Source organism: Euphorbia lathyris, chromosome 2 (assembly GCF_963576675.1).
Source record: "Euphorbia lathyris chromosome 2, ddEupLath1.1, whole genome shotgun sequence".
In the NCBI taxonomy this organism is placed as follows: domain Eukaryota; kingdom Viridiplantae; phylum Streptophyta; class Magnoliopsida; order Malpighiales; family Euphorbiaceae; genus Euphorbia; species Euphorbia lathyris.
Genome location: NC_088911.1, coordinates 136,835,618 through 136,900,205, shown reverse-complemented (window position 1 = coordinate 136,900,205; position 64,588 = coordinate 136,835,618). Strand labels below are relative to the sequence as shown.

The window sequence follows — 64,588 nt, the reverse complement described above, 5'->3', positions numbered from 1 at the left end:
ACTAGTTTAGGTGTAGGACACAATCCTTGTATCTGTAAGAGCATGAGCTAAAGTTTGCATTTAGACCCTACTTTTGAAGAAATGCTAAAATCATTACTTAGGTAGATAACTTAAGAATTGAAGGCATGTGATGTTGAACTTGAGTTTGGGGAAAACTAGTAAACACAAAATTGAAACCCAAAGAATTGTGAGTTGAATTTGAGCCCAAGAGCGAACATCAAAAAGCTCTTTTTCTTGACATTTTTGTGTGAATGCTTTGACTTGTGGAAAGATTACAGATTTTGCACCTAATACTGTGTTGAACCTACATGCAATGATTTGAGATGATAAACGATGAAATCAGCCTCATTAGAATTAACCCTTTTTCTTTATCTCATTTTCTCTTTTTCATCCACTCTAGGAATCCCCTTTGAGCCTATATTTTTGTAGTTTATAGATTTTTCTTTCGTTCTAACCTATTTTTGCAAACCACAACTTGGTTTACTACTTAACCCAAAATTTTTGCAAAGCTCAAATTGAGCCTTTGTTTTCTTCTAGCGCTTTTTCTTTGTTTATGGCATTATAGTAGCAAGCCAAAAGGCTAAGAAGTGAATGAGCATCACTATCCAAAAAAAAGGGGAAGAAGAGAAAAACAGAAAAAAAAGAAAAGAAAAGAAAAGAGACGAACTAAAAGGGGAGAACTTCATCCCCCAGTTCTTTAAATCAAAACGTCTCAAGAAAACATCCCAAAAAGAGAATAATGGATGAATAAAAAGCTCAATCACTTCATATTTGCTAAAGCCATTTGAACTTTGTTTTTCTAGCGCTAGAACTATTAACCCTTGTTGTACCTTTAACCCTCTAACCACATTACAACCCAAATTCGAGGCTGTTTTTGATATCATCGGAGTCATATAGCATAGTAGAGGAACTCGGATGAACGTGCAAAATCAACGTAATCCTAAGCAAGAACATAAGCCGAAAGTAAACACTTTAGCCACCAAAATTGTGTGAAATGAGTGAACTACCTATGGTGAGGTGTTTTACTTAGCGATCCCCTCAAGCTCGTTTAATTGAACATGTGTCATTTTCCTTAAAACTATAACCTATGATAATTGAAATGCGGCTTTTGGATATCGTGTCTCTACTTTGTATTTCCGAATGCATGTAATTACAGATGCTCGAAATTGTGTCAAGCACCTAGTCAAACCGGGAGGTTTTCTAGCTTGCTTGTGATTGCGGGTTTAGTTTTTTTAGTTTACTTGGGGACAAGTAAAGTTTTAAGTGCGAGGAGGTTTGATAGGGGTCAAAAACCCCTATCTTTGAGTACAATTTTTGGACGGGTTTTAGCATTATTTAGTTAATAATCAAGCATTTCTCGCATTTAAATGCTTTTGTGTGAGTTAGTTAGGAATTGGAAACATTTTATTTATTTTCCGCTGTTTAGGCTCGTTTTATGACCAATTTAGGCAATTATGGCCAAAATAGCATGCATAGTATAATTCCGTTATCTTTTGAAGCTAATTGGTCCGTCAAAAGTCGCACCAAACGAAGCGTTTGCTCAAAATAAGCGATTGGCGGGTCAATTTAGCCTTTGGACTAATGTTATCTGGAGTTTCTGTACATGCGCAGGTATAAGTTCGGACGAAAAAGGCATCGACGGCAGTCGGCAAGCACACGGGGGCATACCGGGCAAGAATGCTCGACGAGCGGGCCTCCGTAGGCCATGCCTGCTCGCCGAGCAGGCCCCTGGAGGCCTGCTCGGGCGAGCAGGATGCCTGTTCGCCGAGCAGGCCACCAAAGGCTTGCTCGCCGAGCAGGGCACTGCTGGTCGCGAGTAGCGCCTGCTCGCCGAGCAGCTCGCCCTGCTCGGCGAGCAGACCTGCGGGAATTGGTCAAAAAGACCAATTCCGCCCCCACGATGCCACGGCGGATCCCACGACTTCCTACCTGCATAAGGACACGAAAATAGGTCAAAAAGAGGGTCGAGCCACGCCTATAAATAGAGTTTTTCCAATGTAAATTAGTATCTTTCATTTTTGTAAATTATTTTTAGCTTTCCCCTTGTAATTCCTCTCCATCTCCTCCATCTTCTTCAAACCTCCATTGAAGCTCCTGTAAAGCTTTTCTCGAGGAATTATCAAGGTTCGTCCTTAAGACTGGGTCGCCGGCTGCAGAGTAAACAGGTTCCCTGAAAGGGATTTTTGTATCTCCTTTTATCTTTCCTTGTTTGTACTCTTTGATACAGTTGCCGAACTTAGCTTATTGTATCTTGTGACATTTATCTTCGCCTTTAATAATAATTTAGCTCTTGTTTTGTTCTATGATTATTTGTCTAATCTCTGTCTTACGCTTTATTCAATTGGTTTAACTCATTCAAAAGCCCCAAAATCTAGTAGGCACATATTGCGAGCTGAATCTGACCTAGTCAGAGCCTAGGAGATTGACGACCTCTTAGTTGATTAAGCGCCAATTTACTGAGCCTTAGACCTAGTTTCGGCCTTAGGGAATCACGCGCTAGGAACTTCAGGAGGGTAAGTAGGGTTAATCGCCTTGAATACAAGTGACTCAGATTAGGTTTTTATTCAATAGACCTAATAATCTATCTTCATTATTATCGTTCATACCATGTTCCTTCGGATAATTATATTAGTGAAAGATCAATTAGGAGTAGTTTAAATTAATTAGGGGTAGAGTAACTTAATTAGGCATAGAATAACTTAGTTAGAATCAGATAACTTAGTTAGGATTAGTATAATTCAACCTAGGAGTAGATTAACTTAATCAAACAAACTCAAAACCCCCTAAGCCTAGATAACTCTTGAAACCAAGTAGCTCGATACTTGCAGAAATAAATCCTGTGGACGATAACCTAGACTTAACCAGAAATTTATTACTTGATAACGACGAGGTACACTTATCCCTTAGTGAGTCTTCATCCCAACGTAGGTGAAGGCGCATCAATAACCCAGGGTATGGTGCATGATCTGCCTTACAACATTGGCAGGTGTCACATCTGCTAACCCAAGCAATAATGTGCTCATTCAACTTAGGCCAAAAGAAACTTTGTTGTACTCTGATCAAGGTTCCTCTAATGCCTGAATGTCCCCCTATAGGAGAATTGTGACAAACCTGTATAATCTTATCCCTTAAGGTTGTAGAGGCCCCAATATACACCCTGTGCTTGTAAGTCAGGATGCCATTCTGAAATGCATAATGACCTTGAGGGTCCTTCTGTATTGTATATTTCTGAAGCAATTGCGTAGCTACTGGGTCTTGAAGATAAGATTCCTGAACTTCTCCTAACCAGGAAGGAACAACCATTGAAACAACAACTAATTGAGCAGTTTCCTCGCCACCTGGACCCTCAAACTGTCTAGACAGTGCATCAGCCACCCTATTCTCGCTGCCTTTCTTATATTGAATTGAATACTCCAATCCTAGCAGTTTGGAGATTCCTTTAATCTGTAAAGCAGTATCTAAGCGTTGCTCCAACAAGTGTTTAATGCTCTGGTGATCTGTTTTGATGACGAAAGGTGAGGTCTCCAAATATGGCCGCCATGTAGTTACAGCTTGCAAAATAGCTATCAGTTCCCTCTCATAGGCTGAGAGCTTTTGATTTCTGGGACATAAGGCCTTGGAGAGATAGCAGATTGGCCTCTGCTGTTGCATAAGGACAACCCCTATTCCTGTCCACTTGCATCGTACTCCACCACAAAAGGCTGGTTGAAATCAGGCAAGGCCAGCACCGAGGCTTGGGTCATGAGCTGTTTTAGGTGATGAAAGGCTTTTGTGGCAGTTTCAGACCAAACAAACTGATCTTTCTTCAATAATTCTGTTAGGGGCCTACTGACAGCACTATAATCTTTAATGTCACATCCGTGTCACTAATTTTAATTATTATACCCTAATATTATGTTACACTATATTTATTTATTGATTGAAGAGTTAATTGGGTATTATGGATATAGTTTGGAGGCCAATTTCATGATTTTCGAAGAAATTAAAAGTTTAGGGTAAGTTTTAAAGGAGACTAGAGTTTAGAGTGACTAAAATGGATATTATCCACTATTGGGAACATAAATCCTAATCTTCAATACCTACATTTCGTATATCAAAGATGTAGAAAATCAACAACTCATTTCATATTTTATTTCCTTCTCCATCTTTTCCTTTGTTCCTTCAAATTCTTAAACATACCCAACAACAATGATTTCTTGATATCTAGAGATTAAACCGTTGGATCGAGCTGATTTTTTTACAGTAGCTTCTAGACATCCTAATACATGTTGTGGTCGGTGTGATTTTGATTTGGAGCTCTCTAGATGTGATTCGCCCTAAGCAGATTTGAGGGGAAGAATTGAGGTTTAATGTGCTAATTTTCACAATTAGTGCTAAAGTAAGTAATTATCAACTACCATTTTGAGTTTTTATGTATATATATGTATATATAACTCTATATTTTTCAGAAAATTTATTGTTTGTGGTGATTTTTGACATGCATTTGATTAATTGGAGTTTATATGGATTAATTTTTAACATGAGCTTAAAGTTAAGTTCAAAGGAATTATATATGTATTTGCATGTTAATTTTAACCTATAATATATATTAATTTATACATGATTTGGGTCTTGTTTTGATGAACTTTGTATATTTGATTAATATTTGTGTAAGATTTGATATTTTGAAGAGTAAATGAGTGGTTTTCTATAAGTTTATCTCTTAAAGTTTATTTTAGTTTTAATTAAAAATTGTTAAAGTAGTAATTTTGATGAATTTGTGATTTATTGAAATAAAGTATTTATATATGATGATTTATGTGTTTATATTTTTAAGAAATTGAAGTTAGTCTTGATAATATCCTTTTAAATTATTTATTGGTGATTTTAGCTAATAATGATTTATGACTTAATATTTTGGAGAGTGAAATTGAAGGAAAGTACTTGAAAATTTTATGATGTTGATTTATATATTTCTGATTTTAATTATATTAAAAGAGTATTTGATTGTAAATGATTTTGTATTTTGAGCAATTTTTAGAGAATATTTGAATAATTGTGGCTCTTTTGCGGAAGCCAAATAGTTTATGGTTGTGAAAAGAGATTTGAATATATTATAATTTTATGATATAAGATTATGAAATAATTATGAAATTTGATTGTGAAAAGTGATTTGATTTATAAAATTTTTAGTATCCATCAAGAGTAATCCGAATAGGTGGATTTAATTAAAGTCCGTATTTAGTGAGAAATACGGCCTGTGTACACAGTTGAAAGACCTATCGGGTATGGCAAAGAAGTGTTGAGTAAGACCATGCGGGTTAGGCAAAATTATGAGATATCTCGATTCTATTATATTGTGGGGGTTGATACATACGGGGATTATCTCTCGGATGGATACAATGTGCAAAGTATTTATCGAAATACGATTTGCGAAGTATTTATTGATATATGGTTTGCGAAATATTTATTGGGATACAGTTGGTGAATCATTTATTGATATACAGTTTATGAAGTATTTTTATTAAGATACAGTTTGTAAAGTATTTATCGAAATACAGTTTATGAGGTATTTATCGAAATAAGATTTATGGAGTATTTATCGAAATACGTGCTGAACACGAGTTTTATATTAAGTGTTTTAATACAGTGATTTATGTTTTGACTAAGTGTGGTATTTTGAGAAATGATAGCAAACTTGATATTTTAAATTGCATATTTGGTTAAAGGTACTATTTTAAGTATTTTACTATGGTTTAATCCATAAAGTGTTCATTTTTAAGAACATGAATTTCATATGATGCATTTTGAAAATTAAACTATATATATAGTTATTTTGAGTATAAGTACTTTATGTAGTTGATAATTGCTTACTGAAATTTTTGTCTCACCGTTTTAAATGTTTTAATGTTTTTAGGTGAGAAAATACAAGATATATAGAAGGTTATCGGTCGATAGGCGAGGATTGAAAGTTGCGGCTTATGGTTAGAATTATCATTAGAAATTTAGTATTTCAATTATAATATAATGGAGTTGGAAAATATGTTGGAGTTTCTTGAAGGACTAATGTAATAGGAATATGAGTTATTATTTCAGAATATATCTAAGAGGAAATCTTGAAAATGTGAAACTTATGGTATTTGGATAATTATGGAGACTCTTAAGTGTTGATTGTGATCTTTTTATCTCACGCCCGATGCCGATTGGGGTCGTCTAGGGTCGGGTGTGACATTTAACAAACCTCCTGTAGTAACCCGTAAGCCCTAAGAAACCTCTCAACCCTTTCAGGTTGGTTGGTTTTGGCCACTGCAACATAGCAGTAATCTTCTCTGGATCTGTAGCCACACCTTCTTTAGAGAGTATATGGCCCAAATAGGTAATCTGATCCACCCCAAATTCACATTTCGTCTCCTTTGCATACAGCTGATTGTCACTGAGCAACTGAAACACAATCTTGAGGTGCTCTAGGTGAGTCTCCAGGTCAGGACTGTACACCAGTATGTCATCGAAGAAAACAAACACAAACTTGCGTAAATAAGGCTTAAAAATAGAATTCATTAGAGCTTGAAAGGTGGCAGGTGCATTAGTGAGGCCAAAAGGCATCACCACAAATTCGTAATGTCCCGAATGCGTTCTGAATGCTGTCTTCTGAATGTCCCCTTCTTTCATGCGAATCTGGTGATACCCAGCTCTCAGATCAATCTTAGAGAACTTAACAGCCCCATTCAACTCATCAATTAGTTCCTGTATGACCGGAATTGGGAATTTATCCTTGACAGTAATTTTGTTTAGCTCACGAAAATCTACACATAATCTCCATGTCTCATCCTTCTTTTTAACTAATAGCACAGGAGATGCATATGGGCTACTGCTAGGTCGTATAACTCCATTTTCTAGCATTTCCTCCACTAAACGTTCTATCTCATCTTTCTGTTGGTGTGAGTACCTATAAGGTCTCACATTTACAGGGTCAGTGGCAGATTTGAGGGGTATTGAGTGATCTTGTGTTCTTTGGGAGGTAAAGTAGTAGGTACTTGAAAAAGGTGCCTGTTCAAGGCTAGTAAGGCTTGGATAGGGTCATGGGTGGTGATTTGGGGTGTTTTGTTTGTGGCTGGTGCTAACACAGATTCTTCCTTAGACATTACCATAAAAAACAGTTTGGAAGTGACTCCTTTCCATCCTCTACACACCAGTTTATTAACAGATTTCATGGTCATCATTTTAAGGGACATCTCCTCCTTAATTCTTTTCAATTCAATCTGTTTACCATCTTTATACACTAGCAACCTATCAGCCCCAAAATCAAAGGTAACTGGAGTGTGGTGTCTCATCCAATCCACCCATAATATAATGTCATAGTCCCCCAAATCTAATGCCCTTAGAGTGAAATTGAACCTAGTGTTTTGCATAGACCAACTACAATCATTACATTTAGAAGTGACTGTAAGCTGTCTGCCATCTGCCACAGTTACAGCTGCTGGTTTAACCTCTATTAAGGGCAATTTCACTTCCTTAGCTAGGTTAACATCCACAAAACTATGAGTGCTACCACTATCTATCAACACCATGATAGGATTTCGGTTAAGAGTACCTTTCAATTTCATTGTTGTGTCTGTCAGTCCCCCATCCAAGGCATTGATGGATAATGAAATCTGTTCCTCCTCTGCCTTGTCTTCACATGGATTCAGCTCTCCTTCATCTAGAATTTGGTCTACTTCTTCTGCCTCCACCTCTTCCCCAGCAGAGATAGCTAATAGCTTCTTATTGCTGCATTGGTGCCCTGGGTAATACCTTTCACCACATTTCCAGCAGGCTCCTGGCACTTTCTTCATTGTAGTGGAAGTATTTGCAGGCTTAGAATCAGTTAATTTGGTTGGTGTGTAGGGTGGTTTGGTTGAGGTTTGAGAAGGAGTCCAGGGTTTGAAATTCGAAGGAGATCTGAATGAAGGTTTTGGTTTAACTGCTTCTAATATATCCCTGAGATAATTCTCTTGGTATTTAGCTTGCTTGATAGCTGAGTACACTTCTTTTGGTTCATGGGATCTAACAGCTGAGCGGATCTCCGGTTTCAGGCCAGCAATGAAACTTTTGGTATAATAAGCTTCTGTGATCTCAGAGTATTCCTTCTCCATTTTCAATTTGAGTTCCTCAAATTGATCTTGGTAATTGGCTACACTGCTGCTCTACTTTAATTGGGTCAGTTGTTCCACAATTTCAGTAACCTCTGTTTCCTGAAATCTCTTGCTCACCGCTTCTGTAAATTCTTCCCATCGGATTCCTGGATGATGTGGAATCCAATTTTTGAACCAACATTCAGCTCTACCTTGCATGAACAACCCAGCTAATTCAACCTTCTTTTCCTCTGCGACTTCGAATAACTGGAAATATTTTGAACTCTTACTAATCCAGTTCTCCACCTCAGATCCAGTGAAGGAAGGCAGCTCACACTTTGGAAGCATCTTGTTGAAGTAAGGGGTCTTTGAGAATGAAGATTCACCAACTTGGAGATTTCCCGGAGGACTGCCCAGAATTCCCTTTTCAGGGTTGATCAAAGAACTGAGAGATTTCCCTGGGGACAGAGTAGAAGAATTAGGGTGTGATTGGACTATTTTGGCTAAAGTGGACATGGATTTGTGAACTAGCTCTTCCAGAGCTTGATGAGAATTAATCTGGTCTTTCCGCAGTTGATTTTGCTCCATCAATAAGGCATCAAACCTGTTCTGCTGAGCATTCTGCACTTCTTGGAGATGAGCCTGCATTTTCTCCAATTTCTCTGCGGTCGCCTCAGATCGGTTGTAAAACTGCATAGTGAGCTCTTTCAATTGCTGCTCAATTGTTTCCATGGCTAATTTCGCTTTTAACGTTGCTGCTCGAGTTTTCTTATGGGCGTAATTTACCATCCACAGAAAGGCCGGAGGATGTGATCTCTGATACCAATGTTAGGTATGTGGATCTGACAGTTAGAATTAGAATATAATTTGAGAGAAGAATTTAGAAAGAGAGAAGGAAAGACAGAATAGATGAAAAGAAGATAGAGAGAGTAATTTTAGTAATTTCATTCATACCCCCAAAAGAGAAAAAACATGATATGTATATAGCACCTTTAGTGCTAAGATGAGTAAGGCAGTACAACACAGCTGTTAGGGACAGCTGGCCTAATATTTCACTACCCTCCAAACCTACTAACATCATTGCCTAAAAGCATGGTACCTTTAATGTAAAAGTACGATACCTTTTGTAAAAGGCAAATAACGACTTTAACTATGCAAGGAAAGATAGAATAAATTCGAATGAGTAAAATAACAAAATCAATCCTCAAACTTCTACTTCTTCACTTTCCCGCGCCTCACATACGTGACAATAAGTAATGTCTAAATTCAAAGCATGGTTAGCCATTATATTCAATGTCTCATAGATCTCTTTACTCTTGGAGTGAGATAAGTCTCTAGCAACAAACTCATGGACAACACCACTAACCTCAATGGAGCTACAACCAGGCTTCTTCATCAAACCTTTCAATTTCATGTCTCTCCTCAATTCACCAACCATTTCCCATCTATTAAACATAGCATATAGATTTGATAAAAGCACATAATTCATGTGATTTAAAGGCTCCATCTTTATTAAAATTCTTCCTACTTTCTCTCCCAACTTAATATTCCCATGCATCTTACAGGCGCCCAGGAGGGCTCTCCATAAGCTCCCATCTGCTTTCAAAGGCATACTCTCAATTACCTGAAATTAGCAGTGTCAAACGAAATTAGGAGTGTCAAAACGGGTTACTGTTTCGTGATGTTATGTTGTTTATATATTTCACATGATTATATAGGGGCAAAGAACATTCTGAGACCCCTTATTGTTCCAATTTTGGTGGATTGTTAACTGTGAATGTCCAATTCAGTTTAAAGAGCATCACTCATTTCATCTGCATTTGAAATTGCATTTTTATGGTTCAATATAAGATTTTTAAGATATAAAAACAGTAAAATACAAATATAAAAAAGATCAATATAGTTTCATCGATTTGCAAGTAGAGGAATGAGATTTTTTTTTTTTTTTCAAATGACAGCATGTGTTTTACATAGTGAGCAACAAAAAGAATTCAACTAACACCAATTGTCATGTCCTCAAAACATGTTAATTGTGCCACATCAGTAAAGTCAGCGACTCAATGCGTCACGTCATCAAAATCAATGTGTCACATATCGAAGATAACACCTTTAGTTAAATTTTTTTTTTTTTTTTTTTTAGTAATGCTGTAAAGCACATGACCTCTTTCGCCTAAATATCATATTCCTCTATCTGCAAATTGATGAAATAAGATATATATATATATTTTTTTTTTTTTTTTCCCTAAAAAATTACTTTTGAACCATTAAAAATGTAAGTTTGAAATGCAGATGAATAAACAACAATCTAGTTTAAAGCTGACTTTTTAGTCACAAGGGGGGTTAGCTAAATTCACCAAAATGGTCAAACTCATGCTTTTTACCTTATGCATGATATACACAACACAAGAATGATAATCGTGCTAAGCGGATTGTTTCTGTAAATCATACCTGAAATGCATCATATAATGAACCTGCACGGCCCAGTAGGTTCACAAGGCATCCATAGTGATCAATTGTTGGTTTCACTTTCTGATCTTCCATCAATCTATTGAAAAACCCCAATCCAACTTCAACAAGACCAGAATGATCACAAGCTACTAAGATATTGATATATGTGATTTCATTAGGATCTATTCCAAACTTTATCATCTCATCAAATAACTCAATAGCTTCTTCCCCAAATGAATGAAGAGCCAACCCTCCCAACATAGAATTCCACACAAACACCTTCTTATCTGCCGCTTCTCTGAAAGCTTTCCTTGCCAATTCTATTCTTCCACACTTGCTATACATATCAATCAAAGCTGTTGATAAATGAGCATCAATTTTGATCCCATGTTTATCCAGGTAGCCATGGAGCCATTGTCCATGATCCAAAGCTCCTAATCTGGAACAGGCAGAGAGTAAAGTTGTTATGGTGATCTTGTCCATTTCAATTTCAGCAATTTGCATCTGTTCAAACAGATCCAAAACCTTGCTGTAATAACCTAATTGTAAGTAACAGTTGATCAATGCAGTCCAAGAAACCAAATTTGGCTCTGGCATTTCAGAGAATAATCGAGAAGCTTCACTCAAAAAACCTGCATTTGCATAGCCTACAAGTAAAGTAGTCCAAGAGACAACATCTCTTTGCGGCATTTCATCGAACACCTTCTGTGCCTGATTTAAATCCCCTGATTTCACATACCCACTAATCAAACAATTCCAAGAAACAACATCTGGTTCATCAATTCTGTCAAACAGTCGGTGAATTGCAATCCCTAGCTCTCCAATTTTGGTATAAAAATCCATCAAGGAATTCCAAGAATGCACCCCAAAATTAAAAGGGGGTTTTAATTTTATCATCTGCGCATGAGCCTGTTTACCTTCAGAAACAGCATTAAACTTAGAACAAGCAGAAAACACAAAAGTGAAAGTGAAATCGTCAGGGTAAACATAATCTTCACAAACCATGTGAGAATAGACAACAAATGCTTCTCTTGGATTTCCACATTTCAAATAGGCTCTCATCATTGTGTTATAGATGAAGGAGTTTTTTGGGATATTGATTGAATCGAACAGTTTTCGAGCGTAATCAACTGTACCCAGATCATCGAATGATGAGAATGATACGAGAAGACGGCCGAAGGCATGTTTTTCTCTGATTAGAGAGGTTTTGATGAGAAAGGTGTGAACTTGTCGGAGTTCTTCCACTTTTTTGCATAATTGAAGAAGAGAAATTGCAGGATCAGGTTTTTTCGATTGAGAATTTTGCTGAAAGTTTAGTGTGATTTTGTTTGGTGTTGAGAAGAAGAGATAAGAAGGTGATGATATGCTCATGTCTAGTTCTCCTTTTCTGATAGAACCAGTTTGCTAGGCAGTTTAGTTAGTTAACTAAAAGATTTGCCCCTCAATTTTGGGAAAATTACAAAATTAGGTCAAATAGAAGACCCATTTACCTATTTAATCCATTTCGCAATATGAAAAGTCGCAATATGAATTAAATATGTAAATGAGTCTTCCATTCGATCCAATTTTATAATTTTCCCCTCAACTTTTCCAAAAAGTTGTTTGACCTCCCCCAACTTTAAAATGCCCAAATGACCATAACTTGTTTTTTTTTTTTTTTTTGATAAATAAGAAAGAAAAAAAAAAAAACTAAGGTGGAACCATCCTAGAAAAGCCAGCTCCCACGAGATCATCTAGCAGCAGCCTTCGAATATCAATCGGCGTTTGAAATATTCAAATAACCCCTTCAAATTTATTTAACATATAATCAATTAATCAATCAACTTAAAGAAGTACACTGCATGTGAAATGTATATTGCGTAATTTGTAGGTTATATTAAAACATATTAATAAGGAATTTCTTAATTGTTCTACTGTAAAATCTTTTCTCTACGATATTAGAATCTCATACCTGACCTTGGTCGTTTGACTTTTCCAAGACACCTAAAACACAAACCTTCAAATGCAACTTATCTCTTTGTAAACGAGTGATTAATTAATTAACTATATTTTAAGCAAGTTGAGGAGGATATTGCAGCATTTTAAACAATTTGAGGGGCTATTAAAACACTTTGAAAGTTTAAGATGCCAATCAAGTTTTTTGGACAAGTTCAATGGACAGATGATATATTAAGCCTAAAAAATACCATAACATTGACGGTCAAAATTAATTTTACCCAGCATAATATCATTATAAAACACAGCTATTTTATTCATTATTCAATATCCGTTTAATAAAAAAAATTCATATTTTTACGATTTGATAATAATAATTGAAGATTAATATTTTCTAATTTGGTGAAATATTTGGATTTTTTAATTTTGTAATAATTGATAAAATGATTTATATGTGAAGTGTAAATAAAAAAATTCATGATTGCGAAAACAATTTGATGAATTATTTATAAAAGGACATAAAACTCATATGGCCCCTAAACTACACATTAAAAATCAATTAGTTCATTTACTAAAGTCACCAATCAAGCCCTTAATCTATTTAAAATTAACATTTCTCACCCTCTTATTTATATAATTAGGATAAGAGGGTGAGAAATGTTGATTTTAAATAGATTAAGAGCTTGATTGGTGATTTTAGTAGTTTGAGGACTAATTAATTTTTAATGTATAGTTTAGGGACCGATATGAGCTTTATACCATAGAAAATCGATACATCTTGTCAATATTAGAGATAAATTTACTATTTGCTACGTTAGAGTCGACTTGTGCGGAAACTCGGTTTCCGTTCATGAGAAAACGAAGATCTCCTTGTAGGAAGCCAGCTTGATCAACGAGGACGTTGATCATCTAAGTGGGGGAGAATGTGACGGGGCATCGACCCGCAGATTAAATCTCAACCCCAAGGCGTAGGCAAGGTTAGTCCAGACGTCGGGCCAAGGCATCGATGAGAGTTGAGGCAAGGCTTTAAGAAGGATTGGGCCCATTAGGCGACTAGTGGTGAATGTCGGCTTCAAGTCGGCATAAAAAACACTATAGAGGGACATGGTCACATGACGTCAGATCTCTGCCAACCCATGAGCTAATTGTTGGGACTGGTTTATACAACATTTTGGAAATTAAGAATAAAATTGCTCTTCAGTGTTAAGAATATTTTGCATCTTATCTTAATTTTTATTAATTATTTTTCTTGCTTTAAAAAAATTACATCATTAAACTCCTAAATGATTTAATTTTACTTTATAAAATCTTTACATATTGTCCATTTGAAGTATAAAAAAGAAAAAAAATTAAGGAACCATAGATACAATTTACCATCTTTTTCTGCCACATGTTTCTATTTCTTGCATTAGAAAAATTCTAAGCTGTAACGAGATGAGTTCTAGCATTACTTTGAAGAATTTAAGATTCATGGCAATTTTATTTCATTGCTAGATAAATAATAGGGAAAAGTATAAAAATAAACTTTCTGGTTATATTTGTTTTCAAACAACACCCATATGGTTTAAAAGTTTATAAAATGGTAACTTGAGTTTCATTCCATTAGCAAACACATACCAAATTGACTAATAGTATTAAAAGTCAAAGGAAAAGGAGTTAATTTAGTTCTTATATTTATTTATTTTATAAATTAACCCCCTTAGTAAAAGGGAATTGATGATGCTTACATGAATTACCAAAACTCGGCAATTGACTGAAGGAATCTTGTCGATATTCTGTCATGAAAAGGAGAAAATTAAACAATTGGATATTGTAAGCTTGAACTGAAAAATAAATAGTGAAGTTATTATATAAAGTAGTATGGAAATTCAATTGATTTTAGAGAGAGAAATTAACAAAGAGGAGAGAGAGAAGAGAGAGAAATAAGAAATTAAAAAGAGATGGAGAAGAGGGTGTATTTGATTTTTTTTTTTTTAGGGTTTGTTTGTGATAATTAGATAATAAGGGGGTTAATTTATAAAATAAATAAATATAAAAACTAAATTAAATTTTTTTCCTTTGACTTTTAATACCATTAGTCAATTTAATATATGTTTGCTAACGAAATGACATTTTTTTTTTGTATGATTTATGGTTTAATTTGGAAATAAATTTTTTTTTGTAAAATTTAATATTTTTCAGTAGGGATGGAAGTGCCACTAAATCGTGCCGATCCCACTATTTGAATGGATAAAAATTATATTTTTTTAGTATGGATGGAAGTGCCATTAAGTCGTGCTGTCAAGATACCATTTTGCACACTTTTAAATGACATGTGTGTTGTTCGAAAACAGGTGTAATCACAAGATTTATTTTTGTACTTTTCCCTAAATAATATTATGATATATATATATATATATATATATATATATATATATATATATATATATATATATATATGGTTGTAGCTCGAGTCTCAATATACATTCTCTGCCGTAAAATATTGTATAAGACAATATTTTTCTAATTTTTCAGTATTTATTTGCTTTAGAAAATAAGTCAATGTAAAATTTTAGGTTAGTCAACAGAAAATTATATGAAAAAAGTGAAGAAAATGTTTTACTCTTTTAAAAAAAGTAATACATTTTTCTAAAATGTTTGAATTTTACTCCATTTCTTCCTACTCTTTTGAAAACAATAATCGCTCACTACTTCTTCATATTTTTTGATGTTGTAATCAAACACTATGTTAAAAAAATTTCTTACTCAATATTTTTCAAAAACCATACGGGCTCGCTTTTAGTTTTCTTTTTGTTTCGGTTTGTTCTCATGTTCCTAGGCTTCTTTTAACTCATGGGATGAAGTCAAATGGCTAAGAAATTTCTTGGTTTTGTCTAAATGGAAAGAAAATATCAAATGAACAATGAAATAGAGGAGTAAGTTAACGCCAAATCTTTATATTGGAAAATCAGCCATAACTCTCTTCTCATAACTTCACATATTGAATGCCAAATTGTGCCATGATTGTGCCATCAATCATGGCACAATTAAAACCTTATCTCTTCATTCAACTAATTAGTTGAATGGTCTTCAACAAAATGGCTATATAAGGCCATGGATATACAGATGCAAGAGAGTGAGAGCAGAAATTGAGGGAGTGAGGCTAATTGTTTAAGTGATTTAATTTTTGAGGGTAGTCTGATTATTTTCGGGGAGAGACAAAATAGTAAGATAATTATTTTGAGGTTTTTCGGGAAACACGTGAGTGCTACTATTTGGGTTTTTATCTTATTATAACTCTAGAAAGTTTCTAGAGAACACCCTATTTGTACGCCTACTATTTTATAGTGGAAGAATTTACTCTCGAGCTTGATCGTGGACTAGCCTGCAAGGGTGAACCACGTTAAATTATCGGTGTCATTTTTATTGATTATTTTGCTCGTCAATATTTTTACGGAATAATTTTTCCGCGTTATTCCCAACAACTGGTATCATAGCCTAGTCAACATGGAGGCAAAATTGACAAGCAAAATGGTCAGTCTAAATGGCTCAAATATGGAGAAGCAAAATGAAGGATCTCCTATATGTGACGAAGATGCATCTTCCGGTGTTCGGGACAGACAAGCCCGACAGCAAGTCGGATGGAGACTGGGGTTTCGAGCATGAGCAAGTCTGCGGATTTATCCGACAGTTTGTTGACGATAATGTGTATAATCACATTGCTGGCGAAACTCATGCACGAACGTTGTGGAATAAGCTCGAAGATTTGTACGCCTCAAAAACCGACAACAACAAATTATTTTATTTGACCAAATTGATTCAACTGAAATATCGAGACGGTACTTCTCTCGCAGACCACTTGAACGAGTTCCAAGGGATCGTGGATCAACTTTCCAGTATGGGGCTTAAAATTAAAAATGAGCTCACTGCTTTACTTACGCTGGCTTCCTTACCGGAGTCATGAGAGACTCTAAGAATTTCACTTTCAAATTCAGCACCAGATGGCAAAATTTCCATGGAGTTTGTCAAAAGTGGAATTTTAAATAAAGAGATGCGGTGCAGGATGCAAGGAGCCTCTACATCACAATAAGATGTTCTGGTTGTAAATTCTAGAGGAAAGAGCGAAGCTAGAGGATCCAAAGACAGAGGCAAGAGCAGGGGAAAATCCAACAAGTATGCTAATGTTGAATGTCATCACTGCAAGAAAAAAGGCCACATCAGAAGATTCTGCAGGAAGCTCAAGCAAGAGAAAAGCAAAGGCAAGGAAGAGAAGAGAGATGACAGTACCGACGACGAATGAACAAATGTTGCTGCCGAGTTCAATATGTCTACGATGCTGATATTATCAATCTTGTAACCCAGGAGACTACTTGGGTGATTGATAGTGGTGCTACTATTCATGCCACGCCTCGAAGGGAATTTTTCTCATCTTACACACAAGGAGATTTTGGTATTGTAAGGATGGGAAATGACAACTTCTCCAAAGTTATGGGAAAAGGTGACGTTCACCTAGAAGCTGAGAATGGCATGAAGTTAGTATTGAAAGATGTCAGGCATGTTCTAGATATGCGCCTGAACCCGATCTCCGTAGACAAGCTTGATGAAGAAGGCTTCTATAATACCTTCCGTAATGGCCAATGGAAGCTCACCAAAGGTTCGATGGTGGTTGCAGGAGGCAGAAAATATTCAAGGCTGTATCTTATACAGACAAAGCTCTCCCAAGAAGCGATCAACACAGTGGAGAATGAAAACGCAATTGAATTGTGGCATAGACGCCTCGCACACATGCCCGAAAAAGGCATGATAAAATTGGCCAAGAAAAATATTATGACAGGATTGGATCATGTTAATTTAAATAAATGTGCTAACTGTCTGGCCGGAAAACAAAACAGAGTTGCTTTCAAGAGTTCCTCTCCTTCTAGAGTGGAAAATATATTAGATCTGGTACATTCAGATATATGTGGTCCATTTCCAAAGTCAATTGGTGGTGCTCATTATTTTGTGACTTTCATAGATGACCACTCTAGAAAAACATGGGTATACACTCTAAAATCAAAAGATCAAGTCTTATATGTTTTCAAGCATTTTGTAGCCCAAGTTGAGAGACAAACTGGCAAGAAGCTGAAGTGCATTCGGACAGACAACGGTGGAGAGTACACTGGTCCATTTAATTGTGTACTGCAAGGAGCATGGTATTCGACATCAACAAACCCCTCCAAAAACACTACAGTTGAACGGGTTGGCTGAAAGGATGAACATAACTTTAATGGAGAGAGTCAGATGCTTGCTTTCACATTCAAAGTTGCCAAAGGAGTTCTGGGGTGAAGCTCTAGTCACAACAGCTTATATTCTGAATCTTTCACCATGTGTCCGTTGAAGGAAAGGACTTGGAAGATGCTACGATGTACAGACAGCTAGTTGGAAGCCTTATCCATCTCACTCTAACGAGGCTAGATACATCATATGCAATAAATATGGTAAGTCGATTTATGCAGAATCCGAAGAAGCCTCATTTAGAAGCTATTCGAAGAATTCTTCGATATGTTCGAGGTACGATGGATTATGGTATTTTATACAAGAAAGGAGGAAAGAGTGAGGTGCGCGGGTATTGTGATGCTGATTACGCTGGAAATCATGACACAAGACGTTCGACTACAGGTTATGTGTTTAGTCTTGGATCGGGACCTATATCTTGGTGCAACAAGAGACAGCCTACTGTTTTATTATCAAGTACCGAGGCAGAGTACAGGGCAGCAGCAACAGCAGCTCAAGAATGTACCTGATTAATACAGCTTATGAAAGATCTTCATGAGCCAGTAGATTACTCGGTACATCTATACTGCGATAATCAGTCAGCGATACACTTGACTGAAAATCCAATGTTCCACGCGAGAACTAAACATGTGGAGGTGCATTATCACTTCATAAGAGAGAAGGTCTTATGCGGAGACATCAAGATGCATTATGTGAAGACCGATGATCAAATTGCCAACATATTTACGAAAGGATTGAACGGTGCAAAATTTGAACAGTTCAAAAGGCAACTTGGAATGACAAGCAAGTACAACAACAACAACAACAACAAAGCCTTAGTCCCGAAATGATTCGGGGTCGGCTAACATGAACCATCATATAAAACCGTGAAAATCAAGTCGTGTCAGCGACACAGATTCGCTCCCTCCACTCCGTCCTATCCACTACCATATTTTCCTCAATTCCCAATAAACTCATATCACTCTCGATCACCCTCCTCCAAGTTTGCTTAGGTCTTCCCCTACCCCTCACCACTACATCCCTTTGCCACTCTTCGGTTCTCCTAACCGGCGCATCAAGCGCTCTACGTCTCACATGGCCAAACCACCTTAGTCGGTTTTCTCTCATTTTATTCTCAATAGATGTAACCCCTACTTTTGTCCTAATTATTTCATTACGCACCCGGTCCTTTCTCGTGTGACCACACATCCATCTCAACATACGCATCTCCGCCACCGACATCTTATGGATGTGGCAGTGTTTCACTGCCCAACACTCCGTACCATATAACAATGCTGGTCTAATTGCCTTCCGGTAGAATTTTCCCTTCAATCTATTAGGCATGCCGGGATCACAAAGGAAACCCGTAGCACTCTTCCACTTCGACCAACCAGCTTTAATCCTATGGGCAACATCTCCATCTACTTCTCCATCCGTTTGGATAATAGATCCTAAATACCGGAAGCAATCCGAGGCCTGAACAACTCTCCCATCTAGGGTGATTGTCCCTGCCTCCCTACTCCTACGGCCGCTAAACTTACACTCCAAATATTCTGTCTTACTTCGACTCAACTTAAAGCCTCTAGATTCTAGAGTTTGCCTCCATAGTTCCAACTTCATCTCCACTCCTTCTTTCGTCTCATCAACCAACACAATATCATCTGCAAACAGCATGCACCATGGTATACCATCTTGAAGTGAACTTGTTAGTTCATCCATAACGATGGCAAAAAGAAATGGGCTTAGTGCGGAACCTTGATGCACTCCAATCGTAATAGGAAACTCTTCAGTTTTCCCAACACTAGTACGTACACTCGTGCATACTCCCTCATACATGTCCTTTATGATGTCAATATATTTCCGCGAAATGCCTTTCCTTATCAAGGCCCACCAAAGTACTTCCCTTGGTACCTTATCATATGCTTTCTCCAAGTCAATGAAAACCATATGCAAGTCTTTCTTCTTATTTCGATAGTGCTCCATTAATTGTCTCATTAGATGGATGGCTTCCATAGTTGATCTTCCCGGTATAAAGCCAAACTGGTTTTCCGAGATCTTCACCGTCCTCCTTAGCCTTTGTTCAATCACTCGCTCCCAAAGTTTCATAGTGTGACTCATTAATTTGATTCCCCGATAGTTGGCACAATCTTGGACATCGCCTTTGTTCTTATACAAAGGGATTAAGGTACTTTTCCTCCATTCTGATGGCATCTTATTGTTTCTCCAAATTTTGTTGAAGAACGTCGTCAACCATTCGATTCCTCTTTCTCCCAAACATCTCCAAATCTCAATAGGGATGCCATCAGGTCCTACTGCTTTCTTCAACTTCATCTTACTTAATGCCATTTTGACTTCACCCTTTTGAATTCTCCGCAGGCATTCATGATTTATCATATCGTGATGGATACTTATATCTCCAACATCTTGTTGGCGATCTCCATTAAATAAGTCATCAAAATAGGACCTCCATCGTTCCTTGATATCCTTATCTCCAACTAGGACTTTCTGGTCCACATCCTTCACACATTTAACTTTTCCGAGATCTCGCGTCTTCCTATCTCTCATCCGAGCAATTCTATATATGTCTCTTTCCCCTTCTTTCGTATCCAATCTTGTATACAGATCCCGATTCACCTTTGCTCTAGCATCTCGTATGACCTTCTTTACTTCCCTTTTAGCCTCTTTGTATTTTTCGTAGTTCTCGTCACTCCTACATTTCCCCAATAGTTTATAGGATTCTCTCTTACTCTTTACTGCTTGTCGTACTTCTTCTGTCCACCAAGATGTGTCCTTACCCGGTGGCATGCTACCTTTAGATTCCCCTAGAACTTCCTTCGCTACTTCCCTTATACTATGCTCCATCTTATTCCATATTGAATCTATATCTGAATCCATATTGCAAGTCCAAATATCTTTTTTGGTCATCTCATCCACAAATTTTTGTTGATTCTCCCCTTGCAATTTCCACCACTTAATCTTAGTCTCTACTTGAGGTGTTTGTTTTCTTATACATTTCCTACTTCGAAAATCTAGCACCACTACTCTATGTTGGGTTGTCGTACTCTCACCAGGGATCACCTTACAATCAATATAACTCTTTCTCCAAGCACTCCTTACTAAGAAGAAGTCAATTTGGCTCGCATTACCGCCACTCCGATAAGTCACTAAGTGGGATGTTCTCTTCATAAACCATGTGTTCATGATACTCAAGTCATAGGCTGATGCGAATTCCAAAATATCATTTCCTGCTTCATTCTTATCTCCAAAACCATACCCTCCATGAACACTCTCAAACCCATCTCGCCTAGAACCCACGTGTCCATTGAGATCACCCCCTAGTACCATTTTTTCATCCCTAGGAACCTGTTGCACCACTTCCTCTAAGTCATCCCAAAAAGCTTGTCTTATAGACACATCTAATCCTATTTGTGGCGCATATGCACTAATGACATTCACAACCTCATCCCCTATCACTAGCTTAACACTCATAATTCTATCGCTCTTCCTAGACACCGCTACTACCTCATCAATATACTCCCTATCAATAAGAATACCTACTCCATTTCTACCCTTATCCTTTCCTGAGTACCAAAGCTTATAACCCCAAGGAGCTATCTCTCTAGCCTTGGCTCCAACCCACTTGGTTTCTTGTAGGCATAATATATTTATTCTCCTCCTCTTCATAACATCTACAATTTCAGCTAATCTTCCTGTCAAAGAACCTATGTTCCATGTCCCAAAGCGTAACCTACTACCCTTACCCCTACCCCTACCATTACCGTGGACTAGCTTATTTACCCGCAACCCTTGCATATTTGACACCACCCCCGGGTCCTGGGGTGGCGCGCCGCTTCGGGGCGACGACCTAGCAACCCTTGCACATTTATCACTACACCCGGGTCTAGGAAGTGCAGCGCGTCGCTGAGTAGGGAACGCCCCAACGGTATTTATATTATGGTTCATGTCATAAGATGTGGCTAAGTTTTACGCTGGCCGCCACAAACCTACCGCAACCCTCCTCCTTTGTCCGGGCTTGGGACCGGCTGTAAAGGCCACCAAGTGACCCTCATAGGCGGAGTTAATGACAAGCAAGTACGAGCTACTAAAAGTCGGTGTTGGGGGGGGGGGGAGTATTAAAAGAAAATGCACCACCGACTAACTAGATAATTCTAGACTAAACTATTAGATATTCTAAAATAAATATCTTAGATTTTTTGTATGTTTTATGGTTGGTTTTGTAACAATAAGATTTGTGGCTAATAAAGCCTCTCACCACCGACATAAAGTGTGGTCCAAAATGAGTGAACCCACCTTTAAATATAGGAGCATGGAGAAATGAGATATGTGTAGAAAAATTAAGCTAATTAGTGATGTGAGTGAGTGCATCTTGATGAGAGTTGTGTGTGCAAGAGTTGTATAATTTTTTCTTGTAAAATTATCTTCAATAAAACTTAGTTTATTAAATTAAGTCCTCCAATTCTTTAACATTCCAAAACTTATCCGTATACATTTTACGCACTTTTATTTTACAAAAAAAGTTTAAGAACCGTAATGCAAGACCGCCAGAATGTCCCTATTGAAACTTCCAAGCAGAAACTGAAAAAAATGGAGTTCCTTTCCATCCAATCACAAGACATTTTCCATTCCTAACAAGTAAGCATGATTTCTCGGAAGCGAAATTCTTCTGTAATAAAGTTGCCTGATCGAAAGACGACATGCTAACTTCAGTTTCAACCATTCCAAAACCACTGAAATAATCCCTCCATTCTTCAATATTCATCTGCCTGCTATAAATTCTTTCCTCATCTTTAGCTGCTACAGTACATCTAATTTGATGTCCTACCATTACCTCCAGCACGGCCCGATTCGGGTCTCCCTGATCAATACAAGCTTGAATGCAATCATAAAATGAACCATAGGAAATTAATGATTCATGAAAATGATCAATAAATACTAGCGAATTGCCAAGTTCTTCGGATTCAACGACGGCCAACACACACGGATTTAAATTTCTTAGGAATCTAGAAAAAGATTTTAAGAAATCAGGCACGGAAGTTGTATGTCTCAGTACATTCAATGAAAAAACAGCAACTACTTCATCATCAGTTATGTTCAGCATTTCTTTTTCGAGATCTTTGATGTCGGGAATCATAGCCACGCAGAATAAAAATGGTAGATTTAATGTTTCAGCTAGACAGGTTAAACATTTACCAATCTCCTCTGTTTTCTGCTTCGTTTGTGGCGTTGCGAATGCTGTTATCTTCAGAAACTCGACTGGTTTTTCATGACGATTTGCTAAAGCTTGCATTAACACCGGACAATGTATCCCACTTCGGATTGTGAGATCGACGAAATGTACTTTTCTTGCCGAAGCTAAACTGTCTAGAACAGCTTGAATTGCAGCGAATTGCGAGATTCGAATACAAGGAACTCGTAAACAACATGAAATGAAAGCAGGATCTACACCTTTTGTTACAAGATCAAGAGGACACAATGGTTTACTTTCACGACTTTCGCGACATTCACGCCCCGTTTCTCTAGCAATTTTCTCTTGAAGAGCTTTGGTGAAATAATGAACAACCCTTTGAACCGGATTTCCATTATAAGAAGACAAGAAATCACACAAGTTGAGCAATCTTTTCGCGTCATCGAAGAGCTTTTCGCTCAGCTTGTGAGCAGAAGCTATAAGTACAAGTGCGAGTTGCACGTCTTTAATCTCCTCATCGGAAAGATCGAACCGAGCAGAATCAAAGAACTTCCCAACCGCGGAGATGTCGATATGCTGTTGAGAAGATAGTTTGTTGAATGTGTCTCTTGATACCTCCATGATTTCGTGTGTCGACAATCTATTGATTCGGGCCATATCCAAGTGAATCACAAGCTTTTCGACTTGGTTCAATCTGTATTTATAATTCTTTCTCTGTGAATTGAGTATGAAAACAAGCAGAAAAAACAAATTCAATAAGGGATCGTAGTTATCTACATAGGCAGAAGCTATACAACAAAGAACTTCTGTAGTTCTTATGTTTTATGCTTGTCCTATTGATAAACAACGAATTGAACTAAGTATAATTAAATTATTTAATCAGAATTAGAAACAGCATTTACAAGAAAATAAAAAAATAGCAGCAACCATATAAAAGTCACAATTAAATTATTTAATAGGAATTACAAACAACACTGGTAAGATAATCAAAAAGTGTACATAAATTACATCTGTGACCACTAAATATTTCGGTCACTAATATAAAAGTCGTTTAATCTTTTAGCATTCCAATAGCAGATAAATCTTTGTTATAGACCCAGTGGAAATGATATTATAAACTATTTTAGATCTTGTAATCTTTTATTTTAAATTTATTTAGACGTAGTTTGTTTAGGAGATAGAAAGTAACTATCTATATAGAAATCTATAAAAAATGGTGATTTGGGAAATGGAGCACGTGATTCCATGTGAAATACAGTTCTAATATTTTTTAGTTCTCGAACTTTTACATTTTAAGATCGTCAATTGTTATTTTGAGGTCGTTTTTTTTTCATAAGGACTTTATATAAGTAAAACAAAGGGACGTATGTCCTTTTCTAAAATTTGGACGCTATAAAAAAGATAAGATCAAAGTTGAGCGGTCACAGGTATAATTTACCAGAATTAAATGAGTACGAATAAAATAATGACACCTTTGTTGGTCCCGTGTAATGTAATAAGATTAGTTCCAGGGGGGAGGTTAGGAACTAATGAAACTTTTTCACTTAATTGCTGACTTAATTTAACTCTTTAAACAATTTCACTCAGATTGGGTCAGCAAGGCTGAGCGCGACGCAAGACAGCTTTAGTGAGAGCCTGACTAGAACTGTTTTACTTGTGAATTGAGAATTAACACTTAAGGTCAGCTTCCAACTCGGCACTCTAGTTACTTAGCGTCGGCTTATACAGATTATATACTGAGTAATTTAAACAAGCAACACATACATATATATATTAAGAGAATGGTTAGAAATTACTCAGCAGTCTTATCCTGGTTCGGCCTCACCGCCTACGTCCAGTCCCCAGAATCCTTCCGGGCTTTTTCAATCCACTACTGAGCTCTTTAAAGGTAGAGCACAAACCGTTTACAAGCAATTAAGTATGCAAGAGTACCTTCCTCTATTCGTCTACTCAACCCTACACTACAAAAAAAAAGTCTATTACGACATATTTTTAGCGACGCTTTTGGCATGTGTCTTTATATCTTTAAATTTAACTACACTTTTATATTTGTGTCGGTTTATATTATCACTTAACGACATTTTTTATTATTTGATGGCATTTTTAAAAAATTAACTACGCTTTTAAGAAAAGCATCGTCATTTCTTTAAGTTAACGACAGTTTAGAATTTACGTCGCAAAAAAGTGTCCCAATATTTTTTCATTTGAATATAATTTTTATTTTTATCCGTAATTTAAAAATTCAACCACACTTTTTAATTTGTGTCGCATTTTATACTCACTTAGTGACGGTGTTAATTTTTTTTGGCATTTTTAAAAGTTTAACTTCACATTTGGAATAAAGCATCGGTATTTTTTTTAAAAATTAAAGACAGTTCAGATTTTGTGTCGATAAAAAGTGTCCCAGTACTTTTTAATTTAAAGACACTTTTTTGTTTTGTGCTCATTAATTTATTTACTTTTTATTTGTACATTATTATATTATTTTATTTATATAAATTAATATATTTAAATTTATTTGTAGATATATAAAAGTGTTTTTCTTATAATACTAAAGTTTTTTTTTCTAAGAGATACTAAATTGTTCTTTAGTAGACGTTAATATATATATATATATATATATATATATATAAATTAATTTTACTCAATTAATGTTAGTTTAATTTCTCAAAAGAAAAATTTGACTGCAAATAAATGATAAATACTACTAAAATAAGATATTTCAAATGTATACGGGCGGTTAGAGTTTTTGGGGAGAGGGGCGTATAAAGCCATTCCAATAAGTTAGGCATTTTTCTGTTTCATCCTCTGCCTTTACCATAGTGTCCGTCATGCTTTTCATTATTCCAGTCCAGATTTCCGCGTGGATGTGGCGCTGCTCCTCCGGGAAGAACGATTCCGACCTTCTAATTTGCGTGGCGCTTCAACAGTTTGAGAATTCCTTTCCATGGCTCCTTCGTCACTAGATCGAACTGCTCTTCTTCGTCTGGCACTTTGAACTGGTACGTCGACGCTACGCAATGAGTTAATTTGCTCCGTTAATTGGTTGTGGACCTCTTAAGTAATTGAATTCTGGGTAAATTCCAAAAAAAACCCTTGTGGTTTGATGTTGTTCCAAAAAAACACTTGTGGTTTGTTATTACAAAAAAAAAAAGGACTGTGTTTTACGCCGTTACCCGAAAAAACGGAAAATGACTTAACACCGTTAAAAAACTGACGTGGCAAGGGGTAAAATTGGAAAATCGATTTTTTTTTTTTTACCTCTCTCTCTCCTTCTTCCTTCTTCTTCCTTCTTCCTCTCCTTCTTCCTTCTTCCTTCTTCCTCTTCTCTCCTCCTTCTTCTTCTTCTCTCTTCCTTCTTCTTCCTCCTTCTTCTTCTCTCTTCCTTCTTTTTTTTCTTTTTTTTTATGTTTCGGAAATTTCCAGATTTCTGAAAATTTTTCAGAAATCTGGAAATTTTCCAGATTTCCGACGGAAATCTGGAATTTTTTCGAGATTTCTAGAAATTTTCCGGAAATCTGGAGTCTATTTTTTTCATCATCACCATTTTCTTTTTTCATCATCTGACAGTGATGTATACATATTTGTTTTACGTGATGAAATTCTTCTGAAATCAAATATTTTGCTCTCTATTTAAACAGTTTTTAATCCCCAATTAGTTGTGAGGTTAGCATTAAAAATGGAAGGAGAGCCGACAGAAAATCTCTTAGCCAACAGAGATATTGAAGAAATAGAAGAAGAAGAAGTGAAATCGAAGGAGAAGATATGGTCAGAAACAAGAAGATGTGGATAATTGCAGGACGTGCTATTTTCACCAGATTATCCACTTTTGGTATCTCCGTTATTACTCAAGCTTTCATCGGACGCATTGGCTCCATAATTTCCGAAACATAAAAAAAAAAAAAAAAGAAGGAAGAGAGAAGAAGAAGAAGGAGGAGGAGAGAAGAAGGAGAAGGAGAAGGAGAAGGAAGGAGGGAGAGGTAAAAAAAAAAAAAAAAAATCGATTTTCCAATTTTACCCCTGTGCCACGTCAGCTTTTTAACACTGTTAAGCCATTTTCCGTAAGTCTTTTTTTTTGTAATAACAAACCACAAGGGTTTTTTTGGAACAACATCAAACCATAGGGTTTTTTTTTTGGAATTTACCCTTGAATTTTTTATTGATCGATTCCAGTTCTCTTTCTCTATTTCAGATTCCTTTGTATGTTTAAGTATTTTTTTTAGGGTTTCATTGAATTTAGTTTCTGATGTCTTTTTCACGTGATATTTTATGTTTGATTTAGGTAATTAATCTATAATTTTTTGTTTCTGTGTTTGTTTTGTATGTTTCCATTCTTCTTTGATCTTTTGGATTTCAAATTACTTTAGTGCAAGTTTGAATAAAAGGAAATTTATTACCTTGGATCATTTCTAAAGTTCAATATTGACCCATGAGGTTTTTAGGTTTGGTATATGTGAAGGGTCAGTTGGACAAAAAGGGATGAGTTTTTTAGTGGAAAAAAATACAAAGCTTGCCTCTCTGTATTTATCTTTCTCTTTGTCTCTGTTTTCTTCAACTCAACTGGATGATTTTCTTTTCCTAATTTGTTTTTATATTCGCAACAGGAAACTTCAATCTGAGTCGCTTCTTGGAAATTGAAATCATATCAGCTCATTTGGGAAAATCAAGTTCATAATGGTGTTCCAACTTCTGCTATTGATGGTGTTTCCTAGTTGTGTACAATATTTATTGATCTTAACTTGATTAAATAGTGAATTACACAACAATTTAAAGGTACTATTTTGTCTCTTTATTTATTCAATTATAGGATTTCATAAGCTAATGTTAGTGGTTACACAACTTGAAACTTGTAATCAATTACAATTAAGAGTATTTTGTTTCTCATAAAATCATTATATTGATATTTGGGTGCAAATAGTTATCATATTCTTACTTAGGGAGTTCTTGTGTATCATACATACATAAAAAGGCCTTTATTTGATCATTTAAATCTAGAAGCAGAAGCTCTTTAGGAAGTAATGCTTGTGTTGTAGAGGTAAGTATCTACACAGTATCAAATTATTGTTTCCTATTTTATTTTATTTGGTTATGCTATGCATCTGAAAAGGTCCCTTGAATTATTTACATCTCCTTCCAAGTAGAAAGAAACCTTGGCCATCCTTAATGATGTTAGTGGAACCCTCGAGCCATCAAGGTATATGAAATTTTGAATATTTAATTTCTGAATTAGCTTCGGTAATCTTAGTTGCCAATCATTTTGGTATTTGTATATGGCATAATGACTTTGCTTTTGTGTCCTCCAAGTTCCGGAAAACTTGATCCTGATTTTAAGGTAGCTATATATATATGTTGTTTTTTTTAATGAATTGTGAGGATTAGATTCCAATGTTCTTGATTTCCTGATTTTCTTTTGAATTTATTGGGTAGTGTGACTTACAATGGGCACGCAAAGAATGAGTTCATACCTCATAGACTAGTTGCATGTATCAGCCAACATGATCTTCACATAAGAGAAATGGCTGCCAGATAAACTGTTGCATTTTCTGCCCCATGCCAGGGAGTTGAAACTCAACATGCTAAGGTAACCAGACTTGATATGCTATTTTCTTTCGTAAAACTATTTTCACAATACTATGTCTAAACTTTTGTGATTTGCAGAAATGTTAGCAGAGTTTTCAAGAAAAGAAAAAGTAGCAAATATTCATGGATGGTAAGGAAAGTCAGGAAAATATTAACCAAATATAGCAACGAACAAGCATTGCGAATATATTCTGCTAGATAATGATCAACTTGATTCTTAACAAGACTTAATGGTTTCTAGTAGCAGTGCTCCTGGGATAGTTCATGTTCAACCTGTCAATTCTTCTTTTCGTTATTCTGCACCTGATCTCAAGCATGACACTGGTTTGGCTGTGGAGTGGTGTTATGATGAAATGTGCAAATTGGAAGAAGGTCTTGTCAAGTAGGTGCTCTTGTTCTTAAATTATTATTTTTATCTTCTTTCCTTTCCTTTTATAGCGATTTGAGATTACTTGATTAACTTGTAATCTCAAATCTTGTTTCCAAAGGACACATAGCACTAATACAGGCTTAACCTTTAAAAAGGTATCAATTTAGGCCTGGAAAACAGATAGAACACGTCATTCCTATTACTCCGTTAAGTTCTGATTTCTCCCTCCACGTACAATTGAAAGAACTTAACCGAGTAATATCAATGACGTGTCTCGTTCTGTTATCGAGGCCTAATTTGGTACCTTTTTTAAACTTTAAGTCTATATTGGTGTTATTTTGTACGTGAAGCCTAAATTGATACTTCTCGAAAAACTATGTGCCTATTTTGGTACCTTATCCCAGGTTAATTCTTTGGTTTTTTTCTTTCTTGTTTCTACTAAAAAAACTTATTTCACTTGCCTGATATTTATTTAAATTTATAGTAATGCAGACAAACCAAGTATGATAATAATGATGTTGAAGGAACCTCAAAAGTGGATAAAGAAACTAACACTTTTGATGGAAGCTTGTGTTGTTGCTGTCTTTACTCGGATGAGAAAGAGAATGGGGGACTTGTTAAAGAAGGATGCCTTGTAAACATTTAGCTCTTTCACCTTCGTTGGTGGCAGCATTTGTTTTGTTAACTGTTTTGATGTTTGTGTAAAGGGATTAATGTTGAAATATGTGTTGATTATTGCTTATATAAGTGTTTATTTCTCTTTCTTTTGTTCTTTGATTTTAATGTAGCTTCCTTTAATCCAAATATTAATTCTCAATATGATAATAATAATTTACAATAGTTAATAATTTTTTAAAAACAGATTCTTACTATAGCTAAATGGAAACAATTATATAATGTATGTTGCAATTTTCGAGATGTTCTTTTTAATCGAAGTGTGGCAGCATTCAAGATAATGTCGTTATATTGAAGACGTAATAATATTCAAGCGTCGTAATTTAGAGACGATATTTTAGTGGAAAAATGTCGTTGCATTTGGGATGTAATCGATTTTTATGTAGCTAAACGTAGACATTTTTACAATTAAATGTCAAGAATTTGGAGATGCTTTTAAACTAAAGTGTCCTCGTATTTAAGACGCTATGAATATTTTCTGAAGCGAAATAAGGACATAACAGAAATTATGCGTCGTTAACTTTACGACGCTTTATTAAAATGTAGTGGAAATTTAGAAAATAAAAAATGAATAATAAAAAAAATTACAACGCTAAAATGTAAGCGTTGGCAACAATGACGACCGTTATATGCGATATGTCGTCAAATAGAATTTACCCACACAAGGTTTTATGCGTCGTTAAAATTAACGACACGCAATTTAATGACGCTTGTGACGACGCTTTGAAAAGCGTGGGTAAACCTTTAAAGACGCTGAAAAGCGTTGTTAAACTATAAATTTTAGCGTCGTAATAGACCCTTTTTTTGTAGTGCTACTGAGCGCTATAACCAGACACTCAGATTTTCTCTACCACTGAGTACTAAAACTGAGTACTCAACACCACTCTCTCAATCTTTACAATTGATACAAATTTGTTCTTTCTAGATGAAGAACACTTTAGATGAATACAAATTCAATCTAGACGTTTACACAGAAATAGGATTTGGGTGTAAGTATTTGCTTTTTCTTGTTTGTATGTGCTTGTATGTATGCTTTTCTTTTTGTACTTCGGCAAAGGATCTAAGAGATGAACTTGTCCTTTTATAGTGAAATCTAATGCCTCAATCATTTGAATTCGGATCTATCCGTTGAATTCAAACGGTCTTCTTGCGTCATTCACTGCTCAGCATACAGTTTTGTAGGCCAATCCTGTCGTCTGAATTTAGCAGGCATCAGGTTCATCTTCTAGCACCAGTTTCATCTTTTAGCCAAATGCCAGTTGATCCATGCATCTCGAAACTGTCTCCTTGCGTAATTCCAAGGCTTCTGAATTGGCGCAGATCTCTGTCGGGTCTTGTCTTTTAGTTAACGGATCATTGGCGCTGTCCTGATGAACACTCAGCTTGACTCAATAGACGTTGCCTTCGATCTTCATCTTTGGCGATACTGAGTCACGTTCTACTCAGCTTCTTCGGTCAGCTTCGTCTTCAAGCGTTTGTTCTGAAGAAGACTTTTCTTCTATTATGCTGAGTTGTGTTCTACTCAGCTTCTGTAGCACATGCTGACTTCGTCCTGTCTTACTTTTTATTTCTGTTCTCATTTATAATTATACTCAACATTGAACAAACACATTAGTACAATTAAATCAAAGCACATAAATTTAATTGTCTTAATCATGGGATTAACTTAAATAATTTTGTCAAATCAAAATCATGTGTAAATGTGTTTCAACAAACTCCCCCATTTTGATGTTGGCAAAAATATTTAATTATGGAACTCAGTATTAAAGTTCCCCATGATTGATTTTGATTCTTCTGAAGTTACTCCCCCGTAAGGGTTGCATCTATTGACTCAATTTAACTCTAATCTTTCTAGGATTTAATCGAGTGAAATGCCTTTACTGACTTAGTTTAATTTTAGACCTTCCAAGATCTAATTTAGATAAGCCTAGGTCAGCTTTTCAGAAGATGGTCAATACTTGGAACATATAGTTGTTACTCAGTGTTGCACATAGGTATCAGAGTTATCATATAGGTATCAGAGTTATGTGTGCTGAGTATGTTTTACTTGTATTTTCCTTACGTTCACAAGATTTTCAATGATTAGTTAAGTACGACAGATCAGCATATAATCATAACAAGTAAGCATCGCATATAGATAAGTCAGTTTGGATAAAAAGGTGCTTATATAGATAGTCAGCATAACAACTTAGAACGCCAAATATAAAGTTACAAGTCTAAGCCTATTTCTAATCTATCTTTTTATGTTGACTTGAACTTGGTAGGATTTGCCTTTGACCTTGGCAGTTCTTTGTTGCTGACTTGGATTACTTCGGTCAACAGAAGTTGAACCAGGCTTAGTTATCCCCCCCTGTTTCTGCTGAGTTCCAACAACTTGCCTTTCTTTCTCCCCCGTTTTGCCAGCATCGGGAGTTGGAGGAGGAGTATAGAAGGTTCCCTGTTGAACAGCACGAGTCAGTTTTGATGAGTACATTTGAAGTTGACTCGTACTCTCCCGAAGACCTTTGAAGACTTCCATGCCATCGGACATAGTGGAAGCGGGGATCTTAATGTTGGCACTGAGCATACTTAATAGATACTCTTGAGATTTCCCGATCCAAGTTATGGATTCTGTCATCCGAACATATGATTGATGATACATCCTGAGCAGGGCAGTGTCATATTGTTGACGTTGAGTGTTGGTTTGCCGAACCTGCTTAAGGGTAGATTGAGTGCATTGCAGAATTTCATTTGTCTTCACTAGGTCAGTGTCCATTTCCTCTTTATTCAGATTGAGTAAGAGAATGGCTTCACTGATCTGTTCGATGGAACACTAGGAGGAGGAGCAGATCAGATCTCGAGCACCGGTCAGCTCAGAGGTTAACTGGGAGAAATGTTGATTAACCTCATCAGAGGTTGCATATGTTGAGTTCACAGCTGATAAGGCATTGAGTTGACCTTGGATGGCGTTCATATGATTCACCATCATCAGCTGGAGTTCGGCCAGCTTTACTATTAACTCTTGCTTAGGCTGTTGAGAAGCAAAAGAGGTCATGACACTCATCAAGTCTTTGAGACCTTTGATTTCAGTGAGAAGCTGAGTGACAGACGAGATTTGTGTTGGCTCAATATGAATAGACCCAGCAGCATCAGCCTGAGTTTGATGAATGTCCTGAAGTAGTGCTTGAGCTGAGTCGATAATCTTCCTGCCAGACTCAGAAGCGTTTAAGTAAGCATAGGATTCATCAGTTTGTGGTTCAGAGGCCGGAATCTTGTCAGCACCGGATGGAGGAGGTGTTTGGTGCTGAGAAGTAGAGGTTCCAGCTTGGTCAGCAGCTGCACTTTTAGCCAGGTCAGCAGCAGGAGCTGACTGGTTGTCATTCTGCATTGAAGGAGTAGGAAGAGGTGGATCAGCAGAATTATTGACCTGCTCAGTATCAGCCTGAAGTTGAGGAGATTTTGAAGGTTGAGGCAATTCAGAACTGATTTGAGCAGGAGTTTCCTTTGCTAACTCTTTGTCTTGAGCAGCAGGAACTTCGAGCACTTGCTTGGCAGAAATAGGATCCTGAGGAGCTTTGGGATTGGCTTGTTTCTCAGTTTGAGAAACAGAGGCTTGTTTTTCCTTTATTTGGTCCGGAGTGGGCTCAGTGACAGTTGAGAAGAATTGAAACTGAAGTTTGATGAGGTCAATGATTGGATCCCTGAGCGGAGACTCATCCAGTAGATCGATGAATTTTGGTTTCAGAGCCTTACGTTTGATCTGTTTTCCTGTGCTGTCCTTATTTGTTTGAGGAGAGAGATCAGCAGCAATGAAGTCGAGAGACTCAGAGGCGGAGTTAGGTCCAAGTTCGGCATCAAGGCCTTCCACAACCTTGTCCTTTATTGGTTGCTCAGCTTGGTTCTCAGTTTGCTCAGCAGCAACATTCACACTTGGCTCAGCAGATCCTATCTTATCAGCATGAGACTGACCTCCAATATTACCCAGTTCTTCCTCCTAATCAGTAGGAGTCTTCTCAAGGTCAATTTCTTGACTCCGCACAAAGTGTGATTCAGGAGTGACCACGAAGTCAAGTGGGTTAACTTCAATCGGCGTCAACCCAGAGGTTTTCTTCCTCTTCAGAGGCATTTCAGGGGTTTCCTCACTTTCTTCCTCAGGCTCAACTTGCCTTTTCTGTTTCTCCGCTGACTTAGATTCCCTTTGAGCTTGCTCAGCGGCAGCTTTCTTTGCACTAGATATTATTCTCAGCTTCCTCGGAGCTGTGTTGACATCTTTTGCGGATTGGTCATCTTTCCGCTTTTTGTCCTGTCTAGTTCGGTCAACGGGTTCCTTTTCAACCATTACCTTCTTCCCTTTCTTGGTTGGCACATCCTGTGCTTCTTCAACCATATTATCCCCTTCTTCATTTTCTTCTGCCCCTTTTCCTTTCTTGGCCTTAATGGGTTGGTTATAGGCTAAGCCGAACAGCAGTGCCGCTGCGATTTCCGTACCCCAGATTTCAATTTCTTCGACGGTGCTCACCTGGTGGTCCTGAAGAATTTTTGTGATGAGGGAGCCCATCCCGAGTTTCCCGGTACTTCGTTGGAATGCGCCGATAAGAAAGACGGACATGTTGAGTGGGATATAGTTCAGCATATGCCAGATGAAGCACTGCTCGAAATTGGAAGCTGAGGAGGAGGCGTTGATCTTGGGGAATAAGAAATTGGTCAGGATGTAATGAGCCATTTTCTGAGGCTGTCCCATGCAAGTACTGGCAATTTTGCCTTTATGATTCTTTGGTTTACAGAACTCTACAGGGTAGTCAATTTTCAAGTAGTCGTTCGTGGTCCTGAGTTCTGAACCTTTGGCCTTCAGTTTTAGCAGAGTTGAGAGATAGGATAGAGTGATTGTGATGTCCTTGCCTTTGACTTTGGTGATTAAGTGGTCAACATTATCCTCGTTAACTCTGAGATTTTTGTAAAATTCTCTTACCAATTGTGGATAGGTGGTACCGGGGAGAGAGAATAGCTCAGTCCAGCCATTCCTGGATATCCACTCATAAAAGGGTTTCTCAGCCTCCACGAACCCTTTAGAGAACCAACGGCAACGGACAACCTCACACTTCTGAGCGTTTTTGTAAACGGGGAGGAATACCTTCTCCTTTGGTTGCTTGTTTTTCTTGTCCTTCTTCTTTCTCGAAGGTGTTGCTTGGTCAGCCTTAGGGTTTTTGCTCGGAGTGTTGACCTTAGATTGGTCATGCTGACCATCCCCTTGAGAGTCAGTTGAAGTCTCCTTATAGTCCTGCTCAGCAGGAGATGGGGGATTTAGATCGGAGCGATTATCATCGTATTGCTCGTCGGAATGGTTCTGGGAATTGTCAGACATAGTTTTCTTGAGAATTTTTAAGAGATTTGAAGATTATGGATTAGAGAGACAAAATCGAATGCCTAAGATTTCAGACGTAAAGAGGAGTTAGTGGGAATTCGTCCACTATTTATAGAAGTTCTGAGTTGATCTGATACGTCGGAATGGCGGTTTGATCTTGAGATGATCAATCGACAGTTATCTCAGGCATTTATGACACATTCGGCGCATGTGTTTTCTAATTATTGCGCTTACGTCATCCTAGGTGGCTATTTAACGCGCGTGCTAGCATTTATTATGCAACTGGTTTTACTCAGCATCTAGAATACTAAACGTTTTTTACTTTCTGAGTGCTCAGTTTTACGTAGAAGAAGTATTTGTACGCTTAGTAACTCAGCTTATGATAACCACTCAGTATATATGTCTACTCAGCATAAGGTGATTTTATATATTTCATATTATCTCAGCATGCAATAGTTACTATTTAAGCACAAATCACTCAGCATGATAATCCCACAACATTTAATTAAACATGGAGTTTTATTGAAGAGGATTAGACATACCGATAGCTTCCCTTAGTATGTTAAATTGCTCATGAGGCAGAGGCTTCGTAAAGATATCCGCAAGCTGTTCATCGGTTGGAACGTAGGTCAGCTTGATCTCACCTTTGAGTACATGGTCTCTAATGAAGTGATGCCGAATGCTGACATGCTTCATCCTGCTGTGTTGGATAGGATTTTTGGACAAGTCAATGGCACTCTTGTTGTCGCATTTGACTTCGATTGTTTCAGTTTGTACTCCATAATCCTCTAGCTGTTGCTTAATCCATAGGACCTGGGCCACACAGCTTCCAGCAGCAATGTACTCAACTTCAGTTGTTGACAGGGCCACTGACGATTGCTTCTTGTTGAACCAAGATACTAGACAGCTTCCAAGGAAGTGACACCCTCCTGAAGTACTCTTACGCTCTAGCTTATCTCGTCCATAATCCGCGTTAGTGTATCCAATGAGTGTGAAGTCATTTGTGTTGGTCCCTTGTTTAGTTGCAAGTATAGTTCCAAGGGGGGGGGGGGGGGGTTAGGAACTATTTAAACTTTTTGCAATTTAGGCAGACTTCTTTTTTTTAAAAAAAAGAGTTTGAACAGCGGCGCTGAGTAAACAGTAAGGTACTGGCTGAGTCAACAGGTGACTAGGTCAGTTTCTTAGCTTAAGTCAGGAGATAGCACTTAGAGTCTATTCCTGAGCTCAGACGTTCAACGCGCACAACTCAACTTGACCTCTTTACTTGGTCAGTTTTGATTATTTAAAGCAAGCAATAAAAATAAGGAGTTAAGGTAAGAAATACTTCACTCAGCAGATTTATCCAGGTTCGGCTTCTTCTAAGTCTACGTCCTGTCCCCGGAACACGTTCCGAGATTTCAAATACTCTACTGAGCTCTTTAAAGGTAGAGCCTCAAACCTTTTACAATATCAGCAATTGAGTATGACAAAAGTACCTTCCTCTATACTTCTACTCAATCCTAATCTCTCCGCTGAGTACTTAAAACCGAGTACTCAGCCTCTCCTTTCTATCTCTAGAAATGATAAGTGTTTTATCCTAATACAAAGATGTGCTAAGACACTTTAGACGATTTACAATCACTCTAGACTTTTACACAGATATGAGAAATGTAGTGTAAGAATTTTTGCTTTGCTTCTTGCTTGCAGAACTTGTAGAGATTTGGTCAGCGTAATGGCTTGATCAAGTTCTATGTATTGTGAAGCTTGTGATGGCACTATTTATAGAGATGTCTGGGCGTCGGTCATTTCAAATTTCGAAATAACAGTTGGAGGGAAACGGCTATGTGTCGTTGTCATCCTGACTTGCTCAGAGCTGTCGGCCAATCACAATCGTGTATCTTCTGTCCTCGGTCAGCTCAGCAGATGGTCTCTCCTTTTATGGTAAAGTCAACTGGACAGTATACTGTGTCGTCTGAACTTTGCCAAAAGAGGAAACACTTTGTCTGGAAGTTTTCCTTTGCCAGCTGTTGTCTTGTACGCTTTGTCGAGACGACTCAGCAGCTTCATTGTGAAGTTGTTCCCGAAGGTCTTCTAGATCCTTCCGTTTGCTGAGTTGCGTTTTTGTTCAAAAAACGGCAACGTCTTGACATACGCGGGCCGAGTGTACTGAGTTGTTTGATTTGGGCCTTGGCTTCCGTATTGGGCTTGGGCCTTTCGATTCTTATGTCTTATAGTATTTTAACTCAACATTGAACAAACACATTAGAAGAATTAAATCAAAGCATTTAAACTTAGTGTGTTTAGAATATGTATATATATTATACTTAACCAATTTTGTCAAATCAAAATTATGTGGAAAGGTGTTTCAACAAACTCCCCCATTTTGATGTTGGCAAAACTATTCCTCAAGGAACTCAGTATGAGCTCCCCCATGATAGTTGACCTAATATACTTTAGCAAACTCCCCCGTAAGGGTTGAGCTACTGACTTAGTTTTACTTAAAACATTTAAGGATTTAAATGAGTAAGTCTAAGGTCAGTTTTTAGGTATAGGTCAGCTATATCACATATTCTATTTACTCAGTGTTAAGCGGAAGTTTTAGACATATAGAGCGCGCTGAGTAATTTGTTATTCAATGAGTTCTTATCAGAATGTTTCATAAGTACATAGGTTAATGTCAAACATGTTATCAGCATATCATTTAGTCAATAAATATTATATAAATGAAGATACATAATAACTCAGTACTTAATAGCATATATCATAACTCAGTATTGGAATAAGAAAAATAAGTATGATATATATTGAAAGAAGTCAGCAAGTACATAGTAAAAGAAATAAACTAGACAAATAGATTACACTGATATGGCCTAAGTATGCTAGCCTATCTATTTCTTCTTCTTGCCCTGTGACTGACTTCGCTCGTACTGACGTTGCTCATGCTGAGCTCTGGCAGCTTGCGCTTTCTCCCCCGTTTTGTCAACTTCAGGGAGCTTGAACGCATCGGTTAAGACAGCACGAGAAAGTTCTTGTGAAAGCTCTTTTAGTTTGTCAGCACTTTCATTTACGCCATCAAAGATGGCAACTCCATCAGCTGATACTTCGAATGGTACGCGAAGATCAGCAGCACTGAGCATATTTACACTGAAAGCTTGAGCTTTTGCTTGCCAGATGAGAGCTTCAGAGAGGCCAGCAAAGACTTGGTGGAAAGTTTTCAAGAGAGCTGAGTCATAATGATGACGCTGGATATTATTATAACGGATGTGATTGAAGGATTGCTGTGCGAGAGACAGCAACTCATTCTGCTTCAAAGCGTCAGTATCCATCTCTTGCTTATTGAGGTTAAGTAGCCTGATGGCCTCACCGATTTGCTCGACTGAGCACTGACTATAGGACACCATTTGCTCATTTGTCTTAAGTTGCTCAGTATGAAGCTGAGCAAAAAGCATCTTGAGTTCTGAGGAAGTGGCATAGTCAGTGTTCACAGCAGACAACTTCTGAACTTGCTGATGGAGAGAGTTCAGATGTTGAATTGTTGACAGCTGTATCTCTGCCAACTTGGCAAGTGAATCCTGCTTTGCTTGTTGGGCTTGGAATGACAAGACGACATTCAGCAGATCCTTGAGTCCTTTGACTTCATTGAGAAGTAGAGTGACCTGGGAGAGCTGAGTTGTCTCAGGAATTGAAGATCCAGCAGCAGGCGAAGCGGAATGTTGAAGATCGTGGATGAGTGCTTGCACTGAGTTAATGAGCTTTTTGCCGGACTCAATGGCATCCCGATGTACATCAGTATGACCAGAAGAAAGTGGAGTGAAAGGAGTACCCTGGTCAGTGACTGGATGAGTTGGCTCAATCTGCACTTGAGTTGAAGGAATTGTTGATTGATCAGCAGAGAGGTTGATGATGGAAGACATAACCCGAACACTGTCTGTGCTGACAGCAGAAAGATGGGGAGTCAGCACCATGCTTGAGGAGACAGCATGGACAGTGGTTGGTTCAACGTGACTTGTTGAAGTGGTTGAAGTGGTGTGGTCGGCATGTTCCTGTTGAGAAGAAACAGAGGCTTGTTTTTCCAACGGCGTTGTAGTAGAGGAAGTTGATGGACGTTTGAAAAAATTTAGTTGAACAGTAGAAGGGTCCTTTGTAGTCTTAGAGAGGACAAGTTCAGGAATAGATGGTGATTGCACAGGAAGTTCACTGACCATCACTTCACTGGCCTTAACCAGCTTTCGCCTTCTACGTGGTGGAGTGGAATGATGAGCAGGTTCTTCTGAGTGAGTAGGAGTAGGTTCCTTTTCCTCAGTATGGGTCTGGTCAGCTTGATCAACTTGCTCAACTCCAGCAGCTAACTCAGTGTCAGTTTGCACATTTCCGCCAGCTAACCCAGTGTTAGCATCCTCAGCTTCAATTTCGCTGGCAGTTTCTTCTGAATCCTCAGCATCATCCTGACCGCTGGTTTCTTCTTCTTCCTCTTCCTCCTCAGAACTATCTCCGTCAAGTTCTTCCTCAACTTGGGAGATGAAGTGGTCATCTAACTGGACCTCAGTTTCCGTAGCATCAGTACCTTGGCATTGAGTGAAATGAGAATCATCCGGTACAATGAAGTCGGTCGGTATAACGTCCAGAGGTGCCAATGTTGAAGTCTTTTGCTTCTTCTGAGGTAGTTCAGCAGCTTCCTCAGTTCCAGGCTCATCTTGCCTGGTTCTCTTTTCAGCTGACTTTCCAGCTGACCTCTGCCTCTTTGCAGGAGACTCAACATTTGGTGACTCAGTAGATTTTCTCTTGCGAGAAGCTGGAGCCTTAGTTCTTCTCCATTTCTTAGGCTCAGCAACAGTTTCCTCAGTTTGGCCAGCTTGGCCAGCAGCATCAGCAGCAGCTTTTCCTTTCTTCAAGGGTTGCCCAAATTTCAGTGCCCTCAGCGAGGCAGCTGTGATCTCAGTTCCTTTGAAGGATTCCTCGCCTTCGAGATCAATCTTGTGGTCAAGAAGAATTCGAGTTATGAGTGACCCAAGCCTCAGCGTACCCGTGCTGCGTAGGAACCCAGCAACTAAGAAGACCGGTATGTTGATGGGGGTGTACGTCAGCATGTGCCATATGAAGCACTGTTCAAAGTTTGTTGCTGATGTAGTGCAGTTGATCTTTGGGTAAATAAAATAGCTCAGCAGGTAGTGAGCCATCTTCTGGTGCTGTCCCATTAAAGATGCTGAGATCTCTCCTGAGTGACCCTCAGGTTTGCAGAAGGTATGGACGTAGTTGGTTTTGTCATGATCTCCTGACTTCCTCAGCCTTACTCCCTCAGTTTTGAGCTGGAGGAGATTTGCTATGTACAGAGGGTTGATGAAGATGGTTTTTCCTCTTACTTCAGTGCTTAGGTAGTCGGTGGAGTCACTGGCAACCTTGAGGTTGTGGTAAAACTCCCTTACCAGGTCAGGATATGTCTCATCTCTGACCGAGAACAGCCCAGTCCATTCGTTCTTGGAGATCCATTCGGCAAATGGTTGTTCATGTTGTACGAAATGCTCAGAGACCCATCTGGAGGGCTCAACCTTCCATTCGCGGACATTTTCGAAGACCTTGGAGTAGGTCCTGATCTTAACAGCTTTCCCTTTTCCAGAAGTTTGGCCAGTTTTACCCTTGCTCGGTGTAGAGGGGTTTTGTGAAGGTTCATCGGAGCTGGACTTTTGGTGGCCGGCACCGGAGACGTTGAAAGATAACTTAGTCATTCTTCGAAGATGGAGGAATTAGAGGAATTTGGGAGAAAAGAAGTTCTAAGTGATTTCTTTGCCTTAAGAATTGATTAAGCGTAAAGAGTAAAAGATGGGGAAATACCCATAATTTATAGACGAAATGAACGGTGTGGATCTTAATCGAATCCATGTGTCAGTTTTGCCTTGGGATCATGTACCGACAACGATCCTGGCATTTATGACACATTACGGCGAATACGTCATCCTAGGCTATACGCGTGCTTTGCATATATGCTAACGGATTAATCACACAGTATTTAGAATGTCAAGCGTTTGATATTCTGAGTGGTCAGTGCAGTATTTAAGGATGATTTTAAGTTCAAGTTCTAAACTAAGTTTCTCAGCGTGCAAGTTTACTCAGTATTGTATATCAGTCAGTTTCGATGAGTTACTCAGCAAACAATAAATCATTCAGCATGTAATTCACTCAGCATTCATATTCATTTAGCACAGGAATTTACTGAAGAGGATTAAACATACCAATTGCTTCTCTCAGTATGCTGAACTGCTCACGGGCCAGTGGCTTCGTGAAGATATCCGCAAGCTGTTCGTCCATTGGGACAAAGGTCAGCTTGATCTCACCCTTGAGTACATGGTCTCTAATGAAGTGATGTCTGATGCTGACATGCTTCATTCTGCTGTGTTGAATTGGGTTCTTGGAAAGATCAATTGCACTTTTGTTGTCACATTTGACTTCAATTGTCTTCGTTTGAACACCATAATCTTCAAGTTGTTGCTTGATCCATAGGACTTGAGCAACACAATGACCAGCAACGGTGTACTCAGCTTCAGTGGTGGACAAGGCTACTGACGCCTGCTTTTTGCTGAACCAGGATACAAGACAGCTTCCTAAGAAGTGGCATCATCCAGAGGTGCTTTTTCGTTCAAGCTTATCTCGTCCATAGTCAGCGTCAGTGTATCCGATGAGTGTAAAATCATGAGTATTTGGATACCACAAACCTGCGTTCACTGAGCTTTGCAAATATCTAAGGATTCTTTTTACAGCAATGTAATGAGATTCCTTAGGGTTAGATTGATATCTAGCACAGTAGCATACTGAAAACTGAATGTCCGGTCTGCTGGCTGTTAAGTAAAGTAGAGAGCCTATCATACCTCGATATAACTTGCTGTCTACTGACTTACCATTCTCATCAGCGCAGAGGACAGTGTCAGTGCCCATAGGAGTGGATATTGGCTTGCAATTTTCCAAGTCATATTTCTTTAAGATCTCCTTGGCATATTTGGCTTGACTGATGAAGATGCCATTCTTTCCTTGTTTAATTTGAAGACCAAGGAAGAAGTTGAGTTCTCCCATCATAGACATTTCAAACTCAGTCTGCATTTGTTTGCTAAACTCCTTGCAATTGATTCGTCAGTTGCACCAAATATTATATCATCAACATAAATTTGGGCCAGCAGGGTATCTTTACCCCTTTTCTTAATGAATAAGGTTGTATCAGCTTTACCCATGACGTAATTTCTAGTCAGCATGAAACTGGTCAGCCTCTCATACCAAGCACGTGGTGCTTGCTTGAGGCCGTACAGAGCCTTTTTGAGTTTGTAAACATGGTTTGGGAACTTAGGGTCCTCAAAACCTGGAGGTTGATTTACATAAACCTCCTCGTTTATAACTCCATTAAGAAATGCACTTTTGACATCCATTTGGAATAATTTAAAATTCATGTAAGATGCATATGCACATAATATTCTAATTGCCTCTAGCCTTGCCACTGGGGCAAAGGTCTCACCGTAGTCTATACCTTCTTACTGACTGTAGCCCTGAGCTACAAGCCTTGCTTTGTTCCTGACTACGTTTCCTTGTTCGTCCATCTTGTTCCTGAAGACCCATCTTGTTCCGATGGTCTTTTGACTCTTTGGATGAGGCACTAACTCCCATACATCATTTTTTCGAAATTGATCGAGCTCCTCTTGCATTGCGTTCATCCAGAATTCATCGTACTCAGCTTCAGCGAAATTCTTCGGTTCTTGTACTGAGACGAAGGCAACATTGCTGAGGTACTTCCTGAGTTGATTCCTCATCATCAGGGTATTCCCAGCAGAATCAAGGATTGCACTTTCGGAGTGCCCTCTTGGAATCCTTATTTTTTTGGGTAGATTTATGTCTTGTGCTGTTCCTGTTTCAACAATCTCTACAGAAGTAGATGGGTCAGTAAAAGTAATCTTAGGTTCACTCTTACTCTTGGTCAGCCTTTTCGTGAATGACTCAGTAGCTGGTTCTGGGTCAGCGATGGTTACTGAGTTTGGATCATCTTCGGTCAGCGGCTGGTATCTACCTGCATGGTCAGTTTCATCGAACTCTACATGTATTGACTCTTCTAACACTTGAGTTCGCTTATTAAAAACTCTGTATGCTTTGCTGTTTGTTGAGTAGCCCAAAAAGATAGCTTCATCAGCTTTTGAATCAAACTTTGCTAAGCTATCTTTGGTATTTAAAATAAAACATCTACAGCCAAAGGCACGAAAGTATCCAATATTGGGCTTTCGTCCTTTCCAAAGTTCATAGGGGGTTTTCTTGAGTATAGGTCTAACTAGAGCCCTATTAAGAATATAGCATGCTGTGTTAACAGCCTCTCCCCAAAAATACTTTGGAAGCCTATGCTCATCCAGCATTGTCCTGGCTATTTCAACCAGAGTTCTGTTCTTCCTTTCCACAACCCCATTCTGCTGAGGTGTTCTAGGAGCAGAAAAATTGTGGTCAATGCCGCTGGCTTCACAGAATTCAACAAACTTTTGGTTTTTGAACTCTCCACCGTTATCACTACGGATATGAGCTAATTTTAGGTCTTTTTCATTTTCAATTTTTCTAACCAAATTTGAAAATGTCTCAAAAGTCTCATCTTTGCTGGTCAGCAAGATGACCCACGTATACCGAGAGAAGTCATCTACAATGACCAAGGAAAATCTTCTTCCACCCAGACTCAGCGGCTGGACTGGACCAAAGAGATCCAAGTGTAGCAACTCTAACGGACGTTTAGTTGAGACAATGTTTTTACTGTGAAAAGATTGTTTGGTTTGTTTTCCAGCTTGGCAAGTGTGGCATAATTGATCTTTTTGAAATTTAAGTTCGGGCAGTCCCTCAACCAATTGCTTTCTTGCTAGTTTGGCCAGGAGGTCCATGCTTACATGACCAAGTCTCCTGTGCCATAGCCAGGAATTTTCTTCCTTTGTTACTAAGCACACAGTTTTTGAAAACTTTTTCTCTAAGTCTAGCATAAAGACATTATCTATCCGAGGGGCAGTTAAAATTAACTCATTTGTTTTACCCTCGTATATTTTACATCCAGTAGCATCAAATATAACTTTTCTCCCATTGTCACATAGTTGAGCTACGCTGAGTAAGTTATATTTGAGTCCGCTGACTAGGGAGACAGATTCAATAGTAGGATTACCTCTGATGGTTCCTGAGCCTACTATCTTACCCTTCTTGTTGTCTCCAAAACTTACGCTCCCTCCTCGTTTACGTTCAAACGTGATGAACTGAGTTTCATCACCCGTCATATGCCTTGAGCATGCGCTGTCAATATACCACATCTTTGACTTCTCAGCACATCTCAAGCTTACCTGCATTGTAACTAGTTACTTTTAGGTACCCAATTCTTTTTGGGTCCTGACTTGTTAGGTGCAACAGGTATAGCATCATACTTTATTTTATGGCGGCATACATGGACAGTATGGCCATTCTTTCCACAGAAGTCACAACTGACCTTCTGTTTAGGATTTTTTACTGACTTGTCAGCACCCCAGTGCTGAGCGTGCCAGCACACCTTAGTGGTGTGTCCTAACTTCCCACAAAAGTCACACTGGACTTTTCGCTGGGGATTCCATCTCTGTCGAGTACCTTGGTACTGAGTTCTCAAATGAATGTTATTTTTATTTGGAACCTTTAGTTGGTTCTGGATGGTTGTGACGTCCTTCCTCAGTTTCTTTGAAACTGTCTGGACTTCAGAGACATACTCAAGCATGATCTTCATGTTATCATGCAGAGTCGAATTGTCCTGAAGAAGGTATCTGAGGTCACTCAGTTTGACCTCTTCCACTTCGTCACAGCGCCTGCTGAGTGCTCTAACTTTCTTATTACACTTCTTGACAAGTGTATAGAGATCACTCAGGGCATTAACCATATCGTTTCTGAGCTGGGGAAGAGAAATTACCTCATTTGATTGTTCCTCATCATCTGATGCGATGGATGGGTCAGCATGCTCAGAGACGCATGGCTCAGCAAGTTCGTCAGCCATGAAGCATATCTTCGCTGACTCGGTGGCCTCAGTTTCTGTGGATGAAGACTCATCGCTGTCGCTCCAAGTAGCCCCCATTGCTTTCTTCCCACTTTTCTTGTCTTTCCTCAGCATGGGGCAGTTTGACATAGAGAGCATAGAGAGCAGGGGCTTGGCATGCCCCCATACCAACAGCAAAATCAAGGGCCAGTGCAACACCCTAAGGAATCTGACGAAGTGATCACTCTTTTGAAGGAGATCTCGGCTAGGCTTGCCAACAACGAAGCCTTCTGCAAGGATTTGAGCAATCAGGTAGCTCAGATTAATAGGGACAGGCAGGAAAGGCCACAGGGTTCTCTCCCGAGCACAACGGAGAAGAATCCAAAGATCCTGAGAAAGGATTGAGTACGGGGGAGAAATCGGGTTCTCCTCGGTTTTTAATGCAAAGTTTGAACAATTCCATTATGCATTCCCTTTTCTTTTTGTTTTCCTTTATTGATTATTGAATTTTAATCTCGTTGTTTATTTGCATGGTCAAACTTTGTTCCCCCGCACTCTAAAAAAAAAAAAAAAAATTCCCAACTCGAGCGAGTTAGGCACTGCCCAGCTCGCCGGGGTGGCCGGCCGAGTCAGCCGGCTCGGCCGACACGGGCTGTTCGGGATTTTGAAATCCCGAACCAAAAAAAAAAGAGAAAAAGAAAGGAAGAAGAAATATAAAATAAAAGAAAAAAGGAAGAAAGAATAAGAAAAAGGGGGGTGACTCATCATCCCCTTCCCCACCTTCTTCTTCCCTTCTCTCTTCTTTCTTTTATTCTATTCTTTTCTTCTTCCCTTCTTCTTCTCCTTTTGCTTCTCCAAAACCTAACCCCCCAAATCCACCATTCTAACCCGAATTCAAGATTTAAGGTATGAATCTTTACCTATTTTTGATTTCTAACATGTTTCTAGGCTTAGATTTTAGCTTAGGGTGATAATTTTTGAGTTTTAAGAAAAACCTAAATTTTAGGTTTCTCTCTCTTTTCTCAAATTAATCTCTTGTTTGCTTTTAAATTCTTGATTTCCTTGCAATTTGTGTTGACATGATGATTAATTTATAGTTTGGGTGTGATTTCCATTCTCAATTTGTGGATATTTGGAGAAATTGCTCAATTTGGGTAAAATCCCCATTTTAGCTCAAAGTTCAACTATTCAAATTATAGTTAGAAACGTATCAATGGAGTTGTGAATTGCATTCTTTTTATGTTTTAGTCATTGGGTATCTCCAATTTTGCATGAATTTGTGAATTTCGAGCGAAACACTTAGGGACCAAATACTTATGGTTTAGTCCCTAAGTTCCTAAGGCTATGATTTTTGCCTATGAATGGTTGTTTGGGGGTTTATGTTGAAACTTGTAAATATGTTCTAACTCTTCCATTTTTGGTCTATTCCTCAGGAACTATGGGTCGGAAAGGCAAAGCTAAGGTCGTCGTCGAGAATGAAGCCGAATCTGAGGTCGAGTTCGACGAAAGCCTCCAAGCTAAGTATGATCCACCCTTTGGTCTTATTGATGAACGTGAGGGAATATTGTATGATAGGTTTTCCAAGCAAGACCTTGCCACACACATAGTTGTTGATCAAACTTATTTATCGAGTATAGGTTTAAAGAAGGATTTCAATGAAATCCTCAAATTCCACGGCTGGTATAGACTAGCCACCAAACAGACTCCAGTTTATCACAACTTTACCATGGAATTCTTGACCACTTGGAAAAAAGAGCTACCCTTGGGCGGTGGGAAACACTCTTTTAGACTAAACGGTAAACCCTACCGTCTCGATGGCACCACACTAGCAGCCCTAATGGGAGTTTATAACGACCCAGAGGCAATCTCAGACTTTGAGAAGCCTATAACAAAAGATATAGCTTGGGAACAACTCACAAGAATATCAGACTTTAACTCCCAAACTGCTAGCCCAGTCGCTCTCCTAGACCCACTTCTCAATCTTGTTCACAAATTTGTGGCCCACAACTTATTGGGCAAAAACGAGAGCAATAAAGTCTCAAAGACGGAATTGCTCATACTATGGTGCGTGGCCAACCACAAACACGTGGACAATATCAAGACCATATTTGAAGGCTTCTCAAGCCAAACAAGTAGAAAACGCGGTTCCCTAGGCCTTGGGCACTTAGTTACCAACCTACTTGAGAGCCAATTCAAAAATTTGGACAATCCCGAAATTGCTATTTACCCCACTTTGCTCAACTCCAAGTTTTTGGGGAAATCTACTTTTCAAGAAGTCTTAAACAGGAACCCAACCGGAGGAGCAAGCTCTAGCGCAGGGGGAAGAAAAAGAGCACGAGTTCCACAATAGCAAAGGGACGAAGAACCTGAGGAAGAAGAACCTGCGACAGCAGGAGACCAAAGGGAACACCAAGCATCGGGGACGGAGGCCCAGTTCCAAGCCATCAACACTATGATGGTAGAAATGCGAGATCTTAACCTACGGACCTTTAACACTATTCAGCAGATGGACCAATGGTTCACCAACTTTGAGCAGAACATGGACCGAAGGCTTTCGGGTCTTGAATACGTAGCAACAGACTACTGCGAGCGCTACAACATGCCTTGGCCATACCCCCCGGCCGATCAGTAAGTTGTCTTCTCCACCCTAACTCTTTACACTCGTACTTCATGATTTGTGATGCAATGTTGGAACTTATTGCATATTTTTAGTGTGAGGAGGAGGGGTAGACAAACTTACAAAAATTGTATAAATTTTAAATTTTTGTTGCGTCGTGTCTAGTTTAGTTTAGCGTTTTTAGGTTTTGTTTATGTTTTTGCATGTGTAGGACCTAAAACCGTGAACCTCCTTCGAATCTAAACTTCGTTATTTGTCTTTGAGGGCTGAGAACCGAATCTAAAATTGCATGACAACTAGTTTAGGCGTAGGACACAACTCTTGTATCTGTAAAAGCATGAGCTACAGTTTGCATTTAGACCTTACTTTTGAAGAAATGCTAAAATCATTACTTAGGTAGATAACTTAAGAATTGAAGGCATGTGATATTAAACTTGAGTTTGGGGAAAACTAGTAAACACAAAATTGAAACCCAAAGAATTGTGAGCTAAATTTGAGCCTAAGAGCGAACATCAAAAAGATCTTTTTCTTGACATTTTTGTGTGAATGCTTTGACTTGTGGAAGATTACAGATTTTGCACCTAATACTGTGTTGAACCTACATGCAATGATTTGAGATGATAAACGATGAATCAGCCTCATTAGAATTAACCCTTTTTCTTTACCTTATTTTTTCTTTTTCATCCACTCTAGGAAGCCCCTTTGAGCCGACATTTTTGTAGTTTGTAGATTTTTTTCTTTCGTTCTAACCCGTTTTTGCGAACCACAACTTGGTTCGCTACTTAACCTTTGTTTTTGCAAAGCTCGAATTGAGCCTTTGTTTTCCTCTAGCGCTCTATCTTTGTTTATGGAATTACAGTAGCAAGCCAAAAGGCTAAGAAGTGAATGAGCATCACTATCTCAAAAAGAAAAAAAGAAAAACAGAAAAAAAAGAAAAAAAAAGGAAAAGAAAAGAGACGAACAAAAGGGAAAAACTTCATTCCCTAACTCCTAAAAATCAAAAAACGTCTCAAGAAAACATCCCAAAAGAAAAAAATAAGGGATGAATAAAAAGCTCAGTCACTTCGTATTTGCTAAAGCCATTTTAACTTTGTTTTTGTAGCACTAGAACTTTTAACCTTTGTTGTACCTTTAACCCTCTAACCACATTACAACCCCAATTAGATGCTGTTTTTGATATCATCGGAGTCATGTAGCATAGTAGAGGAACTCGGATGAACGTGCAAAATCAGCGTAATCCTAAGCAAGAACATAAGCCGATAGTAAACACTTTAGCCACCAAAATTGTGTGAATGAGTGAACTACCTATGGTGAGGTGTTTTACTTAGTAATCCCCTTAAACTCGTTTAATTGAACATGTGTCCATTTGCTTAAAACTATGACCCATGATAATTGAAATGCGGCTTTTGGATATCGTGCCTCTACTTTGTATTTCCGAATGCATGTAATTACAGATGCTCGAAGTTGTGTCAAGCACCTAGTCAAACCGGGAGGTTTTCTAGCTTGCTTGTATTGGCGGGTTTAGTTTTTTAGTTTACTTGGGGACAAGTAAAGTTTTAAGTGCGAGGAGGTTTGATAGGGGTCAAAAACCCCTATCTTTGGGTACGGTTTTAGGACGGGTTTTAGAGTTATTTGGTTAATAAGCGAGCAATTCTCGCATTTAAATGCTTTTGTGTGAGTTAGTTAGGAATTGGAAACGTTCTATTTACTTTTCATTGTTTAGGCTCGTTTTGTAATCAATTTAGGCAAATACGGCCGAAATAGCATGCATATTAGAATTCCGTTATCTTTTGAAGCTAATTGGTCCGTCAAAAGTCGCACCAAACGAAGCGTTTGCTCAAAATAAGCGTTTGACGGATCAATTTGGCTTTTGGACTAATGTTTTCTGGAGTTTTTATGCGTGTGCAGGTGTAAGTTCGGACGAAAAAGGGCATAGAAGTCACTCGGCATGAATCGAGCACGCTTCGGGCGAAAACGCTCGGCGAGCAGGGCCCCACGGGCCATTTCTGCTCGCCGAGCAGGCTATGCCTGCTCGCCGAGCAGATCGCCAGAGGCCTGCTCGCCGAGCAGGAGCCTGCTCGCCGAGCAGGCCACCAGGCGCCTGCTCGGCGAGCAGGGGGCTGCTCGGCGTGAGCAGCCCTGCTCGCCGAGCATCCTTCCCTGCTCGGCGAGCAGCCCTGCGGGAATTGGTCAAAAAGACCAATTCCACCCCCACGAAGCCACGTTCGGCCCCACGTCTTCCTACACCAACAAGGACATGAAAATAGGTCAAAACAAGGCCCGAGACGCGTCTATAAATAGGATTTTTCCATTGTAATTCAATATCTTTCGTTTTTGTAAATTATTTTAGCTTTCCCCTTGTAATTCCTCTTCATCTTCTCCATCTTCCTCAACCTCCATTGAAGCTCCTTCAAAGCTTTCCCTCGAGGAATTATCAAGGTCCGTCCTTAAGATCAAGTCGCCGGCTGCAGAGTAAACAGGTTCCCTGAAAGGGATTTTTGTATCTCCTTTTATCTTTCCATGTTTGTACTCTTTGATACAATTGCCGAACTTGACTTATTGTATCTTGTGACAATTATCTTCGCCTTTAATAATAATTTAGCTCTGGTTTTGCTCTATGTTTATTGTCTAATCTTTGTCTCACGCTTTATTCCCTAAGGCCGAAACTAGGTCTAAGGCTCAGTAAATTGGCGCTTAATCAACTAAGAGGTCGTCAATCTCCTAGGCTCTGACTAGGTCAGATTCAGCTCGCAATATGTGCCTACTAGATTTTGGGGCTTTTGAATGAGTTAAACCAATTGAATAAAGCGTGAGACAAAGATTAGACAATAAACATAGAGCAAAACAAGAGCTAAATTATTATTAAAGGCGAAGATAATTGTCACAAGATACAATAAGTCAAGTTCGGCAACTGTATCAAAGAGTACAAACATGGAAAGATAAAAGGAGATACAAAAATCCCTTTCAGGGAACCTGTTTACTCTGCAGCCGGCGACTTGATCTTAAGGACGGACCTTGATAATTCCTCGAGGGAAAACTTTGAAGGAGCTTCAATGGAGGTTGAGGAAGATGGAGAAGATGAAGAGGAATTACAAGGGGAAAGCTAAAATAATTTACAAAAACGAAAGATATTGAATTACAATGGAAAAATCCTATTTATAGACGCGTCTCGGGCCTCGTTTTGACCTATTTTTGTGTCCTTGTTGGTGTATGAAGACGTGGGGCCGAACGTGGCTTCGTGGGGGTGGAATTGGTCTTTTTGACCAATTCCCGCAGGGCTGCTCACCGAGCAGGGCTGCTCGCGCCGAGCAGCCCCCTGCTCGCCGAGCAGGCGCCTGGCGCCCTGCTCGGCGAGCAGGCCTCTGGCAGCCTGCTCGGCGAGCAGGCCACCAGGGGCCTGCTCGGCGAACAGGCCTCCAGGAGCCTGCTCGGCGAGCAGAAATGGCCCGTGGGGCCCTGCTCGCCGAGCGTTTTCGCTCGAAGCGTGCTCGATTCATGCCGAGTGACTTCTATGCCCTTTTTCGTCCGAACTTACACCTGCACACGCATAAAAACTCCAGAAAACATTAGTCCAAAAGCCAAATTGATCCGTCAAACGCTTATTTTGAGCAAACGCTTCGTTTGGTGCGACTTTTGACGGACCAATTAGCTTCAAAAGATAACGGAATTCTAATATGCATGCTATTTCGGCCGTATTTGCCTAAATTGATTACAAAACGAGCCTAAACGACGAAAAGTAAATAGAACGTTTCCAATTCCTAACTAACTCACACAAAAGCATTTAAATGCGAGAATTGCTCGCTTATTAACCAAATAACTCTAAAACCCGTCCTAAAACCGTACCCAAAGATAGGGGTTTTTGACCCCTATCAAACCTCCTCGCACTTAAAACTTTACTTGTCCCCAAGTAAACTAAAAAACTAAACCTGCCAATACAAGCAAGCTAGAAAACCTCCCGGTTTGACTAGGTGCTTGACACAACTTCAAGCATCTGTAATTACATGCATTCGGAAATACAAAGTAGAGGCACGATATCCAAAAGCCGCATTTCAATTATCATGGGTCATAGTTTTAAGCAAATGGACACATGTTCAATTAAACGAGTTTAAGGGGATTACTAAGTAAAACACCTCACCATAGGTAGTTCACTCATTCACACAATTTTGGTGGCTAAAGTGTTTACTCTCGGCTTATGTTCTTGCTTAGGATTACGCTGATTTTGCACGTTCATCCGAGTTCCTCTACTATGCTACATGACTCCGATGATATCAAAAACAGCCTCTAATTGGGGTTGTAATGTGGTTAGAGGGTTAAAGGTACAACAAAGGTTAAAAGTTCTAGTGCTACAAAAACAAAGTTAAAATGGCTTTAGCAAATACGAAGTGACTGAGCTTTTTATTCATCCCTTATTTTTTTCTTTTGGGATGTTTTCTTGAGACGTTTTTTGATTTTTAGGAGTTAGGGAATGAAGTTTTTCCCTTTTGTTCGTCTCTTTTCTTTTCCTTTTTTTTTCTTTTTTTTCTGTTTTTCTTTTTTTCTTTTTGAGATAGTGATGCTCATTCACTTCTTAGCCTTTTGGCTTGCTACTGTAATGCCATAAACAAAGATAGAGCGCTAGAGGAAAACAAAGGCTCAATTCGAGCTTTGCAAAAATAAAGGTTAAGTAGCGAACCAAGTTGTGGTTCGCAAAAACGGGTTAGAACGAAAGAAAAAAATCTACAAACTACAAAAATGTCGGCTCAAAGGGGCTTCCTAGAGTGGATGAAAAAGAAAAAATAAGGTAAAGAAAAAGGGTTAATTCTAATGAGGCTGATTCATCGTTTATCATCTCAAATCATTGCATGTAGGTTCAACACAGTATTAGGTGCAAAATCTGTAATCTTCCACAAGTCAAAGCATTCACACAAAAATGTCAAAAAAAAGAGCTTTTTGATGTTCGCTCTTAGGCTCAAATTCAGCTCACAATTCTTTGGGTTTCAATTTTGTGTTTACTAGTTTTCCCCAAACTCAAGTTTAATATCACATGCCTTCAATTCTTAAGTTATCTACCTAAGTAATGATTTTAGCATTTCTTCAAAAGTAAGGTCTAAATGCAAACTGTAGCTCATGCTTTTACAGATACAAGAGTTGTGTCCTACGCCTAAACTAGTTGTCATGCAATTTTAGATTCGGTTCTCAGCCCTCAAAGACAAATAACGAAGTTTAGATTCGAAGGAGGTTCACGGTTTTAGGTCCTACACATGCAAAAACATAAACAAAACCTAAAAACGCTAAACTAAACTAGACACGACGCAACAAAAATTTAAAATTTATACAATTTTTGTAAGTTTGTCTACCCCTCCTCCTCACACTAAAAATATGCAATAAGTTCCAACATTGCATCACAAATCATGAAGTACGAGTGTAAAGAGTTAGGGTGGAGAAGACAACTTACTGATCGGCCGGGGGGTATGTCCAAGGCATGTTGTAGCGCTCGCAGTAGTCTGCTGCTACGTATTCAAGACCCGAAAGCCTTCGGTCCATGTTCTGCTCAAAGTTGGTGAACCGTTGGTCCATCTGCTGAATAGTGTTAAAGGTCCGTAGGTTAAGATCTCGCATTTCTGCCATCATAGTGTTGATGGCTTGGAACTGGGCCTCCGTCCCCGACGCTTGGTGTTCCCTTTGGTCTCCTGCTGTCGCAGGTTCTTCTTCCTCAGGTTCTTCGTCCCTTTGCTGTTGTGGAACTCGTGCTCTTTTTCTTCCCCCTACGCTAGAGCTTGCTCCTCCGGTTGGGTTCCTGTTTAAGACTTCTTGAAAAGTAGATTTCCCCAAAAACTTGGAGTTGAGCAAAGTGGGGTAAATAGCAATTTCGGGTTTGTCCAAATTTTTGAATTGGCTCTCAAGTAGGTTGGTAACTAAGTGCCCAAGGCCTAGGGAACCGCGTTTTCCACTTGTTTGGCTTGAGAAGCCTTCAAATATGGTCTTGATATTGTCCACGTGTTTGTGGTTGGCCACGCACCATAGTATGAGCAATTCCGTCTTTGAGACTTTATTGCTCTCGTTTTTGCCCAATAAGTTGTGGGCCACAAATTTGTGAACAAGATTGAGAAGTGGGTCTAGGAGAGCGACTGGGCTAGCAGTCTGGGAGTTAAAGTCTGATATGCTTGTGAGTTGTTCCCAAGCTATATCTTTTGTTATAGGCTTCTCAAAGTCTGAGATTGCCTCTGGGTCGTTATAAACTCCCATTAGGGCTGCTAGTGTGGTGCCATCGAGACGGTAGGGTTTACCGTTTAGTCTAAAAGAGTGTTTCCCACCGCCCAAGGGTAGCTCTTTTTTCCAAGTGGTCAAGAATTCCATGGTAAAGTTGTGATAAACTGGAGTCTGTTTGGTGGCTAGTCTATACCAGCCGTGGAATTTGAGGATTTCATTGAAATCCTTCTTTAAACCTATACTCGATAAATAAGTTTGATCAACAACTATGTGTGTGGCAAGGTCTTGCTTGGAAAACCTATCGTACAATATTCCCTCACGTTCATCAATAAGACCAAAGGGTGGATCATACTTAGCTTGGAGGCTTTCGTCGAACTCGACCTCAGATTCGGCTTCATTCTCGACGACGACCTTAGCTTTGCCTTTCCGACCCATAGTTCCTGAATAGACCAAAAATGGAAGAGTTAGAACATATTTACAAGTTTCAACATAAACCCCCAAACAACCAAAAATCATAGCCTTAGGAACTTAGGGACTAAACCATAAGTATTTGGTCCCTAAGTGTTTCACCCGAAATTCACAAATTCATGCAAAATTGGAGATACCCAATGACTAAAACATAAAAAGAATGCAATTCACAACTCCATTGATACGTTTCTAACTATAATTTGAATAGTTGAACTTTGAGCTAAAATGGGGATTTTACCCAAATTGAGCAATTTCTCCAAATATCCACAAATTGAGAATGGAAATCACACCCAAACTATAAATTAATCATCATGTCAACACAAATTGCAAGGAAATCAAGAATTTAAAAGCAAACAAGAGATTAAGTTGAGAAAAGAGAGAGAAACCTAAAATTTAGGTTTTTCTTAAAACTCAAAAATTATCACCCTAAGCTAAAATCTAAGCCTAGAAACATGTTAGAAATCAAAAATAGGTAAAGATTCATACCTTAAATCTTGAATTCGAGTTAGAATGGTGGATTTGGGGGGTTAGGTTTTGGAGAAGCAAAAGGAGAAGAAGAAGGGAAGAAGAAAAGAATAGAATAAAAGAAAGAAGAGAGAAGGGAAGAAGAAGGTGGGGAAGGGGATGATGAGTCACCCCCCCTTTTTCTTATTCTTTCTTCCTTTTTTCTTTTATTTTATATTTCTTCTTCCTTTCTTTTTCTCTTTTTTTTTTGGTTCGGGATTTCAAAATCCCGAACAGCCCGTGTCGGCCACCCCGGCGAGCTGGGCAGTGCCTAACTCGCTCGAGTTGGGAAATTTTTTTTTTTTTTTTAGAGTGCGGGGGAACAAAGTTTGACCGTGCAAATAAACAACGAGATTAAAATTCAATAATCAATAAAGGAAAACAAAAAGAAAAGGGAATGCATAATGGAATTGTTCAAACTTTGAATTAAAAACCGAGGAGAACCCGATTTCTCCCCCGTACTCAATCCTTTCTCAGGATCTTTGGATTCTTCTCCGTTGTGCTCGGGAGAGAACCCTGTGGCCTTTCCTGCCTGTCCCTATTAATCTGAGCTACCTGATTGCTCAAATCCTTGCAGAAGGCTTCGTTGTTGGCAAGCCTAGCCGAGATCTCCTTCAAAAGAGTGATCACTTCGTCAGATTCCTTAGGGTGTTGCACTGGCCCTTGATTTTGCTGTTGGTATGGGGGCATGCCAAGCCCCTGCTCTCTATGCTCTTGAACAAATCCGCTAGGAGGTCGGAGCACATTTTGATTTGAATTCCCGTAAGAGAGGTTCGGGTGCTGAGGCCTCCTGTAGTTGCCATTGTTGTTGTTGTTGTAGGAGTTGTAGTTGTTGGGGTTGGAGTTGTTATAGTTCTGATTGTATCTCGGCTACCCCCCAACATAGTTGACCATCTCATCCCCATCTCTAGCGAAAGGGCTACCTGCTTGGCAATCCTTTCCATTGTGGTCGCCGCCACAGTGCACGCAGGTGGGAGGTCGGCTGAGCATAGCCAACAGTACGTCCATTTTCCTACTCAAATCCGCAACAACCGGATTCTGTTCCTGTTCTTCCACAGCGAATACCCGCTGCCTTGTAGGGCCGGCGAGCTTCTGTTCTTGCCACTGCACACTCTTCCTGGCCAGCTCATTAATCATGTCATATGCCTCTGTTGCTGTCTTTCTAAACAAATCTCCACCCGCTGCGGAGTCCACAATGGCTCTGTTGGTGGGTGTTAGTCCGTGATAGAAGACGCTCACTAACTGATGCTTGGGTATGTCATGATAAGGGCACATGCGCATCATTTTCCTGAATCGAGTCCAAGATGTGTGGAGCGCCTCATGCTCGGGTTGGTACAAGGATGTGATCTCACCCCTGAGCATTGCTGTCTTCGAGGGAGGGAAGTAGTAGGACAAGAATTCCTTCTCCAACCCTGCCCATGTCGTGATTGGACCGGGCTCCAGTGTTCTCAGCCATTCCAAAGCTTGCCCCGTCAGAGAGAACGGGAACAGTTTCAGTCTAGCAGCATCTTGGGGGACCCCATTGGTCCTTGCAGTGTCTGCGCACATTAGGAAGCGATCCAGATGATCATTCGGGCTTTCATGTGCTTCTCCTCCAAACAGTCCGATCTGTTGGATCAAGTGAATTATACCAGACTTGATTTCGTATGTGTTTGCCGGAATGTTTGGAGCAGCAATGCCTGACAGATGCTGATGTCGGTGCGGTGCCCGGATCTCACTCATCAAACGAGTGTCGTTTTCTGGTCCGATGTTCTCAGGGTTCCGCTCATTGTTCCGTTCATTGTCAGTCATCTTGATAGGCTTGATAGGCTCGATGATCTCGTCTTGCTTCAGCTTTCCGATCTGTTTGCTCCTGCGAAGAGTACGTTCAAGTTCAGGGTTAAGAGGGACAACCGGTATTTTCGTTGATCTCGTAGGCATATGCTGAGAAAAGATAAATACAGAAATAAATGAAAGCTGAAGGGAAATCATACAAATCATACAGTTTTGTACAAGTATAAGAACAGTATAAATAAACACATACAGACATGTATAGATGAATTTGATAACTATAAGTTCGTACAAACGAATATAAACAAGCGTAAGTATAAACAGGGATGGTTATCATAAATGAGTATATATAAATATGTGTATATAAACAAGTATAAACGGTATAGATACGTAATAAAAAGAATCATTATAAACAAGTATATATGATATTGACAAAGGATATATTCACAAAGAATGCCTAAACTAACAATTCGACCTTTGGTTTGATATTGCAGAAGAAATAAATCCCCGGCAACGGCGCCAAAAACTTGATGCGGTTTCTAGAAAACCTCACTAAGGGATAAGTGTACCCCGTCATTATCAAGTAATAAATTTCTGGTTTAAGTCCAGGTTATCGTCCACAGGATTTATTTCTGCAAGTATCAAGCTACTCGGTCTCGGATGTTATCTAGGCTTAGGGGGTTTTGAGTTTGGTTTGTTTAATTAATCTACTCCTAGGTTGATTTATGCTAATCCTAGCTAAGTTATCTAATTCTAACTAAGTTATCTAATTCTATGCCTAACTAAGTTACTCTACCCCTAATTGATCTTTCATTAATGAAACTATTCGAAGGAACATGGTATGAACGATAATAATAAAGATAGATTATCAAGTCTATTGAATAAAAACCTAATCTGAGTCACTTGTATTCAAGGCGATTAACCCTACTTACCCTCCTGAGGTTCCTAGCGCGTGATTCCCTAAGGCCGAAACTAGGTCTAAGGCTCAGTAAATTGGCGCTTAATCAACTAAGAGGTCGTCAATCTCCTAGGCTCTGACTAGGTCAGATTCAGCTCGCAATATGTGCCTACTAGATATTGGGGCTTTTGAATGAGTTAAACCAATTGAATAAAGCGTGAGACAAAGATTAGACAATAAACATAGAGCAAAACAAGAGCTAAATTATTATTAAAGGCGAAGATAATTGTCACAAGATACAATAAGTCAAGTTCGGCAACTGTATCAAAGAGTACAAACATGGAAAGATAAAAGGAGATACAAAAATCCCTTTTAGGGAACCTGTTTACTCTGCAGCCGGCGACTTGATCTTAAGGACGGACCTTGATAATTCCTCGAGGGAAAGCTTTGAAGGAGCTTCAATGGAGGTTGAGGAAGATGGAGAAGATGAAGAGGAATTACAAGGGGAAAGCTAAAATAATTTACAAAAACGAAGATATTGAATTACAATGGAAAAATCCTATTTATAGACGCGTCTCGGGCCTCGTTTTGACCTATTTTCGTGTCCTTATTGGTGTAGGAAGACGTGGGGCCGAACGTGGCTTCGTGGGGGTGGAATTGGTCTTTTTGACCAATTCCCGCAGGGCTGCTCGCCGAGCAGGGAAGGCTTTTTAGAGTATTTGTCACTCTTCTTGAATAGCCTTTTCATCTTCCTTGTGAACATAGCCATCTCCTCATCATCAGTTGAACTCCCGTCAGTGGAGTCAGCTTTCATGACAAGTGACTTCTGCTTCTTGTCTTTAGATTTTTCCTTCACCTCAAAGTTTTTCATGGATATCTCATGGGTCAGCAATGAACCAATGAGTTCGTCATATTTGTAGGTGGTTAAATCCTGAGCTTCCTCAACTGCTGTCTTCTTTGCTTGCCAGTCCTTCGGAAGACTCCTGAGTATCTTTTTGACTTGTTCTTCCTCAGTGAAGATTTTCCCAAGTCTCTTGAGCTCATTTATGATGTTGGTGAACCTTGCGTTCATGTCTGAAATGCCCTCATCATTGTTCATCTCGAACAGCTCGTACAGTCTCATCTGCTGATTCACCTTGGATTCTTTCACTTTATTTGTTCCCTCGTAGGTGACTTCCAGCTTTTTCCAGATCTCTTGTGCCGACTCGCAACCTGAGATTTTGTTATATTCTGCAGCATCGAGCGCACAGTGAAGCATATTGATAGCCGAAGCATGGTTTTGAAGCTTCTTAAGATCATCCTCTGTCCATTTGGCCTCAGCTTTTATAACTGTTTGGCCAGCCACAACCTCGACAAGTACAAACGGGCCTTGGACTATAGATAGCCAGGCACTCATGTTTGTAGCCTGAATGAAGTTCTTCATCCTATTCTTCCAGAAGGTATAGTTTGACCCGAAGAATAGGGGAGGCCTAGTAATGGACAGCCCCTCAGGCAGTATTTGAGTTGTTTGGTTTCCAGGGAGAAACCGAGTGTTGTTTTCGCCTATGGTAGGGATCAGCTCAAGGTTGTTAGACCTTTTAAAGTGAGCTTTTAAGCTCTGATACCACTTGTTGGTCCCTTGTTTAGTTGCAAGTATAGTTCCAAGGGGGGGGGTTAGGAACTATTTAAACTTTTTGCAATTTAGGCAGACTTCTTTTTTTTTTTAAAGAGTTTGAACAGCGGCGTTGAGTAAACAGTAAGGTACTGGCTTAGTCAATAGGTGACTAGGTCAGTTTCTTAGCTTAAGTCAGGAGATAGCACTTAGAGTCTATTCCTGAGCTCAGACGTTCAACGCGCACAACTCAACTTGACCTCTTCACTTGGTCAGTTTTGATTATTTAAAGCAAGCAATATAAATAAGGAGTTAAGGTAAGAAATACTTCACTCAGCAGATTTATCCAGGTTCGGCTTCTTCTAAGCCTACGTCCTGTCCCCGGAACACGTTCCGAGATTTCAAATACTCTACTGAGCTCTTTAAAGGTAGAGCCTCAAACCTTTTACAATATCAGCAATTGAGTATGACAAGAGTACCTTCCTCTATACTTCTACTCAATCCTAATCTCTCCGCTGAGTACTTAAAACCGAGTACTCAGCCTCTCCTTTCTATCTCTAGAAATGATAAGTGTTTTGTCCTAATACAAAGATGTGCTAAGACACTTTAGACGATTTACAATCACTCTAGACTTTTACACAGATATGAGAAATGTAGTGTAAGAATTTTTGCTTTGCTTCTTGCTTGTAGAACTTGTAGAGATTTGGTCAGCGTAATGGCTTGATCAAGTTCTGTGTATTGTGAAGCTTGTGATGGCACTATTTATAGAGATGTCTGGGCGTCGATCATTTCGAATTTCGAAATAACCGTTGGAGGGAAACGGCTATGTGTCGTTGTCATCCTGACTTGCTCAGAGCTGTCGGCCAATCACAATCGTGTATCTTTTGTCCTCGGTCAGCTCAGCAGATGGTCTCTCCTTTTATGGTAAAGTCAACTGGACAGTATACTGTGTCGTCTGAACTTTGCCAAAAGAGGAAACACTTTGTCTGGAAGTTTTCCTTTGCCAGCTGCTGTCTTGTACGCTTTGTCGAGACGACTCAGCAGCTTCATTATGAAGTTGTTCCCGAAGGTCTTCTAGATCCTTCCGTTTGCTGAGTTGCGTTTTTGTTCAAAAAACGGCAACGTCTTGACATACGCGGGCCGAGTGTACTGAGTTGTTTGATTTGGGCCTTGGCTTCCGTATTGGGCTTGGGCCTTTCGATTCTTATGTCTTATAGTATTTTAACTCAACATTGAACAAACACATTAGTAGAATTAAATCAAAGCATTTAAACTTAGTGTGTTTAGAATATGTATATATATTATACTTAACCAACTACATTAGTATGAGGCCTTTTGGGAAGGAGCCCAAAAACAAATCCGTGCGGGCTTGGCCCAAAGCGGACAATATCATACTAATGGTGGAGCTGTTGGTGAACTTGTGGGCCCTACAACAATTTGTATTTGGATACCATAAACCTGCATTAACTGAGCTCTGTAGATATCTAAAAATTCTTTTGACAGCTATATAGTGAGATTCCCTGGAGTCAGCTTGATATCTTGTGCAATAACATACTGAGTACTGAATGTCAGGCCTACTAGTAGTTAGATACAGTAGAGAGCCAATCATACCTCAATATAACTTGCTGTCTACTGACTTACCTTTCTCGTCAGCACAACGCACAGTGTCAGTACCCATTGGGGTAGATATGGGCTTACATTCTTCCATATCAAATTTCTTCAATATTTCTTTGGCATACTTGGACTGACTAATGAAGATGTCGTTCTTCCCTTGCTTAATTTGAAGTCCGAGGAAGAAGTTGAGTTCGCCCATCATTGACATTTCGAACTCAGTTTGCATCTGTTTACTAAATTCTTTGCACATAGATTCATTAGTAGCACAAAAGATAATATCATTTACGTAAATTTGTGCCAGCAGGGTATCTTTACCCTTTTTCTTAATGAACAAGGTTGTGTCAGCTTTACCTTTGACATAGTTCCTGGTCAGCAGGAAACTGGTCAACCTCTCATACCAAGCACGTGGTGCTTGTTTCAGGCCGTACAGGGCCTTCTTGAGTTTATAAACGTGGTTTGGAAATTTTGGATCTTCAAACCCAGGAGGCTGACTAACATATACCTCTTCGTTTATAAAACCATTAAGAAATGCACTCTTGACATCCATTTGAAATAGTTTGAAGTTCATGAAACTAACATATGCACATAATATACGTATTGCCTCTAACCTAGCAACAAGAGCAAAGGTCTCACCGTAGTTGATGTGCGTACCGTCTAGTGGTAGAGTTTTCACGAGGAAGAAATATTTATATTATGAGCGCGGACTCTATATCTATGGATGTGATCTTTATAAATTGCTCTTAACTCTACTAGACGCTACGACTACTTAGGGGCAAGTGTACCCCGTCGTATCAAGTAATAATCCGGTTAAGACCGGGTATCGAATCCACGAGATTTATAATTACAAGTATTAGACGACTCGGTTTCGTATGTTATTTAAGCGGCGATTACTTTGGGGTAAAGTAAGACACAACTACACACTATCCCTAACTATTGGCGACTCAGATTTGTGTAGCTAAAACCCTATGAAGTGGGATGAATATCGATAAGTTATAACCACGATAAATAACGACTCTAAATGTATACGGATAATAGTTTACTCTTGCAAAGATGACTAAGTGTAGTAGGACCGACCCGTGAAGCACTTAGACTACGTGATTCCTAGTCAAGGCGTGTCTAATACGGGGGAATTAGAAACTAGGGCCCGTAAGTTCCGTGGCTTGTCAATTCCTACGGTTTCTGGTTTGTCACTTCCGGTAGGGCAACACCTATATAACTCCCTAAGGATAGCCCGAATGGCGTCGGAAATCGCGTTCTCCTACATAATAATCAATTATCAATATCAAAACAAGTAGCAAACACTAACACGTAAAGGGAAATAGAGATTATGAATCATGAAATTATAAATATGAAATGTATATAAATGGAATACAACCAAGCCTAATACATAGGAAGAGTACAAGCTAATTAGCATGTAAAAGGGGAGAATCCGCCCTTGAAACTAGCTAACCGGACTCAAAGTCGTCTCCTAGGTCGTGGAGGTGGAACTCTCTAGCTTGGTGATGAATGGTGGAGCAGAGCTTCGATGAAATGCCGGAACAACCGAAAAAGCTCTCGAGGTGGAGAGTTTAGCTACAAAAACTGAATCTATACTACAACAATAATCAAAACAAGTATAGTTTGCTCTCTAGTGTATGATTGTTTCTTGGTGGTATCAAATGAAGTTTAAGAGCTTCCTATTTATAGACATCAAGCAAGGGCAATGTTGTAATTTCATAAAGTACAAGTATGGAGCAACATTATTTGGTGCAGAAATCCCATGATACGCCCCGCGTAAGGTGGTCTACGCCCCGCGTAAATGCCCATTCCGTCAGAAATCTCTTGCATGTGGACCAATTCCATGTCTTGTTGTCTCAAGCACGCCCTGCGTAGCTAAGGTACGCCCCGCGTGTTTGAGTCTCTGGAGTTTTATTGCTTGAATTGGAGCTTTTACGCCGTGCGTAGCTGAAGTACGCCCCACGTAAAAGAGTCTCTGAGTTATTATCATTGAGGAATTGCCTGGTACGCCTCGCGTGTATGGTTATACGCCCCGCGTAAGAAGAGTTGACTCAGGGAGACAGTGCAGTCTGACTTTCAAGATTAGGCCAATCATTTCCGACATGTGTCATACGCCCCGCGTAGGGTGGCATACGCCCCGCGTATGCTGAGTCAATTCCACATGGCGCCTGCGGATAAGGCAATTATTGCTGACAACATGTTTCACGCCCCACGTAAAGGATGATACGCCCCGCGTATTTGAGTAGATTTTTGCTCCTAGCTCGTACCTGAAATACAAATCTTGCGAGCCAAGTTAGCTTGACGTTTTTATTTCCTAAACTGATCAAAAGCACGGAAAATTAACTGAAAGTACGAGATTTATTTTTATTTCTTTATTTTATCAAAACACTTTATTTTTGTAATTAAACTTATTTATTTTATCCAAAATCAACCCGTAAATCACGCTAAAAGATATGGGTAAAATACCATTATCAAACCTCCTCGGACTTTAAAGTTTTACTTGTCCTCAAGTAAAAGAAATCGAAAGACAAGGGATTGAGAAAATTAAGAAACAGACCGAAGGTTGGTTTTGCCAAGTGCGTGATTTCAAAGTTATGGTTTTATGCAAAGGTTTCGGGAAGTACCTACGCAGACAATTGAGTACGAAACTTGTTTGAAACCTCCATGATCAAGATTAATAGGCAATATTAACGGGGGTTGAATATCTTTTGAGAACCCGATAGTACCTCACCAAGGGATTTCGCTCTTACGCTCAATTTTAGGTGGGTCGGTGTTTTAGCACTCTTCTTTGCACTTACTTGAGATCATGCTGAATTTGCATTTTCATCCGGGTTTTTCCTCCTAAAATATGGTTAGGCAATATTAAAAATGAACCCGAAGGGGGTTGTAATGTGGGTGGCTTCTTTAGTGGTTAGTTTAAAGAAACTCGAGTTCAAAAATACCGTTTTGTGATTGCACCGTATTTTTGTTTATTTCGGCTTTGGCGAATTTTACAAAATATACTTCAAAATTGCTCCGATGGAGCTTGAGAATGCCTTTTTATTTTTATCGTATCCTTTGTTTTGATAGAGGCACAAAAACAAAATTTTGAAAGCTTATGGTGCTCATTTGCTAAGGCCGTGACTTATTTCGGGTAATTCGGGTGCAACTTGGTTATGTCGGTATTTGAACAAGAGGAAAAAGGGTTAAATGTTTAAACGGGTATTAACAAAAAGGTTGGTTAATAGGCTCGAAGGGGTTTCCTAATGTTCAATGAAAACGAGAAAAAATAAATTAAGAAAAATTAGCCTAAGTGGGTTCGGTTTATCATCTATTGCCTTTTTACTAAAAATAAGTGTACTTAACTCGGTATTGGATACAAATTCTATGAGTCAAGTGAAGTCAAAGCTCTCGAAAAATTGTGAAAGAATTAGAGTTCTCGTACGAACTCTTTTAGGCTCAAAAATACCTCACAAAGATTCAGATTTAAATTGTGTACTATCAAGTCTTCGCTAAATTCTCAACTATCCCATTTCTATTGCCTTTTTAAAGTTTATTATGGAGATAACATTTGGGTTAAGCCTCAATGCCTTAGTTTAGTATTAACCTAAGCTTGCACAAATTCCCTAACTTCAAGATCAAGACTAAAATCTCTTAATTGAATCATTTCTTTATGTTCCGACGCTTTTATTTTTTGATGACAAATAACGGAACTTTAATTAATTTCCGAAGGAGGGATAGCGTGTCGGGAAAATTTTAAAGAGTAATAAGTGAGTTTAATTATTTTGTTGTTATTAAATTTTTATTTTTGTTTTTGGTAGTGCAAACCAAACTAAAAGTGCGGGGTTGCACGGCCCTCCGCGTTATTTAAAATGACGCCTATTCCAAGGGCGTCGTAAAAAGAGGTTAAAACGAAAACAAAAATAAAGTAGGGAAGGAAAAGAGGACCCTTAGTGGTCAGGGGCCCTACGCGAGGCGTGCCTAGGGGGGCGCCCCGCGTAGGGTAATATTTTTATTGCATTTTGAGTCAAAGACTCAAATACGCGGGGCGCAAGAACAGGGCGCCCCGCGTGTCTGAGTGTCTGAACTCTGGGAACCACGGAAAAGAACTCATACGCGGGGC

The 64,588-nt window shown here is 39.0% G+C and overlaps 3 protein-coding genes across 10 annotated transcripts; 1 reads left to right on the top strand and 2 right to left on the bottom strand.

The window, feature by feature from the left end:
• Positions 1–8,822: 8,822 nt before the first annotated feature.
• LOC136220054 (pentatricopeptide repeat-containing protein At4g18840-like) lies at positions 8,823–11,915 on the bottom strand. Of its 2 annotated transcripts, XM_066007726.1 has the most exons (3): positions 10,539–11,915; positions 9,457–9,714; positions 8,823–8,932 (listed from the first exon to the last, which is right to left on the bottom strand). In XM_066007726.1, exons 1-3 carry the CDS (start codon positions 11,907–11,909, stop codon positions 8,873–8,875), a joined length of 1,689 nt encoding a protein of 562 aa, XP_065863798.1. In that variant the 5' UTR covers positions 11,910–11,915; the 3' UTR covers positions 8,823–8,872. The 2 variants fall into 2 exon arrangements, with proteins under 2 accessions (XP_065863798.1, XP_065863797.1); XM_066007725.1 differs by lacking the exon at positions 8,823–8,932 and having other exon boundaries at positions 9,055–9,714.
• Positions 11,916–22,278: 10,363 nt separating this feature from the next.
• LOC136217518 (DELLA protein RGL2-like) lies at positions 22,279–23,568 on the bottom strand. The gene has a single exon (XM_066004108.1). The coding sequence runs from the start codon at positions 23,566–23,568 to the stop codon at positions 22,279–22,281; it is 1,290 nt and encodes a 429-aa protein (XP_065860180.1).
• A 2,101-nt stretch (positions 23,569–25,669) lies between these two features.
• LOC136217009 (uncharacterized) lies at positions 25,670–29,618 on the top strand. 7 transcript variants are annotated; one of them, XM_066003572.1, is made up of 7 exons: positions 25,670–25,913; positions 27,516–28,105; positions 28,216–28,243; positions 28,339–28,492; positions 28,570–28,621; positions 28,733–28,873; positions 29,346–29,618. In XM_066003572.1, exons 5-7 carry the CDS (start codon positions 28,572–28,574, stop codon positions 29,497–29,499), a joined length of 345 nt encoding a protein of 114 aa, XP_065859644.1. In that variant the 5' UTR covers positions 25,670–25,913; positions 27,516–28,105; positions 28,216–28,243; positions 28,339–28,492; positions 28,570–28,571; the 3' UTR covers positions 29,500–29,618. The 7 variants fall into 7 exon arrangements, with proteins under 7 accessions (XP_065859644.1, XP_065859645.1, XP_065859643.1 ...); XM_066003573.1 differs by lacking the exon at positions 28,216–28,243 and having other exon boundaries at positions 27,516–27,684; XM_066003571.1 differs by having other exon boundaries at positions 27,516–28,243.
• The last annotated feature ends 34,970 nt before the right edge of the window (positions 29,619–64,588 follow it).

Coding starts and splice junctions, on each gene's coding strand:
- LOC136220054 (XM_066007725.1), bottom strand. CDS start 11,909: ATGAGCATATCATCACCTTCTTATCTCTTCTTCTCAACACCAAACAAA. Junction 9,715..10,538: donor CATTATATGATGCATTTCAG/GTATGATTTACA, acceptor TGCTAATTTCAG/GTAATTGAGAGTATGCCTTT.
- LOC136217518 (XM_066004108.1), bottom strand. CDS start 23,568: ATGGCCCGAATCAATAGATTGTCGACACACGAAATCATGGAGGTATCA.
- LOC136217009 (XM_066003573.1), top strand. CDS start 28,572: ATGTTAGCAGAGTTTTCAAGAAAAGAAAAAGTAGCAAATATTCATGGA. Junction 28,622..28,732: donor GTAGCAAATATTCATGGATG/GTAAGGAAAGTC, acceptor AATGGTTTCTAG/TAGCAGTGCTCCTGGGATAG. Junction 28,874..29,345: donor TTGGAAGAAGGTCTTGTCAA/GTAGGTGCTCTT, acceptor TTAAATTTATAG/TAATGCAGACAAACCAAGTA.